This window comes from Miscanthus floridulus, chromosome 10 (assembly GCF_019320115.1).
Source record: "Miscanthus floridulus cultivar M001 chromosome 10, ASM1932011v1, whole genome shotgun sequence".
Classification (NCBI taxonomy): Eukaryota; Viridiplantae; Streptophyta; class Magnoliopsida; order Poales; family Poaceae; genus Miscanthus; species Miscanthus floridulus.
In genome coordinates, this window is record NC_089589.1 from 25,740,146 (window position 1) to 25,812,234 (window position 72,089).

Below are 72,089 nucleotides of genomic sequence, written 5' to 3' on the forward strand. Positions count from 1 at the left end.
AAAAAATTCCGGGACTAGAGCCCATTTTGGCCGAGGATCAAAGGTCTGTTCTCTACTAGTGTACCTTTTTCCACTCCTTGCTCCTCTTTACTGTAGATGATTTGACCTCGTTTCCCGTCGAAGACAGTGATGGTCCTGCCGATTATGCCAAGGTCGGAACGCAAGGACAATAGCTCTACCAGAGGTCGACCATTGCCTTGGGTGTTGTCGTGAATCCGAGTGGTGTTTAGCATTTCTGAAGGTTTGAGGTAAACAAAACAAAGGAACAGGTTGGAAAAGAAAGTGCATTGGCAGCTTCAACCGGGAGTAACGACCAAAAGCAGGACATATATAGACCCAGACTGCAATAACAGCTAGGACAAACATAACAAGCAGTGTTATTTTAGTTCCAAACCGTTACATGCTGACCAAATACCGTTTACATTTGCATTATGAAATTCCCGATACTCGTTACAGTCTGGTTTTACATGATCAAATCAAACACTAGCTTATCAAATGGTCGCAGGCACACACACTGGACCAGAACGACAAAGATTTTTTTTTTCGACCAATAGAACAAGATTTGAAATATTTGGAACAAAGAAAAAAGAGTATCTGATAAGGCAAACATGCACGGGCGCACGGCCCTTATTTGGCACAGTGACTACCGTTCCAGGCCACACACGATGATGATCAACAAACAATACACGCACAACATGATTTGTCACAAGAAAAGGGAAAGGGATAACCTGATTTGGCCCTTATTTTAATTTGTCACCAGAACGACATGCTTGACAGGTCCGTTCGCGACAAAGAACGATTCATCCGTTCAGCTGAACAAAGGTGAACGACGTCTAGTGCATCTTCTGGGCTCTTGATTCCGATCCCCTCTAGATTGTCATCTTTTTCCCATCTACGGTAGCTGCTGTCCCTCCAGTCCTGCAGAGCGGTTGAGATGCGATCCCAGTACCGTATGTACTCCATGAGTTGCTTGGTGAATCCGGTCCCGTTGTTCCAGCAACCAGCAATGGCGTCGAGAACAGGATTCATCCTCGCGGAATCGCAGATCATGACCATTAGGCGCACTAGTGCCAGCCTGGCCTCAGCCTCACCTTTTGCGGAAACTAGGTTGCGTTTGCTGAAGCGCGAGAGCACCCGCACGGCGTTAACCGCGGAGGTTTTGCCCAGCCTCTCGGAGTTCAGTTTATCCACGACTTTCTCCCAGTCCGTGGTGCTGTCCTGCAGTATACGGTCGTAACTGGAGCCCCACCTTGTAGTGCTATTAGGATTGTCGACGTTTCCTCGCCCGCCACTTGAAGCTTGACGTAAAGCACCCTTTTGTCCCGGTAATGATTGGAGAGCAGTGGGTGTTGTCGGGTAGAGCGCAGATTTGAGTCAGGGTGGGCACCCAAGATATCCCCGCAATGTTGGTGGTCGGCGACAATGCGACGGACAGCCATTATAAACCTAATATACGACATTTCATCATCTCCGATGGTATACACCAATTCAGGGTGACACTCAGGAGCCATGTTGACCTGCAGCACGGAAATTTCTTAGTTAAAAAGAAGGGAAGTGATAACAAATGTCTTCAATTAATGTTTGGCAAGCAAGCGACTAGCTAGTGCTGCCCTGGCCAATCTATTTGATGTTTACCTCTGGGTACCAGCTGACTTCACTTCAACTTCGAAACCATCGACTACAAGTCTTTGCCTCCGAATCCCGTCCTCTATGCAGACATCGGCCTTCAAATGTTTCTTGGATGTTTCAATCTGCAGGTCCACATTTATCTCTATGTGAAGCATTTTACCATATGGCATCGCAACCACATTCCTCACCAGCTGAAGAAGAAACCATGAGTCCTTGTGCGTAGAGGAGAAACACTGGCCCGTCCCTTGGTGGGCAGGGCTGAAGAGGACGATCGGGACTTTCATGCCACCGACGAAGGCTCTGATTTCACAGGAGACGTCATCAGGGCTTTGCCCATTGGTGGCCTCCCGGGCGCGGGACATCACCGCATAGGTCACCTTTGCTACCTCGCGGTTGTCATGTGGATTGTGGATAGTGTGGGTCTCGGGTGGTCCATCGACTTGGGCAGCGTACTTGGGGTCATAGCAATCCCATTCCCATTTGATGGGAGAGGTGGTTGGGATGTCAATTTTGATGGCGATGACTGTGTAGGGTCCAGTCAACACCAAATCTACCATTCTTCCCTACAAAATGCACGCACGACGCACCGGTTGATTGATATATGTGAATGCATGGATTGATACTAAACATTAAACATAGCAATAGCCTAATAGTACAATGTATATAATATATATACCTGTTCTCCTTGCTTCTCGTGCCTGTAGATGATTTGGCCTCGTTTCCCGTCCAAGACGATGATTTTCGTGCCGATGACCCCAAGGTCGGCACTTATGGCCAACAGTTCCACTCGGGGTCGGCTATCGCCTTGGGTGTAATCATCACCTAGGTTGGTGTTGAGCACAAGGTGAGTGGCTTGTAGCTCTGAAACACGGTGCGGTTGAGTGTAGTTTCTACTCTTCCACGCCTGCAGGTTGCGTGACATTTCGCCGTATTTCCACACGTTTTCCATCAGTTCCTCGGTGAATGCCTTGCCGTTGCTCCACTCTTTTTCAATGGATTTGTGGACAGAGATCATCCTTGCGGACTCGCAGACTATGAAGATGAGTCCCACCAGTGCCACCTCGATGCTCATACTGATACCGGCCACCTTATTCGGATGGCTCGATAGCACACGCACGGCGTCCTTGGCGAAGCCACTGCCTAGCTGTGCCGCGGTCAGTTTTCTCACGACATCATCTCTATTTTTGGCCTGCAGCAAGGACTTGTAACTGACGCCCAACTTGAGGTCTGTGGTGAGGTGGAATCCTTCAGGGAGGAAGGATTCGCTGTCCTGGTTGTCGACAAGCTTGCAAAGAATTCCAATCCGGTTCATGAAACCACAGACGTACAAGTTGTCATCCCGCATCAGTAGTGTTGTCGACGACATTTCCTCGCCCTCCACTTGCAGCTTGACGTGAAGCCACCTCGTCGGTTGTTCAGCATGCTGCTTCGCGAGCAGTGGGCGGAGTTCAAAGATATCCTCACGGTCTGGGTGTTCGGCTAGAATGCGACGTAGGTCCATTATGAATTTAGTGAATGACGCTTCATCCCCGATGGTGTGGACTACTTCAACCAGATTTCCAAAAATCTTTTTGTCCTGCGGTACGAGAATTTAGTTAAAAAAGACGAAGCAAAGTGATAATAGATGCCTTCAATGTTTGGCGCAAGCAGTTCAAGTAGTGGTGGCCAATAATCTGTCCAATGATGTTTACCTCTGCTGGGAGATTTAATTCTGGCTGGTGGTAAATCTCTTCTCTGGTTTGCTCCGGTCGTGTGATCTGCAGCATAATTGTCAATCTATAGATGAGATGATTATTCGTTAAAGAACAAAAGTGATATAATTAATATAAGTGTGTTCAATGTTCGGCGCCACCTGCTAGCGCATGCTTGCAAATCTCTCGTCAATATATATAAAGTTTACCTCCGGGTACCAGGTGACTTCCACTTCAACTTCATTGCCGTCGTCAGTTTTAGTCGAACAAATTCCATTGTCGAAGCTGAGAGGAACATTCACTTTAACTTCCTTGCAATCATCAGTTTGAATCTGCAGGTGCACTACAATGTGAAGCACCCTCCCACATGGCACAGCAACCACATTCCTCGCCAGCTCAAGAAGGAGCCATGAGTTGTCGTTGGTAGTGGAGATACTGGAGAAACGATGACCCTTTCCCTTTGCTCGCCTGAAGAGGACGCTCTTGTGTTTGCTTTTAAAGCCATCTATGCGCGCAGTGACTTTACCACTGATGATGCCACCAGGACTGTGCCCATCTTTGAGTCGCAGCCTGACCTGTACTGTTGCCTCCCGGGCGTCTGACATCCAGAGTGGTGATGGTACCGCGTGCGGGTCGCATGGTATCCACTTGGGCAGCGTGCCTTGGGTCATCACAATCCCATTCCCATTTAATGCAAGGATGCTTGTCGCTGTCCATTTTGATGGAGAAACGCCCGTACTCCGCCGAGATGCCCCTGTAGGGTCCAGTAAGGACCAAATCCACCATTCCCTACATGCATGCAGTCATTGATTAATAATACGATAGTAAATTGAATGTGAAAAAGATTCCACATAGAGCAATACCAAGAACGCCCTCGTTGACATTTATCCTCTTGTTGACCTATATCCTCCTGGCGGTGTCCTTGCTCGTCCTTCCTGTAGACGATCTGGCCTCGTTTCCCGTCGAACACAACGATTTCCATGCCATCGAACAAAACGTCACGACGCATGGCTATCGCCAACAGCTCCACCCGGGGTCGGCCATGTCCCTGCTGGGTTGGATTTGCCTGGTTCATCATTGGGTTGGCTAGGGTCATTGGGGTTGACACCCTCCTCACTGGGACTGGGAGGGCTATTATTATTGTTGTCCTCTGGCCTAGAGCTGGCGCCACTGTCCTTCTTGGTTTGGTTCACAGAAGGATCACCTCCGCTGCGGCTGGGTTCCATGCCACCAGCCTGCCGATAAGGTAGCCGGCCATTGAGTACGAGGTAAATGTCTTGTGCCTCAGAAATGCGCCCCGGTTCGTTGCGGTAGTTTTTTTTCTTCCACTCCCGGAGACTAGTTGACTTGTCTCCCCATTTCCACACGTAATTCTTCATCAATTGGCTGCTGGTGAGTCTTGTGACGCCGTCCTTCCACTCACGTGCAAAGGAGTCGAGGACAGGATTCATCCTTGCGGACTCGCAGACCATGAAGATCAGGCCCGCCAGAGCCAGCCTGGCGCTCATCATACCATCCGCCTCCTCATCTGGGTCGATTATGCTTGACAGCCTGCGCACGGCATCCATCGCGAAGCGACGGCCCAACAGCCTCTCGTCCGGAAGTTTTTTTCTTTTTGAGTAATCTCTCTCGTCCGACAGTTTCTTTAGGATTTCATCAATTTTTTGGTCTCCCCGCAACTTAGTATCCACTTTTAGTATGGATGGGTAAGTGATGCCCCACTTTAGGTCTATAGTCTGACGATGGTACCCATGGAGCATCTTGGATTCCCTGGCCTCCTCGTCACAAAGCCTAAAAAGAACTCCATTGTGGTTGAAGAAGCCATGGACCCACAAGTTGTCATCCCTCATGACTAGGGTTGTTGACAACATTTCCCCTCCCTCCACTGCTTGAAGCTTGACGTGTTGCCACCTCCCTGGTTCGTCGCTACGTGTCTTGGCAAGCAAACGGTTTTGTTGGGTGAAGGAGAGGTTTAGCAGTCTATGGGCATCCAAGATATCCTCGCGTTCTGGGTGCTCGGAGAGTATGCGACGTAGAGCTATTATCAATTCAATGAATGTCATTGCATCATCTCCGATCGTGTACACTACCGTTGGATGCCAAGACACCATTTCGACCTGGAGTATGCATGGAAATTTAGTTAAAATAAGAAGGATAGTGATACCAAATATATCTTTAGTGTTTAGTGCAGAATCTAAGGTTGCAAGTCCGTTCGATGATTACCTCTACTGGGCGACTTAGTTGTGCAGGAAAATGCTGCATGTCCTCCACCCTTGTGATTGTCTGCATGTCCTCCACCCTTGTGATTGTCCCTTTAATTTCGATGCCGGCGGTGCCTTTGGGAGTTTGACTTTGACTCAAATTTTCTTTGTCGAAGATGAGAGTAGCTTTCAAAGGCTTATCTTGCAAAGGCTTCTTATGGTTGTTTCTATCTGGAATTTTAATACACAGGTCCACCTCTATGCGAAGCACCCAACCAGACGGCACGACAACAACAGACCTCTGCAGCGTAAGTCTCGCCTCCGACCCGTCAACATCTTGGCCCGTTCCCTCTGCATGTGTGAAGAGCATGCTCCCAGCTCGGAATGGGACGCTGTGCCTGTGTTCATCACTGATGAACGCCACAATTTTACCGCAGACACTGTGGATGGTCTTATTCTTTGCCCGCCGCAGGTTGACCTCCACTTTGTACGGGACCATGAATATCTCCTTACACATCTCCGGAAAACTCATCTTCAGCATCTCCGGGTAAGCAGACGACAATATATCTCCCATGATGTATTCATCTACAGCACAGGGGAATTCCCGTCAGTTAATAATCCAACCACAACTCATGACAGGGTGACATGGGGTTGATAATCCATCTAGAATTTAGGGCAGGTTTCCGATAACCATACATCTTGACTATTATTATCGAATGTGCGTCTAATAATTTACTTGCCAAAACCTCAAGTACGATTTGACTAAATAATGACATCATGACATGCGGGGTCTGGAGCTAGAAACTATGGCATGAACAAAACCGCTGCTACAAAACGTGCCACAAACTCTAGGTACAAGAGTATATCCAATAAAATAGTGCAATAAATAAACCTCCAAAATCTCTCTGTGTGTGACAATATTATTACCTGATTATGATTTGGTTAGTTTCTAATAGTAATATATTTTTATGATATGTTGACTATCAGCTCACAAATTGTGTAAATTAAACTTTACTTCTACTCCCTCCATACCATATTATTTGTCCTCTAGATCTGGGCACGTGAATAAAGGAGAAGTGAAGAAGGTATGGTGCACAAGAAATGAGGAAAAAGGTAAAACTAGAGATGTATTGGGAAAAAAGAAAGGTTCATTGGAAAGTCAAAATAAATAATTTAGGACAAACGTAGACGGCTAAAACGACGCTTATTTCTTGTTACTGAAGTAAATTGGACTAACTGAAATATTCAGGATAGTAAATCGAAGCAACTATTAGTTTGGGAGTTATCCGTGTCGATGTTTGACCACCGATAGTCTGCCATGGGGTTACCCGGGACAGTATGTTCGGGCTTCAGCGTATGCGGAACTCAACGGTTAACGCAAGAGACAGTCGATTTATCCTGGTTCGGACCCTCGACTGTAGTCGAGTAATAGCCCTACGTCCAGTCGGCGTTAGCCTTTGCGTTGGATTGATTGTCAAGTGTTGTGTTGTACAATTGTTCTCTTCACCCCCAATCCCAGGGGCCCTGCCCTCCTTTATATAGTCAGGAGGCTAGAGTCCTGGTTGGTTTACAATGAGAGTTCCTAGTAGGATTACAGAGTAACACTGCTACTAAGATTACAGGGGAAGAATCCTAATTAGACTAGGTCTTCTCCCTTCCTTGCGGGGTATCCCGTGGGTCCCGCACCGACAAGCCCTCGAGCACTTCATGGTTGAGTTCTGGAAGCCTCGTCTTGTTCCTTCAAGTCTCGTTGAGTAGGAACAAGCGTCGTCTGAGTGCTTTCTTGATCGAAACCGTGTAGCGCTTCGTGAGATCTTTGCGTGGTGTGTACTTTTTTGAAGAAAAAAGTACTCCCATTTGGATGTAGCCCCCGAGCCTCTTGCTGTTTGGCACAAGGAGCTTGAGGGTCTTTTCTTGAAATCTTCCTGATTCTTCGTTGAAAGGCTCCCCGACTTCCTTGTTGAAAAGAGCTCTGATTTAGCTGTATTCGGGTTCTTTTTGTCGGAAAGAGCTCGGATATAGCTACGCCCGGGTTCTTTTTATCTTGCGGCCCTGAAGCCGTCTGTCTTGAAGAAGCATTCTGAGTGACGTGCGCTTTTTTGGAGAAAAAAGTGCACTCACTGAGTGTAGCCCCCGAGCCTCTTGCTATTTGGAACAAAAAGTTGGAGGGTCTTGAATCTGAGTTGAGTTGTTCAATAGAACTGTATACCTCTCCTTTTGCAGCCCCCGAGCATATATCTGGGTTATTTTGTTCAGGAAGAACTCGGATGCAGAGTTTTAGCGTATTCTTTGGTAGTCTGCTGTTGTCAGATGGGCGTTTGTAGGAACTCGATGGTAAACGCAGGGAGACAACGATTTATACTGGTTCGGCACGCCGGAAAGTCACGGCACCCTACGTCTAGTCTGGTGTGGATAGTATATTGCGCCCTGCGCTATTTGTTGTGTTGCGAGGTATGTTGTGGTTGTGAGTTCTGTCGGTTATGTGTCCTTTGTTAGGCTTATTTCGTTGGTACTCCTAGTCTATGTGCACCGCTCCTTTGATCTATAAATACCCTCCCGGAGTGCTTGTTTTCATCCATTGAACATTCTATTGAAACCTTCGTGGTCATTAACATGGTAGTTTATGAAGTAGAGCAGCCCCCGGGCGTGTTTTGTAGTTCCTGTGTGTCTTGTCATAGCTGAAGGAAGTCTTGTGATAGGGATTAGATGTAGGCTAATCCCGCAGCAGCATTGTACCAGGATGTACGTGGCGGTAGTTGGAGGAAGTCTTTTGATGTGGGCTTCGTTCCTTCATCTGGCAGTTCTAGGTTGATCCTCGTCGCCTGTCTTGAGACTGTCCGGCGCAGATCAACACCATATCCAGCATCACATCGGTCTTGGGTAGACAGATGCCTGCCGGCCTTCTCTGCTCCATGTTGTCCTGCAGTGCTGCTGATTTCCGCCTTGGATGCACTGCGTCCGTCCTTTGAAGAAAACAGTGTAGCCGACGGCAGTTTGTCCTTCCGAGTAGCAATTTGGGACACGTAGTCGTTCCAGAGCCTAGCCGTGTCCATGTTTCTCTTTGCTACTTTGCTTTTCGTGGTACCGAGTACATTGGGTCTTGTAAGATTTGTAATCTTCTATTTTTGAAGTTGCTTGTAATGGAAAGAATCATGTCTTCTAAGTTGTCATTTGTTTTTCTGCTGTAGTTCCAGTTGTTCATGAGATTCCCGAGTTCTTTCCGTAAGAACCGAGTTCTTATGTTCCTTGTGAAGTAGCCCTTCTTTTCTTCATGGTTGACGGGTTGTTTTTGCAGTAATCTGATAACTCCGCAGTAGTGCTGGATGGATAAGTCTGAAATCTGCCCGTTGAATTGTACCGTTGTGTGGATTTGTGCCCTCCGTCATTTTAGCTGTGTCAGTAAATGGACCGTTGCATTCTCACATGGTGTTTTAACGGGCCTGGTGGGCCGTTTTTATCGCTGTAAAATCTATTTAAAGACCCTTCATCTTCTTTTTCTTTACTACCCTTCTCTTGCCTTGAAACCCTAGCTCTCAGACATCCGCCGTCACCATTGCCGCCGCCATCTTAGCGCCGCAGTCCAAGCTTTCTCTTCCCCTAGTTTCTTTTTTGCCTCCATTAGTACATGGGTAAGAGGAAGGCCGCAAGCAAGTCCCAGTCAACCTTCGTGGACGAGGAGTCCTCACTCTCCGTGATTGAGAATCAGGAGTTCGTGGCCATGAGGGCTGCCCAAAAGTCTTGGCCAGCTCCGACAACAACCAAAGAGCAGCTTCGCGAGCTTGTCAGCGATGGCTTGATCTAGAGCAAGGCCTTTGCTGAATGGAGAGTTCCAGGCGAGCATCGGGTCCCTGCCCCAGGTCCTGGTGAGATCGTTCTTTTCGTCTCTTTCATTCGCGCTGGACTTTGTCTTCCTGCCTCTGCCTTTCTTCATCAATTTCTCAACTATTTTGGGATTTGCCCAAATCATCTTGCTCCTAATGCAGTCATTCACCTTTCTGTCTTTGTTCATCTTTGTGAAGCTTTCCTTGGAATTCCCCCTTCTCTTTCTCTGTTTCGTTACTTCTTTCGCCTGAAACCCCAAACCCGCCGTGAAGACACCAGTGTTCTTGGTGGTTGTGGGATTCAGTTTCGCTAGGGTCTTAAGAGCAAGTTCTTTGACTATGACCTGGTTGATTCTGTAAGGGATTGGCATGCCGACTGGTTTTATGCCGCCAATCTGATCCCTTGTCTTGCTATCCACTCTAGATCTGGTCCCTTACTCAATGACTGATGGGATAAGAACCCTGTGACGTCTACTGAGGTTCAGGCAATCCAGCCATTCCTTGATAGGATTAGTATGCTGAAATAGCAGGGCTTGACCGGTTTCGGCATTGTCTCGAGCTTCCTTTGTCGCCGAGTTCAGCCTTTGATGGAGAGAGAGCACCTTGGCTTTGAGTACTCTGGGGCTGAGGATCCTTCACGCATGGTCCCAGCCCTTGAGTTGACCGACGAAGAGGTACTCGAGCGTCTCCAGAAGATGCTGAAAGGAGCAAGCGTTGTCCCGCTTACTAGCTCCGAGTTCTCTGACAACAACCCGCCTCCAGCTCTAAGTCGTTTTCTCTTCGTTCGGGTACTTTCTGTATTTCTGCTGTATCCATTTTTTGCTTAACTTTTCCTTGTCTTGTTGTTTCATTCTTTTTCGTAGGAATTTGGGTGCAACTTTGTTGACCCGATCCCTCTTGATGTTCTCCCTACCGTGGTGAACACTAGGGAGAAACTTGCTGGGGCTTCTGCAACCAGTAAGTTCCCCATCTCCATAGTGTTTCCTAGGGTTTCTTCCGGATTTGTTGATGTATATAAAGAATATGTTCCTCGTCTAGTCCCTCGAGGTCCTCATAGTGTCTCGAAGTGGGGGCGAACGGATGGGTCTTCATCTGGTCTGCCTGCTTCCAAGAAGTCTTGCAAGCCAAGTACTCATCCAGGTACTCCAGTTGTAGCTAGCATGCTCTTAGGTGAGCATATTTAATACTCTCTGTCCCTTTGTTTTCTTGTTTTTATCTTGAACCGAGTACTTTTGTTCTTTTTTCAGCGGGTGCCCTGGTGGCCTTGGTTGAGACCGAGGGGGAAGAGGATGATGAAGTACCCCTTATCATGCGGCGGTGAGTTGTTTTCATATTCCCCTGCCGTTGAATTTCTCCTCTTTGTCTTGACTTTTAGTCTTGATCTTTTTGTAGTAATCGGACGTCGGGTATGGGTTCTTCTGAGGCTCCTGCACCGGCTTCTTCTGAAGCTCCGGTGTTGAGTTCTTTGGTAGCTTTGGTACCAAGTTCTTCCGTAGCTCCGGTGTCGAGTTCTTCCGAGGCTCTGGTACCGGCTTCTTTTGGGGCTCCGGTATCGGCTATACCGCTCCTGCCGCCAAGTGGCGGGGACGTTTTTGCCGCCGTGGTCCCTCCTGCGAGGTCCTCTTTTTGTTTTGCGAAGAAGAAGGTGGCTAGGTGAGTGGATTCTGGTTTCACCTTTTTGCTTCTGTTCTCCTTTTCTCTGGTTATCATTGGCGGTTTCTTTTATCAATTTTTAGTCCTACGTCTTCTCTTGTTTCTTCGTCGACTTCTTCTGAGCCCTCCGTTGTGCCACCGAGTACTGAGCTTCAGGACTCACAGCGTACTGTTGGTGAAGTGGCTGCGGGGGCGACGAAGCTTTCTAGCGATGGTGCCGCTGCAGACTTGGTTGCCCCGAAGGTGACCGTGGCCATTGCGGCGGGTCCTTCTGAGGGATTGGCCCTGGCTTCCCGGGAGATTGCTCTGGTTGTGCCCTCTTTGCCTCGGCCGGCTTCTCCTTCTCCTTCTCTTACCTCTGGTGGTCCTCCTTTTGCTGATGATGTGGTGCAGCAGTTTGATGCCACTCATCGGCTATCGGAGTTAACTACTGCCTGGGGAAGCTTGTCGTCCCTTGTGACTTCTTTTGGAGAAAAGCTCCATGTAAGTTTTTTCACCGTTCCTTCTTTGGATGTTCGCTTTTCTTTTGTCCTCATTCTTTGTTTTTCTTTGTCTCTTTTTGCTCAGTCCTTCTCTCATAATCATACCGGCTTCTTTTTCTCGTCTAGAAATGAGAAAAAGTTGTCTTCAGAAGTGAGCGCCCTGAAAGCTGATCTTGACCTCCTCCAGGCCGAGATGGAGGTTGAGTGTCAAACGCATGAGGAGGAAAAATCTCTTCATGCCTGGGTTGTTGAGACCGAGAAGCAGAGGGATGCTACTTTCCAGGAGGCTCAAAAGAATTCGGAGGCCGTGAAGAACTTGGAGGCCATGAAGAAAGAGTGCAACAGTATTGCAGGTTCTTTTTGTTTCCTTCTGCATTCAAATTCTCCTTTCTGCTTACTTGTTGTTTGTTGTCTTGTCCAGCTCTCCGGGTTGAAAAGCAGAAGCTCTCGGAGGGCGTTGAAGAAATGAAGAGTCTTGTTCGTACGAGTCACAACAAGACTGAGGAGGTAATTACTCATGCTGAGGAGGAACTCGCGCTTGCTAAGTTGATTTGGCGTGGAGCTGATAAAGATCTTGTGCAGGCTCAAAAACTATTGAAGACTTGTCTGGCAAATTGGCGATGGCTACTGAAAACTGGAAAGCCTTGTGGAAATCCTTTCGTTCAGTAGCCGACGTTCTCCGAACTCCAGCGGATGATGGGCAATCTTGGGCTCAGTTGATTCCTCGAATTCTGACTCGTTTCCAAGAGTTTGTGAAGAGGTGCGCTCAACTGTGTACTAAGAATGTCCTGGCCCAAGTCCGGGTTCTTGCTCCAGCGGCTCCTTTGTCCAAGATAGCAGAGGAAGCTGACAGTCAAGAATACATTGATGCCGTTGAGAGGATGGAGCCTGAAGTTGAAGACTTAGCTAGTAGGATAGTAGATAATCTTAATATTGCTCTCCCTTCTCCTGATGATGAGGCTTGATGTATTTGACTTTTATGCCCGTGCCTTGTAATATGACATTATACTTCTTTTTGAATGAAGGTTTTTTGTTGAAGTTTTCTTTGCCTGGATGCCTTGTTTATTCCTTGGATGATTTGTCCAATTGGTCAGAGTTACTTGACTTACCGAGTACTTTGTCTTGCTTTTGTCTTTGCCTTGTAAACAACTCTGCGCGCCATTTTGACAAACTTTCTTGATTTGTCGAGTACCGTGTAAACGACTCGTTATATATTGTGTTGACAACTTTTCTTGATCTGTCGAGTGCTTGTCTGATTTGTCGAGTACTTTTCTGTCCCATGTAAATAACTCGTTATATATATAGATCTTTGTGTTCTTGGGTATCTCCAGTGTAGCCTCCGAGCCTCTTGCTATTTGGAACAAGTAGCTGGAGGGTCTTGTCTTGAAATTGCTCTGGTCTATGCTTAGGCTTAGTTTCAGTTGTTTTGCTTTTTGTTTCGGGTGTTAGCTTGTTAGCTACCCTCATCGGCGGGCTCAAGCATCTTTTCAGCTATTTTGCTCTCGGCCGGGATGCTCAGGCGTCTTCTCAGCCATTTTGCTTTTTATTTCGGGTTTTAGCTTGTTAGCTACCCTCATCGGCGGGCTCAAGTGTCTTTTCAGCTATTTTGCTCTCGGCTGGGATGCTCAGGCATCTTTTCAGCCATTTTGCATTTTATTTCGGGTGTTAGCTTATTAGCTACCCTCATCGGTGGGCTCAAGCGTCTTTTTAGTTATTTTGCTCTCGGCCGGGATGCTCAGGCGTCTTTTCCGCCATTTTGCATTTTATTTTGGGTGTTAGCTTATTAGCTACCCTCATCGGCGGGCTCAAGCGTTTTTTTAGCTATTTTGCTCTCGGCCGGGATGCTCAGGCGTCTCCTCAGCCATTTTGCTTTTTATTTCAGGTTTTAGCTTGTTAGCTACCCTCATCGGCGGGCTCAAGCGTCTTTTCAGCTATTTTGCTCTCGGCCGGGATGCTCAGGCGTCTTTTCAGCCATTTTGCATTTAAGAAACAACTCGGAGAGAGCCATGAGACATATGTTTGTCGAAAGATAATCATCTTTATTGATCATGAATATTGATGTGTTACAATGATACATAGCGCTATCTTTGTTGGTCATGAACGTTGATCTCTTGTGTCTTGTGTACATATTTTCCCTTGAGTTGTTTTATGCGTAGAATCTTCGTAGCTGATTGATGTGCCATGTATTGTTGACTTCTTTTCCGTCTTCAGTTATGAGCTTGCATGTGCCTGGTCCGATGACTTTTGTGACTATTAAAGAACCTTCCCATGGACTGAGTAGTTTGTGGCGTCCGTCGGTTTTTTGTACTCTTCTTAGTACAAGGTCTCCGACTTGTAATGATCGAGACTAGGTATTCTTGTTGTAGTGGCGCCTTAGTCCTTGGAGGTATCTTGCTGATTACATGGTAGCGTTTACTCTGACTTCTTCTGTATTATCGAGTTCTAATCTTCGTGTGTGTTCTGCTTCTCCTTCGTCGTATTGCTCTATCCTTGGTGACGTCCAGATCAAGTCTGCGGGTAGTACGGCTTCTGATCCATACACCAGGAAGAAAGGTGAGTATCCAGTGGCTCTGCTTATTTGAGTCCGTAGCCCCCATACAACCTTGGGTAATTCTTCAATCCATTTTGATCCATAGTCTACTAATTCTTCATACAGTCTTGGTTTTAATCCAGCTAGTATGAGTCCATTAGCCCTTTCTACCTATCCGTTGGCTTTTGGATGTGCGACTGATGCGTAATCAATGCTGAAGCCACAATCCTGTGCCCAACTTTTGAATTCTGTAGCTGTGAAGGGAGAACCCAAATCTATGATGATTCGATTGGGCATGCTGAAGCGGTGCATAATGTCTTGGATGAACTCGACTGCTTTGGCTGCGCTGTATTTTGCGAGTGGTTTGTATTCGATCCACTTGGTGAACTTGTCAATTGCTACAAAGATATACTCGAATCCGCCTTTTGCTTTCTTGAGAGGTCCTACTTGATCCAGCCCCCAGCAGGAGAAGGGCCAAGCAGGTGGTATGCAGATGAGGTTGTGGGCTGGCACATGAGCTTGTCTTGCGAACATCTGACCACTTTTGCATCTTCTGACGAGTTCTTCTGCGTCTTTCAAAGCGGTTGGCCAGTACAAACCAGTGCGAAATGCTTTGCCGACTAGTGTTCTTGAAGCGGCATGATTTCCACAGCAACCTGAGTGTATTTCGTCTAGGATTTGTTTGCCTTCTTCAAATGAGACGCATTTTAGGAGTACTCCTGATGATGCGGCTCTTCTGTATAGCTTGTCTCCTACTAGGACGTAATTCTTGCTTCTATGAACAACTCGGGTAGTTTCCTGTTTTTCTGCTGGTAACTTATTTTCTTTGATGTAATCAATAAAGACCTGGGTCCATGAATTAGAGATTACCAAGATCTGGTTGTCTTTGGCTGAGATTTCAGGGGTTATCTCACCGGGTTGTTTGATAGAGGGAGCTGATAGCTCCTCTATGAATACACCGGATGGGACCTTCACCCTGTCTGATCCAAGCTTGGCGAGGATGTCTGCCGCAATATTAGAATCTAGCAGGACATGTAGAATTTCTAATCCTTGGAAATGTTTTTCGAGTTTTCGGATTTCAGCACAGTAAGCACCCATGTTTTCTTTGGTGCAATCCCAATCTTTGTTGACTTGGTTGATGACTACTGCCGAATCGTCGTATACAAGTAATCGCTTGATTCCGAGGGTAATTGCCACTCGTAGCCCGTGGATGAGAGCTTCGTATTCTACTTCATTGTTGGTAGCTTGCCATAATATCTGAAGGACATACTTGAGTTGTTTTCTGTCCAGAGAAATTAGAAGGACACCTGCACTGGCTCCGCCTAGCTTGAGTGATCCATCAAAGTACATCTTCCAATGATCAAGGATGGCGCTTGACACAGGTTGTTGAATTTCTGTACATTCGGCAACAAAATCAGCAAGGGCTTGAGATTTAATTGCTTTCCATGGGGTGAAATTGATGTTGAGAGCCCCGAGTTCAACCGCCCACTTGGATATGTGTCCTATTGCGTCTTTGTTGTGTAAGATGTCTCCTAGTGGAAAATCTGTCACCACGGTAATCTTGTGGCTTTCAAAATAGTGACGAAGTTTGCGTGAAGTGATCAATAGGGCGTAGAGTAGTTTTTGCACATGCGGGTACCAGATTTTTAATTCTGACAGTACTTCGCTGATGTAGTATACTGGGTGTTGTACTTTATACACGCGCCCTTCTTCTTCCCTTTCCACTACTATCGCCGTGCTGACTACAGTAGAAGTTGCTGCAATGTATAGCATCATGTCTTCGTCTCTCTTTGGAGGTGTGAGGATTGGTGAGGAGGTGAGGTACGCCTTAAGTTTCTTGAAAGCTTCATTGGCTTCTTCTGTCCACTCGAACTTGTCTGTCTTCTTCAGTAGTTTAAAGAAAGGCAACCCTTTTTCGCCGAGTCTTGATATGAAACGGTTGAGTGCCGCCATGCAGCCTGTTAGTTTTTGTACATCTTTGACGCTTCGAGGAGGGCCCATTTTTTTATGGCTTGAATTTGCTTGGCGCTTGCTTCTATTCCGCGATGACTGACCAAGAATCCAAGTAGTTGTCCTGAGGGAACTCCGAATACACACTTGTTTGGGTTCAATTTCCACCTCCACCTTTTTAGATTCTCAAAGGTTTGTTTTAAGTCTTCGACCAGTGTATCCGGGTTCTTTGTTTTTACAACCACGTCATCCACATATGCTTCTATGTTTTCGCTGATCTGATCACCAAGGCATGTTTGGATGGCTCTTTGGTAAGTGGCTCCAGCATTCTTAAGTCCAAACGACATGGTCCTGTAGCAGTAGGCGCCGAATGGAGTGATGAAAGATGTCTTGCTTTGGTCCTGTTCTTTTAATGCAATCTGGTGATATCCGGAATAGCAGTCAAGAAAGGATAGTAGGGCGGATCCTGCTGTTGAATCAACTATTTGATCAATGCGTGGTAGCCCAAACGGATCCTTTGGGCAGTGTTTGTTGAGATCTGTGTAGTCAACACACATGCGCCACTCGTCCGTGTTCTTTTTCTGTACCAGAACTGGATTTGCTAGCCAATCTGGATGGAGGATTTCCCTGATGAATCCAGCTGCCATTAGTTTTGTAATTTCCTTTTTTATTACTGCCTTCTTGTCGGGAGAGAATCATCGTAGTTGTTGCTTCACAGGCTTGGAGCCTTCATTGACATCAATTCCGTGCTCAGCCAACTCTCTTGGGACCCCTGGCATGTCGGCCGGCTTCCAAGGGAAGATATCTTTGTTGTCCCGAAGAAAGTTGGTGAGCGCGAGTTCCTATTTTGCTGATAGGTGCGCACTGATGGTTGCCGTTTTTGAGGGATCACCGGTGCCCAGGTCGATTTGCTTGACGTCGACTTCTTTTGGTGGTGCTAGGATGCTTGGCTTTTTAGCCGGTATCTCTAGTTCTTCTTGACTTATTTCTGCGGTAATAGTGGCTATTTCTTTTCTTCCATCATTTGCTTGTGCTCTTGCTGCAATTTGAATTGCCTGTACGTCACAGTCAAATGCGCGCTTTAAATCACTCCGAAGAGAAAGGACACCGTTAGGCCCTGGCATCTTAAGCAATAGGTACGGATAATGCGGTATTGCCATGAATTTTGCTAGTGCCGGGCGCCCGAGGATTGCGTGATATGATGAATCGAAGTCTGCAACTTCAAACTTGATGAACTCTGTACGGTAGTTTGAGGGAGTTCCAAAGGTAACTGGTAGAGTGATCTGTCCAAGTGGCATTGCTGCCTTGCCGGGTACTATGCCATAAAAAGGTGTGCTTGTTGGTGTGATCATCCCGGCGAGTTGTAGTCCCATCTTCCTTAGAGTTTCTAAAAAAATGATGTTGAGTCCGGCTCCTCCGTTGATTAGTACTTTTGTAACGGTCATACCAGCAATGGTTGGATCTAGAACTAGTGGGTAATGGCCTGTGTTTCCTACGCTGGTCCATTGGTCTTCTCTTGAAAATTGGATTGGATACTCTGACCAGTTGTGATATCTTGGTGTAGCAGGTTCTGCTGCCATGATGGTTCGTAACGTTAGTTTTTCTTGATGTTTGCTTCTGAAATCTGGAACCCCGGCAAAGATTACTATCACTGTTTCTTCTGGATTTTTGGAATCCCTTGTCTTCATTGTTGTCTCCTTCTTTTTTCTGATTGTCTTCTTTATTGTTTCCTTTGCTATCTTTTCTAGTGTATCTTTCGTTGAAGGTGTAGCAATTTCCGATGGTGTGCTTTCCATTGGGGTGCAAGGGGCAACGTATGTTCTCAATGTCGTCATATCTTCTGGGCTTGGTAAATTTCTTTGATTTGTCAGCCATTGCTACTGTGTTGTCTGGACCACGCTTTCTCTCCTGATGTCTGCTGTTTCGAGGAATTTGCCTGTCCGGGTTGTCTCTGTTGTTTCTATCCGGGAATCTTTCTCGTGTCTTCTCCTCTGCAGTAATCATCTTTTCCACTGTTCTTCTGAATTCTTAATTGTTTCTTGGGGTTTCTTTGCAGAAGTCTTGAAATTGCCACCTAGCCATGATTTCGTGAGAGGAGGCTTCGATTACTTCTCGTTGTGTGATGTCATGTACTTGAGCTCGTAGTTCGCCAAATCATCGATAGTAATTTCTAAGACTTTCACCTCCTTTCTGTTTGAGTCCTTTTAACTCTGCGTGGGTGATTGGATGTGTAATAATTCCCATGAAACTTTCACAGAAAGCTCTTTGCAAGTCTTCCCAATTTTTGATTGATCCTGAATTCAATTTGTCAAACCATTGGAGTGGCATGGTTTTTAGGGCCATGGGAAAGAACAAGGTCTTGATGTCATCGTCTCCTCTGGCCAATTCAATCGATTGTGAGTAAATCCTGAGCCATTGCTTTGGTTTGGTCTTGCCATCATACTTGGAGTGGTTGGACGGTTTAAACTTGTGAGGTAGTCGTATTGAAGCATGTCTAGTTGCAAAACAGGGGAATCTATCGTGCGTTCTGGCTTCTGTATATTCTGATTCTGCGCCGCCTTCTTGCCAACTATCGTCTTGGTGAGAGTAGTTCTGTGTGGCTGTCCGAGTAGGTGCTTTGCTTCTGGCCTTTCTCCGTTGTGACTTCCACTTGGTCCAAGTCTTTCAAAAGCGGACTTCCTTTGATTTTGATCTTCCTGTTCATGAGATGTTGCTCTTCTGTCGCGCGTCCTAAGGACTGTTGATCGGAGGAAGTCCCAGAGCTGTTCTTGTTTTTCATTGGGATGTGAGGTTGCTCTGAGTTCTTCTAATGCTTCTCGGATCTTATCGTAGGGTGTATTCGCTGCTCATCCTTCTTCGACTTCTCGCTCTGATTTTCTTCTGTTGTACTCGGCTAGATCTGACTCATATTTGATCCAAGTGTCCTTTCACTACTTAGCACGTCATTGATGTCCTTGTTTTAATTTATTCTTTCTTTCTCTCGCTTGCCTTTGACTTTCAGTCTCACCATCGAGCCCCTGGATAAATGGTGATATGTTGGATTCGGATTCATCTGAAGACCTTACGTCGGGTGCTTCTAGGGGGATCAATGGTGATCGAGGACAGCGAATCATCAATACTTCTCTAGCGTGAGTTGTTCTGTCATCGTCGTTGATTTCCGTACAGCCAGAGCCGTTGATAACTTCAGTATAGGTTTCAAGGTCATAGATCGAATCTCCTTCTTGGTAGGGTAGAATCGTTGTTGTCGTATCGTCGACTAGTTGGGTGCCGTCATCCTTAGGAATGGTACTTGGCCAGTGAATGATGCAGTCTTGAGATGTTAAGGTTAAAACAAGACCATCTTGAGCTCCCTTCAGCGGCATTCTAAGCATGGGATAAGTGGATCCTTCGGGCCATGTCTGATAAGGTGTTGCCATGTTGTGGAATCCGAATGGAAGAGGACCTGACTTCTTTGAAGTACTTTCAGTGAACTCCGAGTAGTATTCTTGATAGGTTGACGTCATGTTCTGGAGCTTTGTCAGAAAAGGACTCGGTTTTCCGAAAGAACTCGGATAAGACTTCATCTCAGAAGCAGAACTTGAGTTCGAATTGGATGCGTGAAGTCGCGGAATCTGAGTTGGATTGGAAATCACGAGCTGCGCGTATTTTCCAACAAGCTGATCTGTCGTTGTCGTCGAACTGAAAGAGTCCTGATGATGATCTGAATCTTCGAGGAGACGGCCTTGGAGCTTGCCATCGTCGCCCGCCTCGTAGATCCATGAACCGAAGATGAAGATTGATCCCTTCGAGAAGATCATGTTGTCGAGGTCCATCGAGCTTTCGGATGCAAAATCGCCGAAACCCCCTACCTGGCGCGCCAGCTGTCGATGTTTGACCACCGATAGCCTGCCACGGGGTTACTCGGGACAGTATGTTCGGGCTTCAGCGTATGCGGAACTCGACGGTTAACGCAAGAGACAGTCGATTTATCCTGGTTCGGACCCTTGATTGTAGTCGAGTAATAGCCCTACGTCAAGTCGGCGTTAGCCTTTGCGTTGGATTGATTGTCAAGTGTTGTGTTGTACAATTGTTCTCTTCACCCCCGATCCTAGGGGCCCGCCCTCCTTTATATAGTCAGAAGGCCAGAGTCCTGGTCGGTTAGACTAGGTCTTCTCCCTTCCTTGCGGGGTATCCCGTGGGTCCCGCACCGACAATCCAGCATATGCCAAATTAGGTGAATAATTTTAAATTTTCCTAGGAAATATGTATGAGGGTTAAAACCAGCCCAATTAATAATGGGGTATTCCTCATTTTCGTCAAAAATTCTAGGATATATATATTTTTCCCTAACGTATCATATATATGAGGGTTAATGTGGAGGCTTTCTTAGAGTCTATAATTAGTAATAATAGGAAGATATTTCTTATCCGAGATATTGATTTTTTATACAAAACTTTATTTCCATCTATTCTATTTTCCAAATAATTACTCATATGCACCACCGTTAAAATAATACAATGTGACCTCTAAATCTATATCTAAATTACCCACTTATGAGACTACAAAAATTGACTTAAAGTAACACAACCTTATCTTCATCTAAATTACTCTTCTTTCCATTATAAAAAAAATAATCTCTTGAGCATGAATGTGTAGTTATTGCCTAATGACAAAGCATATATGTTTGCTTTAGTCAGAATTAATATGTTAGTATTAACAGAAGATGTTGATAATTTAGATGTAGATTTGAAGGAATATTTTAGGTTTTTAATAATGGTAGAAAATTTAGATGCAAAGTTATGGGTTTACTTATATTATCCATTATAATAACTATTACGTAAGTAGATTCTAATTTAGATTTACTCTACATCATCATTCTCAATGGCATAGATGATATATAGATTCATCGGTAACCTTATGCTGATCATTTACATATTTGTAGAGGTGGGCTAGTTAAATAGAAAAAACAGAATATATGTAATGGCTATTATTACCAATGGTGAAATTGATGATCTAACGTTTCTGATTTTTGTGATAAATTCTATGATTGATATATTTTTAGCGGACCTAGTGAGGATTAGCATCAAGGCTCCTTTAGGCACCTCTAGTTAGAATTCCTGGAATTTATATACTTTTCCTGACGTGAGATGCATTTATTTAAAACTTAAGCTTAAGTTATATAACCTCTTGTTTCATCCCTTTCTGTGACATCATCAATCTATATTTTAGCTTTTAACTTTTAATCTAGTTGATTTTTTGAGGAAAATACATGTGCATTCCCTGACATTGACTCAGGGTGTCATCTAGATACCTGATGAGATCATAACATATGGGTATGTTAAGCCACAGGTCCAACAGTTCCCAAACAAGAAAGACCCCCCCGACCGACCCCTCCTGGATCGCCCGAGGGCTCGGGGGCTATACCCATCGGGTACGCTTGCGCGCACCCTCTGAGGAGAAACCCGGCCGAGCCTGACTCCGCCGCGACCTCCGCTTGGGGCTCGGGAGAGGCTCCTGATCTATGCCAACACTCCGGCCCGGCCCATGGCTCCTGCCCAGCAAACGATGCTAGCCAAGGCCCGGGCACAAGAAGACAGGCCCCGAGCTACCGAGGCTCGAGGGCTCCCTGGCTCAGCCACTTGGGCACGACACTGCCGGCCACTTTTCTGACAAGGTCACGCACGAGGCGTGACATAAGAAGACAAACTTCCCAGCGGCCTCCGGAGGCTCAGGGGCTCCCAGGCCCGCACGTCAGCCCCTGGAGTCGACCTCCTTCACCGCCAAGAAGACTCCAGAAGGTCCACCCAGGGGAGGCTGGTCCAAGCCGACACAGCCTGACACGCAAAGTGTCAGAACAGAGCAGGCAGACGATGCCCAAGGCCTCTTCGGCTTCACGACACCGCCATAGTCCACAGTGCATCGCGGCAAGGCCCTCCTAGACTCTGGCGCATATAGACCATAGACTAGTTCCTCCAAACCGCCATATACCCGACCTATCTCGTTATATAAGGGATAAGGTCGGACCTAGGGGGGAGGAAGGAGGGGAGAACTCAGATCATTCCATTCCATTCCTTGCCTCTGCTCAGCATCGAGAGCAAGGCAACCCACGGAGGGGCACCGAGAGCCTCTCCGATGAGGGGAAGGCACCACCGGCGGCGAGGCAACCATAGGATTAGCACTGAGCTAACCCCCCACCAAATCTCTCTACAACCCTATTGTAACCCCTGGATTTTGGGTGCTTTTGAGTATAAGGATCATCAGCTGCTGGATGTAGGGCACTGATTGGCCCGAACTAGGATAAACCATTGTGTCCTCTCTATGATTCTTATGTTCTTGAGTCCACCCGAGCCACCGAAGACCCGTACTCTGACAACGACTCGAACAACATGCTTACCGCGGTTCCGACCCCACAACAATACCCCAACTCTTAAAAAGCATTTTTGGGTCCTCACACTTGTCATTGTGTGTCATCTAGGTCCTGCACTTTTGAAATGCTATTTTTTTGTCCTCGAACTTATCTTAGTATGGGTCGCTCAGGAGGACGTCTCGGACGATCCAACATGAACCGCCACCACGTCGCTGCCAGAGCGTGCTGTTGCAATCCTGCGTAGCCACAAGGAAGGTGGTTGCAGGGCTATTCATCTCCCAAGCAGCAACATCTTCTGTGGAGAACTCGCGTCGACAACAGCTATCTTCCTCCCTACTCTCGTCTTGGCAGCTGCTCATCAGCGGTGTGGCCACCACGGTTTGGGCTCCCATCGGGGAGGGCATCGCGTCTCTCCCATGCTACTATCTGCGGCCAGCCTACACCATTCCAGATCCAATTCTGGTGCGGGTAGATTTGCTGTGCCGGCACTAGGATCTAGCCCTTTAGACCCCATGGTGGTATGCGGGGGTGTCCCTTGCACCGCTGCTGCCCGTGAGTTCGGCGGCTCATGGCGAAACTACCGTGTGATAGGTCTGTGCCGCCCCCGGCTTGCGGCCGCTTGCCTCACCATCGGCTTCGGCGCCTTTGTGCGGCCGGTGGGTAGAGCTGGTTCCCCCAGCCTAAATCTACCATCTATGCCCTGGCCTGCACATCGCCTGCCCCTGCTCCTCTTCCCTGCCGTCACCAGCAACCGTTGGTGCCTAGTGGCCGTAGCTATTCTCGTGCGTCGACCCATCGTCGCTGAGCTCCCCCAACATGGTTGTAGGAAGACCCCTCCTCCTCCTCCCTCGTGCTCGGATGCACTACATGTGTGGGGTTCCTGGCGCCCACTCCCCTCTCTTTCTTGTCATCTCTGGCGTCCTAGGGTGGCCGGAAGGGTGGATCTGCCCCTCGGGCCTGGATCTACCATCTGCAGCTCCATGCCACGGATGCTTGCCTTTGCGCGCCTCCCACCATCTCAAGCGAGTCCGAGCGACAGTCTTCGTAGATTCAGGCTCCCTGGGTTTGGATCTGCCGCCTCCATCAATAGCTCCACGTGGCGCGACGGCGGCCGGTATCCCCTCCGTCTAGGCACGAAAACTTGCCGGTACGGGCCTCCCACCATCTTGGGCGAGTCCAAAAATGGCTCTGCGGTGTGGCGGCGGCCGACATGCCCCTCCAGGTGTGGACGCTTGTCGATGCGCACCTCCCACTGTCACGGGCGAGTCCGAGAACAGCACTGCCCGATGCGGTGACTACCGGCACCCGCTCTGTCCAGGTGTAAACACTTGCCGGTGTGCACCTCCCTCCATCACCGGTGAGTCTGAGAATGGCTCCACGCGGTTTGGCGGTGGCCAGTACCCCCTCCGTCTAGGCATGGACGATTATCAATGCACGCCTCCCACCATCAAGGGAGAGTTTGGGAACGGCTCCGCATGGTGTGGCGGCGGCCAACACCCCTCTCCAGGTGTGGATGCTTGCTGGTGCGCCTCCCACCATCGCAGGCGAGTCTGAGAATGGCTCCGCGTGGTGTGGTGGCGATGACATCCCACCTCCATCAAGGAGTGGACGCTTGCCGGTGCATGCCCCCCTCCGTCGTGGGTTGGTCAAAGGGAGCACTGACAAAGGTTTTGGGCAAAAGCTCAGCTCATATCAGTCTAGGCCAGTGACAAGGATCTCATTCTTGAAGGTGTCACTAAAGAACCTCTTGCTGCTGTTGCTCCTGGATCGGCCCGTTCAACCCCTTGCCAAGCTCCTGCGGTGTCACCTCTTGCTACTTGGGGAGATGATGATTATATTGCGGCGTCATTCACCTCTCTAGAGGCATCGTCGAAGAGTCCCTATGCCTTGGTGTTGTAGTTTTTTCTTTCTTTTTGGTGTATTTGTGGTTGTGCCACCATTCGCCCTTGTGTTGGGTGTGTTGTTGTACTCTTATTAGTGGATATGCCATGATCTAGCCTTGGGGCTGCTATATTGGTTTTATTCCAGTGTTCCAAAGTAAACCGCACCACAGGTTTTTTTTCTCATTCCCTATAAACAAGGCAGCTGATGATAAATCAAATACTATTCAGGTGGAGATTCTCTCCCCCCCCCTGATAGTTCAAAAAAACTTATCTCAGTGTGTCATATAGGTCCCAAACTTGCCAAAGTGTGTCTATTAGGTCCAAATAGGCCCGATCTACTCCGCATCAATGATACCACGTGCAACTATGATTGGATCCACACCTCATTATTGACCAGGGTAGGAACTTAATGGCCAAGCAATTGTTCACCTATCTCTTCCATCTAAGAAGCACTAGCTTTGCCCTTGTCACCGTCATTACTAACATAAATGTGGTGTTTGATGTGAAGGATGATGAAGGTATGGGTTGAGGATGGCGAGTTGGCAACTGTAGTAGATTGGAATTCGAAGACTGGGGGAGAGCATGGAGATGGAGATAGAAGAGAGAGGGAGAGCATGTGAATGCAGCGCTAGAGACCAACATGTGGACTAGATGGAGATTGTTTGGACCTAAATGACACACCGTAACAAGTTCCAGGACCTAAAAATGAAATTTTGGGTGTTTTGGACTTACATGATACCCTAAGACAAGTTTGGGTACATATAAAAAAATGTATCTTAAGAGTTCAGGGACATGAATGACACCACGAGACAAGTGTAAGGAACACTCTCATGCATTTTTCTCATTTTTAAGCTAAAACTAGTGTTAATTATGTCTCTTATTCATTTTTTTAAATTTTATTAAAAAATATTATAGGTCCTAGGTTATCCTCATGTTCCTACAATAACATAAATAGTCGTTTTAGCATGCGCCATGTACTTATCATGTTGAATTTGTTATATTCACTAGTAGAGAACAGACCTTTGATCCTCGGCCAAAATGGGCTCTAGTCCCGGAATTTTTTGCCCCCGGAACTAGAAATACCTTTAGTCCCGGTTGGTGGCTCCAACCGGGACTAAAGGTTCCTGCCCAACGGCTACTGCGCCAGACAGAGGTGGCAGGGACCTTTAGTCCCGGTTGGAGCCACCAACCGGGACTAAAGGTATACTTTTACTCCCGGTTGGTGGCTCCAACCGGGAGTAAAGGTCTACTCCCGGGCCGTGGCTGCGCCCGGGGTTGGAAAGTTACCTTTAGTCCCGATTGGATCTATCAACCGGGACTAAATGTTCTCCCTTTATAAATCGGCCGTCTCCTCCTTCCTCCCCGAGCCCGAGCTCAGCACATTTTGAAGCTCACTGCAGTAGTGTTCTTGCTTCCTCCCTCCCTCCATTGTTCCTCCATCCATTCTTCGATTCCTCCGTCGATTCTTCAGTTGTAAAGGTTACCAATCTCATACTCTCATTTTTTACCATTTTCTTATACCATTTTATTCACTATATATATTTATGGTTCTTTATTGTGGTTTTTTTTCATTTGTAAGCAATTTGAGCTCAAAATCACTTTAAGCTTGCATATTTACATGAAAGAAGGTTAAAGTATATATAAATATAAAGTTAGAAAATAATTAGAAAATTATAGCAAATCCTTACTAGTTGAACTTGCGGACCGTGTTCAGGTCGGCGAGGATGTTCTCTGCCGAGCGGTAACGGACGTCAAGGAGGAGCTTTGATTCTACGAGGGAGAGCGATAACGGTCGTGGAAGACCGTGTTCCCTTCCTCGTAGAATCGGAGCTCTTCCTTGACCAAGTACGGTGCCGTCCGGTGGAGAAATCCTCGCCGAGCTGATCACGTAAGCAAGGTCAACTAGTACGGATGGTTATTTATTCACATGTCCCGATATCGTCGTAGTAGTCTGTCAATCACCGTACCTAAACGTAGTATATATAAATAAAAACTTAGAAAATAGTTAGAAAATTATAGAAAATCCGTACTAGTTGAACTTGCGGACCGTGTTCAGCTCGGCAAGCATGTTCTCTGTCGAGCGGTAACGGACATCAAGTAGTAGTTGTACATTCCCATTCTTCTGTTAATTTGCGGAAATATCATATGAATTACTTACCTGCCGCAGTAAAAGACGAGAACACAATGACCATTAAAAATATCATTGTTTAGAGATCTAGATAATTTTATAGTTTGTTAATTTTATTTGTTTATAAAAGAAGAAATTTATAGTGTATTAAAAAATGAGTATAGAGAGTAGATGGCAACTGCTTCCGGGTCCTCGGCCTCTCATGGGTTTCCAAAGCGACTTAGGCCGGGCCTTCCTCTCATTCCATGCGGCAAGTGTCATGATGAGATGAAGATTGTGATGGAGTACCGAGTGAAGAAGGAGGGTCCCAACAAGGATCGTATCTTCTACAAGTGTCCGGATCGCAATGTGAGTTATTTTATCGTATTTAATGATTATGGTTAGTTTATACCTATTTTCATGATGGTTGTGATTAAAGTTCTAGTTTTTTGTTTTAATTTCAGTGGGATGGCAGTGGACGATGTTCAGGCTTCTACTGGGAGGAAGAGTATGTTGAACTCGTGCAAAAATATCTTGCACAACAGGCAGATACGGCGGCTAATGAGGCAGTGATCCAGTCGAAGAAGCCCAAAGATGTTGCACAATCGGGGGATCTGTCTGTTTTAGTTGAGATTGGTCGCGAAATCCTTGTGCTCCTGAAATGTATTTTAGCTTTAGTTCTTTTAGTGGTAGTTGGGATTGTCTACATTGTAGCGATGCTTTCATAAATTTGTATCTTTTGTGGTGGCACGCATGTTGTATAAATAATTAATTATGATCTAGGTTTTAATATGATATTTATGTCATGTAATGCAGATGAGCCGTCATTGGATGTATAATGCTGATCGCCGCTCACAAGAGTTCATTGACGGCGTGCATTCTTTATTACGTGCGGCCGAGACAAACAAACGCGACGGTTTCATGTGCTGCCCATGTGCCATATGTAAGAATACGGTGGAATATCCTTGCTCAAGGACTCTTCATTCACACTTGTTCAAGTCGGGTTTCATGCCAAACTATATTTGTTGGACAAAGCACGGAGAAACCGGTGTTGTAATGGAAGAAGATGAAGAAGAACAATGGGACGACAATGATATTATTCCTGATGGTGCGTGCTTCAATGATACTGCAATGGGAGAAGCTGAAGAAGAGGTAGCCGCAGAAGATGAGCCGGCTGATGATCTTTGTCAGGTCATTCGTGATGCACAAAGAGAATGTGAAAGTGAAAAGGAGAAGATCAAGTTCGAGCGGATGCTAGAAGATCACAAGAAATTGTTGTACCCAACTTGTGATGCAGGGCAGAAAAAGTTGGGAACCACACTAGAATTGCTGCAATGGAAGGCAAAGAATGGTGTATCTGACAAGGGATTTGGAGAGTTACTAAAAATCCAAAAGAAGATGCTTCCGAAGTACAATGAATTGCCCGCCACTACCTACGAAGCAAAACAAGTTGTCTGTCCTATGGGGCTAGAAATAGAGAAGATACATGCATGTCCTAATGACTGCATCCTATACCGTGGCAAAGAGTACGAGAAATTGGATGCATGCCCGGTATGCCATGCGTCGCGGTATAAGATCAGGCGAGATGACCCTGGTGATGTTGAGGGCGAACGTCCACGTAAGAAAATCCCTGCCAAGGTTATGTGGTATGCTCCTATAATACCACGCTTGAAACGTCTGTTCAGAAACAAAGAACATGCAAAATTGTTACGATGGCACAAAGAAGACCGTAAGGTAGACAATATGTTGAGACACCCTGCTGATGGGTCCCAGTGGAGAGCAATCGATAGAGAATTCCCGGAGTTTGCAAATGACGCAAGAAACTTAAGGTTTGCTTTAAGTACAGATGGTATCAATCCTTTTGGAGAGCAGAACAGTAGTCATAGCACTTGGCCTGTTACTCTAAGTATCTACAACATTCCTCCTTGGTTATGCATGAAGCGGAAGTTCATTATGATGTCTGTGCTCATCCAAGGCCCGAAGCAACCTGGCAATGACATCGATGTGTACCTGAGACCACTTATTGATGAACTTCTCATTTTGTGGAATAAAGAAGGTGTACGTGTGTGGGATGAGTACAAACAGGAACACTTTGATCTGCGAGCATTGTTGTTCGTAACAATCAATGATTGGCCTGCTCTAAGTAATCTTTCAGGACAGTCAAACAAGGGATATAATGCATGCACACACTGCTTCGGTGATATTAGAGGTGTATTCTTGAAAAAATGTCGAAAGGTCGTGTACCTTGGCCATCGTCGATTTCTTCCTGCAAATCACCCCGTAAGAAAGAAAGGTAAGCATTTTAAAGGGAAAGCAGACCACCTGACCAAGCCTCGCAACCGAACCGGTGAGGATGTACTCGATATGGTCAATGATGTGAAAGTCGTCTTTGGAAAAGGACATGGAAGCCAACCTATTCCGAAAGACGCTAACGGTCACGCACCCATGTGGAAGAAAAAGTCCATATTTTGGGACCTACCCTATTGGCAAGTCCTGGAGGTCCGTAGCTCGATCGACGTGATGCACCTGACGAAGAATCTTTGTGTGAACCTGCTAGGCTTTATGGGTGTGTATGGAAAGCCTAAGGACACATTTGAAGCACGACAGGACCTGCGTTGTTTGAGAGAAAGAGACAACCTGCATCCAGAGAAGACAGATGATGGACGCCATTACTTACGTCCTGCTAGCTACACTCTAAGCAAAGAGGAGAAGGAAATCATGTTTGAATGCTTAAACAACATCAAGGTACCATCTGGATTCTCCTCGAATATAAAGGGTATTATAAATGTGACAGAGAAGAAATTCTGTAACTTAAAGTCCCATGACTGTCACGTTCTCATGACGCAATTACTTCCAGTTGCATTAAGAGGAATTCTACCTCCAAATGTACGTCTAGCCACCGTAAAGCTATGTGCATTCCTCAATGCAATTTCTCAGAAGGCAATTGATCCAACTGATCTAGCTAAACTACAGAATGATGTGGTTCAATGTCTCGTCAGCTTTGAGTTAGTGTTCCCTCCTTCCTTCTTTGATATTATGACACACCTCCTAGTTCACCTAGTCAAGGAGATTTTCACTCTCGGTCCTGTGTTCCTACACAACATGTTCCCCTTAGAGAGATTCATGGGAGTCCTAAAGAAATATGTTCACAACCGTGCTCGCCCAGAAGGAAGCATCGCCAAGGGCTATGGAACAGAAGAGGTCATTGAGTTCTGTGTTGACTTTATTCCCGACCTTGACTCGATTGGTGTTCCTGAATCGAGACATGAGGGGAGACTAAGCGGAAAGGGGACACTAGGGAGGAAAACATATATTGGTACACAGTTCTACAGAACTCCTCTTTGGTAGATCCGTATATTGAGACACACAAGGATCTCTTACGATCCGAGTTTCCAGGCAAGACTGAAGCTTGGATTACGCATAAGCACATGGAAACTTTCGGCGGTTGGTTGCGAAAAAAATGTCAAGGTGATGAGAGCATCCATGAGCAACTGTATTTATTGGCTATGCAACCATCATGGCATATCGTCACATACAAAGGGTACGAGATAAATGGGAACATATTCTACACAGTAGCCCAAGATAAAAGGAGTACCAACCAAAATAGTGGTGTCCGCATAGATGCCACAGACCCGAATGGGAATAAGCAGACATATTATGGACGCATAGATGAAATATGGGAACTAGAATATGCACCTACTTTGAAGATCCCATTGTTCAAGTGCCAATGGGTCAAGGTGACCGGAGGCGGAGTAACAGTAGACAACGAGTATGGAATGACAACAGTAGACCTTAGTAATATTGGGTACAAAGACGAACCATTCGTCCTTGCCAAGGATGTGAATCAGGTGTTCTATGTCAATGATATGTCTACCAAACCAAAAAGAGGGAAAAACGATAATGACTCAACCAAAGAGCCAAAGCGCCACATAGTTCTTTCAGGGAAAAGAGTCATCGTGGGAATTGAGGACAAGTCGGACATGTCAGAAGAATATGAAAAGGATGACCGAATTCCGCCCTTCAAAGTGAACAAAGACCCTAGCATCTTGGTAAATGATGAGGACACTCCATGGTTACGAAGCGATCATAACCAAGGGACATACGTAAAGAAGAAGTTCACTGCTGTGCCCACTTGATGATATAGTGATTTAATATAGTGTGTGTTTGAGATATTATGTAATAATTGTGAATTCAGATGTTTATTATGTCATATTTCAAATTAAATCAATGTTTGATTTGGTGGGATTTCTCTCTCAAAAAGGTAAATTAGGATACTGAGTGATGAAAAATTAAAATATTAACGTTAAAATGATGTGAAAACAAATTTCCTGTCCAAAACCAATAATTTTAATAATTTTAATTAAACACTACATTTTTGCATTAACGAAATAATAAATATTAGTTACATTATGTTTTATAATTCTAACAAAAAATAAAAAAAGTTAGGTTATCGATTTTTCCTATGTGCAATAAACAAAAATAAAATTCATATTTTTAACAAAATAATTTTATGCCTTTTATTTAATTTACTATGTATTTAATAAAAACTATTGCATTTCTATTGTATTTAACAAGACTATTGCTTAAAACAGGCGGGAAACGAAACTGCAGGCCACCTTTACTCCCGGGTGGGAAGCCCACCCGGGAGTAAAGGTGGGCTGCAGTTTCGTGGCCCGCCAAAAAAAGCCTTTACTCCCGGTGCGTGTTACCAACCGGGAGTAAAGGTATACCTTTACTCCCGGTTGGTAACACGCACCGGGAGTAAAGGAACCTTTACTCCCGGTTGGTAATACGCACCGGGAGTAAAGGGTTTTTACTCCCGGTTGGTGGCTGGCACCGGGAGTAATTCTCCTCTGCTATATAACCTCCAGCGCCTGGCAGATCGATCTGCTCGTCTTCTTCCTCGTCGAACACCGCCGCCCGGCCTCTTCTTCGACCTCGCGCCGCGTCCGTTCGCCTTCCGTGACACCGGCGCCGCCGTCTTCTTCCTCGTGCGGCCTCCACCGCGCGCGCCCGTGCCCCTCCTCCGCGCTTGCCCATGGCCCTCCACCGCGCCCTCCTCCGCGCCCGAGGCCCTCCACCGCGCGTTGCCCCACCGCGCCGGCCCGAGGCCCTCCAGTACGTACACTGCCGAGCTTCGAGGTGATATATTCGTCGATCTCTTTGTACATTCGTCCGAGCCCTCCACTGCCGAGTTATAGATCACGTCGAAAACTACAACTTTGGTGTAAGCCATGTCAACGGTCGAGGTCGATTGAAAATTCCAAATTTTGAATCACAAAATCTATAGAAACTAAAAATGAATATTTGGAACTCTAAATGATTTTAAATAAAAATATATCTTAAGGCAAGTTTTGAATATTTGGAACTCTAAATGACAAGTATAATTGATCACCAATGAAATTACTTTAGAAATTAATTAGATCGATGTAAATCCATGGCTTGTATAATAAACACGCTATATATTATTTGGAAACAACGCTACGAACCATCCGCTAATGATCCAGCCCATCAACCGCCATATATTCATCACTATGATATGCCATTATTTCAAGATGCAGTTTCAATAGAAGAATTTTTTCTATCTTCATAGATCAATGTTTGTTAACGAAATTTTATCCAAATATATTCATGTAGGGTCTTTTTTTTTGAAGGATTTGTTGTAGGATATATAATGGTCAAATAGGAACTCAATTTTGATACCCAGTTTATAAACTAAGCGTTTTTTAGTTTATCAAAAATATCACATGTTTCTTCATTTGTGAACTTTGAATATACAGATATAATATATTAATGTTGCTAAAGTAATATGAGCATTACATATTTTTTCCGGGAAGACTATCTTCAAACTTTATATCATAGCATCAGAGATCGCCTGTAGAAGAAGAAAATAAATTCTTATCATTTCGGAAATAGTAATGGTTATATGAGCAATAAGACACGTATACTTACATTTCATAATGGCTTATACTTATATTATTAACATAGAATTTTCTCATATGATGAATGACTACATGGTTGATCACATGGTACATAGGATCACAACATCACGCACCGACACCGCCCCGGCCCGCCTCACGTCGTCGTCGTCGTCAGCACGCCGGCCCGCCTCACGTCATCGTCGTCAGCACACCGGCCACCGCGCCGACACGTATATATACGTCATTTGTATTCATATGCATTTCGTCCATGCGTTTCTATGTATACGGCGGAGCACCGCCGCCCTCGTTCACCCATGTGTACAGACATATATACGGCGGAGTGGAGCACCGCCACTCTTGTCACACCGCCCTTTCTCGTGCCCTAATTCGCCCTAGTACCGACGTAGTTCGTCCTAGTGTGGCGAATTGCGTCCGTGATCGAGGGGCAAGATTTAATAATGCATATTGTTTGTAGATTTTACGCATGTAATAAGCAAAGATTTGACGTACTATATATTGGTTTTGTTTTTTGAAGCTAGATGGCCGACCCGAGAAATATGGATGAGGAGGAGTTGATGATGAATTTGATCAACACTGGCACTCAAGTTGCCGGCGATGATGGTGCTAAAAGTAACGTGCAAGAGGATGTAGATGACGGGAGTCAGTACTTAGCTCTTGAACAAAATGAGCAACAACATATTGGCCAAGTATATATTTTTTATTATTAGCTATATATATATATTATCATATGTCTTATGTGTGCTCATGACATTAAAAATAATGTTTATGTTTTGTAGCCCTCTGGATCGACATCAACAACTACAACGAAGAGTAAAAATGTTCGAGGTCCCAAAAAGCCATTGGAGGGTCGCTTCATCATCTCGGAGTTCAATGTGGATACAGGAGAACCCGGGGGCCGAATAAAATGAAATTTGTGCACCACTGTGGTTACCTTGTACGGGACCGGCTCCCGATTAGTACCCGTGAATGGAAGAAGAAGACCAATGCTCCTCATATCAGTTTTGTCTCCGATCGTGACAAGGCGTTAATTTGGAATGATGTCTTGGTACATTTCACGCTCCAAACAGATGATTATGATGATATAATAGATGGTGATGAATTGAAGGAGCGAGTTAGGGATTGGGCAATGAAGAAGATGGCCACCCAGTTTCAGACTTGGAAGAAACACCTATACACGACGTATGTCAAGAAGAACATAGCACCAGATTTTACTGTCCCAGGCCCGATCTCAAAGCAGAGGCCCTATTGGGATGAGTTTGTACAGTACAAGACTTCAGAAGAGGGTGTGAGTCGGGTGATAAAGAACCAACGTAATGCCCAACAGAAGACATACCACCATACCTTGGGATCAGGTGGCTACCCGACTGCCATTAAGAAGTGGAACAAAATGGAAGCAGACCTTCTTGCCAAGGGTATCAGACCAGAATCACTCGAGTGGGGAGAACGTGCAAAGAATTGGTTTTTCGCTCATGGGGGAACACTAGACCAGGAGACAGGGAAGTGCGTTTATGGCGCAAGACTGCAAGAAGCAGCAGAAAGATTGTTTTATGCTCAGAGAGCTGCTGCTAGTGGTGAGTTCAGGCCCAACAGAGAGAAGGATGAGCTGACATACGCCATCGGGACTATTGAACATGGTGGCCGAACTAGAGGCAAAGGAAGTGTCTCGTGGGAGCATGGATTCCCTCAGGACAGACCTTCCTACAGAGGTCGCCAGAGAAAGAAGGAAGAAGAGGCACACCGGCTCCAGAGGTTGGAGGAAGCGGTGCGTGAAGCACAGGAGCGGGAAAAAAACCTTGAAGCGAGAATGCAGGAGGAAATCAAAAGGCAAGTGCAAATAGCAGTGAGTGCAAGCAAGCAGGCATCAGAGCCAGGAATCAACATTAGCCAATCTGTTCAGTTGAAAAGCAGCTGCGCTTCCACGGAGATACCAAATCAAGGGGACACAGGACTGCGCTTCCCTGTGGATGACGTCACTGAACCTTGTACAACGTGTGAGCTACACATTCCGAAGGAGAATTCCACAATCAAGGTGGCTATCGGTCTTGTTAATCCTATCGACCGAACCAAGACACCAAGGATTCATGGGAATATAATCCAAGAAGGATATGCCACCATCTCGGTAGATAAAGCTGAAAAAGGTTTTAGTGATTTGCCTCTTGACATTCCTGGAGGTGATGGCGAGAAGACTCTAGGAGAAGCGGAGAAGACATTCATTCTATGGCGCAAGCGCTACATCATCATTCCAGGGATGTCGGCTCCACCTCCTTCTGAACTACCTCACCATAGGTACGTGCGGATGAAAACACTACATCATTAATTTGTATTGGCTTAAATAATTAACAATCTGCTCATAATAATATGTCATTCCTTTTTTTGTAGCAGATCCTCCCCCAACCTAAATCCAATTGTTCAATCGCCAGATCATCATAGTGCTCTGTACGATGACATTGTGTTGGAAGACGAGGCTGCATCCACACCCTCTCCAAGGAGGTCTCCAACGCCACAGCCGCCACCTCCAAGGAGGTCTCCAACGCCGCTGCCAACACCTCCAAGGAGGTCTCCAACGCCGCTGCCAACACCTCCAAGGAGGTCTCCAACGCCTCCCCCGCCCCCGCCTACCAAGAAGCCTAGCAAGAGGCCAGCCCCTCGAACGAAGAATCAGTCCCCGCCTGCAAAGAAAGCCACCGTGAAACCAAGGGCTATTCCCAAAATAATATCTGAAGAGAAGGAAGAAGGAACTGATGCATATAAAAAAGACATGTCTAGATTCTATGACAAACTTAAAATGAATCAAGAAGCAAGGAGAAACCTAGAGAAACCGTACTTCTTCGTAGCTCCGGATATTTTAAGAAAAAAGGTGACTTCTTACCAGCATCAACAGTGGGAATCTCGTAAGCCGTCCAAATCAACGTTATCAGACTATGACCGCACTCTCACCAAGTCAATTGAGGCGGCACAGAAAAAGAAGCGGGCAGGGAAAGGAGTTGCCCAACTCGGACAACAAGCGCACCAATCAATCCCCCCGCTAGTTGTTGGTAATGAATATGGTTCGAATTTAGGATTAATGCATCAGGCAAACATACCTCCGGATGTCGATTTGGATCACCTTGGTGAATTTCTTGATAAGACTGGTCTCGACCTTTACCAGATGTTTGGTGATGGAAAAATTGAGAGTGCGGTGGAGGTTGATATTTGGAAGAAAAAATTTGTACTAGGCCAGAGTCTATACAACCCTCAAGCCTTATCTGATCTGGGGACGCAAATGTACCTGCTAAACAAGTGGTACATGCAGGCGTCTACCAGTGGAGACTTCTGCGTTGGTGTCAGAATTAGAGACGAACATTGGTTCCGTGGCGATGATGTTATGTATGTTGACTTTGCAGAATTTCATCAACTATGCCACCTTACCTCTCTGGACAAAGTTATCATTAGCTGCTATTGCCTGTAAGTAATAATTCTTTCGATCTATTATTAAACTCATCATATGTGTGCATATGCATATAAATTATCCTAACAAGTACTATATATATGCAGATTTACAATGACAGAGCTCAGAAAGGAAGGCTGCAATGAAATTGGTTTTGTTGATCCCCATATAGTATTCAAAGACCCAATTACTCCAATGACTAATTGGAAGTCTGAGTCAGAGAGTAACATCATGAACTTCTTAGTGAACCAACGCCACAAGAAGGATATACTCTTTCCCTATAACTTCAAGTGAGTGTTAATCATGTCGATCATAGCCTTAATGGCTCATATGTTGATTCTAGTTAATTAATGAGTGTTATGCGTTATATCCTATAAACACATGCAGCAATCACTGGATATTGATGGACATCGATCTGGTGAAAAGTCACTTGATAATCTATGACTCGATGAGAAAACCACAACAAGACTACCAAGATATGATAGATATTATCCAGAGGTAATTTCGGGATCTCTAGCAACTATATATACACACAAACATGATGATTAACTATATCTGATGACGTGGCAAATTTTTTATTGGGCAGTGTTTGGAAAACCTTTATTGAGAAGCAACACATGGAAAAATGCAAAGCGCCACTGAATGTAATCCCATTGAAAGTAAGTCCCCTGAATCGCATCATCTTTATTAATTAAACATATAGCTTTCACCGGATCACCAGATTGGATGACAAATCTTTTTCTCGTAAAGTGGTGTCTGAGGCAGGAACAGGGGAACAACTACTGTGGTTACTATGTTTGCAAGTTTATCAAGGTGCTCTCCCAAAGAACTCCTACAGAGAGACTCAAAGTACGTTAAAAATACACTATATATTCATTTAATTATTATTATTGATTGTGTTACTATGTCTTTATATATATATATATATGTACATATATTAATTTATTTTCCTTTAATTCAAACCTGTAGACTCGATGGTTGGAGGAAAAGGTCATACGGCAAGACCAAATCAAAGCAATTCAAGAGTCTATAGCCGGATTTTTTAATGAGCAGGTCATCGATTCCAAGGGCGAGTTCTACTTCGACCCAACACTGCCATTGAAGCCAAGCTAGAGGATGAGAAGAAACTTGTTATGTCACAACAACTATAATGCAATCTTTTGTAATATATGCACATGAAATAATATAATGTAAAATACACATATGCATGCATGCATGTAAATATATATATGATGCATGCATATATATATATATATATATATATATATATATATATATATATATTTCTATGCTTGAATTGTGTGATTTAATACGTTCATTGTGCTTGAACCGAAACATACTATATGCGCATATAAATGTATAATTAGCAGCGTACAATACGACTTCGAAAACCTATTTTGAAAAGAAAACAAAAAAATGAAAAGAAAAGAAAAAAGAAAAAAACCTTTAGTCCCGGTTCGTATTACCAACCGGGACTAAAGGTGCCGGCCATCGTGGCATGTCAGGAGGCACCTTTAGTCCCGGTTGGTGTTACCCACCGGGACTAAAGGTCCTCCTTTAGTCCCGGTTCCTGACCCGGGACTAAAGGACCCCCCCTTTAGTCCCGGATGCTTGCTCCCGGGTGGGGAACCGGGACTAGAGGGGGTTCCCCACCGGGAGTAAAGCTCGGTTCTCTACCAGTGATTACATATCGGTAGTAGAATGGTTTTGTAAAGCATGGAGTTAAAAAAATTTAATCACCAATATTGATGCCACATAAATGTTTCAGTCAAAATGTATAAACTTATTTAGAATAACAATATATGAAATTTAACGTCATGAATTGTCAGGGTCATCGCTATGTATATACTTCTTTAGAATTAACATTTTTCCATGCTAGATAAGATACTAAAATAAATATTAATTGACCCTAATGTATACCTGTTCTATGTGGGAGGGGGGGGGGGGGGGGGTCATAGCATCATATTTACTTTTAACATAACAATTGTAGAAGTGTGCAATTTATAAATATATATTATTATTATAAATTTGAGAAGTTTTATGTTTACTTGTAGGACGACAAACGTGGATAACTAGACACAAATTAAAAAGTGTAACTTATATTTTTCTTTCATAGTTGCATATATGGTAATAATTTAAAAGCCAATGTAGAGTTTACATTGTATTATCTTTTATAATGATATATGTGGATAATTTATAAAATATTAGGGATTATTTTAAATTATCTTTTATTGGGGCAAATTTGGATATAAAATAGATATAAAGTTAGAGGGTTATTTTAAATTATCTTTTATAGCAGCAAAGGTGGGTAATTAATATGCAAATTTAGGGACTATTTTGAATTATCAATCGTAATGGTAGAGTTGGGTAATTTAGATGCAAAATTACTGGTTACTTTATGTATTTTTCATAAGGTAAAGGCAAAGGTGGATAATTTTTTAGAAAATAGAATAGATCTAATGGTCATTACCGATGATGATGGTTAGAGTCTACCAAAGCAAAGGCTAGATGTTTGTGATTATTGTAAGAATTTTTAGGACTTATCTTTTTTTTTTCTATCTCGTGTGCTAATTAAGAATTAACATGGAGGCTCCATTGGGACCTTAGGAATAGTAAGAAGCTCTCGTAATATAAAAGGATTGAATGTACTTGTTCAAAGAAAAGGGATCACCGTACCGTTGAGGACGAGGTAGATGGCATCTAGTAGCTCCGAATTGGGTTGTGGATCCGCATAGTTTCTTCGCTTCCACTCTCGCAGACGCCTTGACATCTCCACATATTTCCACACGTAATTGATCATCAATTCTTTGGTCAATTCTTTGGTGAATCCTTTCCCGGTGTCCCAGCCACGTGTAATGGCGTTGTGCACAGGATTCATCTTTGCGGACTCGGAGATCATGAACATCAGGCCCACCAGTGCCAGCCTGAGGTTGTAAACATCCGCCACTACATTTGGGTCGAAGCGCGACAGCACGCGCACGGCGCGCGTCGCGAAGTTCTTGCCCAGGTTCGCTGACGTCAGTATATCTATTACTTCTGCCGCGTTTCTGACGCCTAGTATACTTTTGTAGCTGTTGCCCCAGCCTAGAAGTTTTGATCTGTATCCTTGTGGGAGCATTCGCTGGTAGCCAAGCTCGTACCAAGCTCCGTTCTGGTTCATGAAGCCCATGATGTCCATGTTGTCATCCCGGATGACTAGGGTTGTCGATATCGTTTCCCCGCTGTCCTTCACCACCTGTAGCTCGACTTCAATCCACCTCGCCGGTTGTTCACCATCAGCACGCTGCTTGGCGAGCATTGGATGACTTTTGGTAGATTCGAGCTTTGGGTCTCTGTGCAGGTCCATGATATCCTCGCGATCAGGATGCTCCGCGAGTTTGACACGTAGAGCCTCCATGAATGAAATGAAGGATGATTTTTCACCTCTGATGGTATACACTACCTCACAATTTCCTGCCACAATTAATAATAACTTAACTCATGAGAAAACTGCTTTAAATTATAAGTCACTAGTGCATTAACTCGTGCTCTCGCACGGGCTAGAATTTTTGAGAAATTATTGTTTAATACATATGACTAATAAAAAATGTTTTTATTAAATTGAATGTTTTTATCTTTGTTTGTTTCTACAAAATAGACATAATAGATATTTCATATACTCTATATCCAATTATTATAAACATATTAATTTCTTTTTTTTTTTTGTCAGGGACAGATTTATATGATTTTTATCACTATTCGTATTTTTGCCATTACATGGCATCTTTTTATATTTTAAATATGTAATTAGTTTGAAATCGTGCCTTTAACTATGACGTGAGATGCATTTATTTAAAATTTAAGCTTAAGTTATATAACCTCTTGTTTCATCCCTTTCTGTGACATCATAAATCTATATTTTAGCTTTTAACTTTTAATCTAGTTGATTTTTTTGAGGAAAATACATGTGCATTCCCTGACATTGTCTCAGGGTGTCATCTAGATACCTGACAAGATCCTAACATATGAGTATATTAAGCCACGAGTCCAACGGTTCCCAACCAAGAAAGACACCCCGACCGATCCCTCTAGGATCGCCCGGGGGCTCGGGGGCTATACCCATCGGGTACACTCGCGCGCACCCTCTGAGGAGAAACCCGGCCGAGCCTGACTCCGCTGCGACCTCCGCTTGGGGCTCGGGGGCTTGCCCGAGCCCCCAGGCTCCCGATCTACGCCAACACTCCGGTCCGGACATTGGCTCCTACTCGACAAACACTACTAGAGAACAGACTTTAGAACGATGTCCCAAATTAGCATTAGCCTCGGCATTTTTTGCCCCCGGGACTAAAGGACCCTTTAGTCCCTGTTGGTAATACCAACCGGGACTAAAGGTCCCTGCCCAACGGTCGTCCGCGGGGCAGGGATCTTTAGTCCCGGCTGGTATTACCAACCGGGACTAAAGGTTTACCTTTAGTCCCGGTTCGTAATACCAACCGGGACTAAAGCTTTTAGTCTCGGTTTGGGTAATTCCCCGGGAATAAAGATTAATCTTTAGTCCCGGTTTGGACCCCTAACCGGGACTAATTATCCCGGCCTATAATCCAGCTCATTTCTTCCTTCCCGAGCCCGAGCCATTCCATTCAAACTCACTGCCTCTGTTCTTCAGCTTGCTGTTGTTCTTGCTCTCTCCCCCTCCATTGGTGTTGCTCTTCGATTTTGGAGGTAACAAACTTAATCCTCTTATGTTTTATCAGTAGCTTATCTCATTTTGCGATGTAGATGCATGTGTAACTTTATATGTTGGACTTTATTATGATTTTATATGTCATTTTTAGCTCAAAATCACATGATGATTTGCATATATGTTTGGATAAACAAAAGTTAAATTAGTTCATCAAAATCACGCCTCGCTCGTCCTCGCTGGAGCACGCGCCATCCTCGTCCCCGGTGGCTTACGTGATCTTAGAATTAATTTTTCCATGAAATGAAAAACTTAGAAAATAGTTAGAAAATTGTAGAAAATCCGTACTAGTTGAACTTGCGGACCGTGTTCAGCTCGGCAAGCATGTTCTCTGCCGAGCGGTAACGGACGTCAAGGAGGAGCTTTGATTCTACGAGGAAGAGCGGCAACGGTCGTAGAAGACCGTGTTCCCTTTCTCGTAGAATCGGAGCTCTTCCTTAGCAAGTACGGTGCCGTCCGGTGGAGAAATGCTCGCCGAGATGATCACGTAAGCAAGGTCAACTAGTACGGATGGTTATTTATTGAAACATGTTTTTGAGCTATAATTTGATGGATATTTGATAACTTCGGACCTACAAATGTCATCTACAAATGTTACTATCCTCGGCAACCTAAACGCCCACGAGCTCGCCGATGTCGAGCAGGTCACTTAGAATTATTTTTTTCATGAAATGAAATACTTAGAAATCATGCCTTTTATTTTTTATGCATGTACGTGTGTGTATAAACCAATGCAGTTTTCACTGGATACTCATTGTCATTGAGTTAAACTCAAGTCGATTACTAATCTTTGACTCGTTGAGAAAAGAACGGGCACTATACCAAGATATGATAGACATTATCCAGGGGTAATTTCGATTTCTCGCGCACAACTATTATTGAATAGACTTTGCCATGATTTATTAACGATCGTACATTATTGGTCGCACAGGGTTTGGAAAGAGTTTATTCGGCAACATCGCAAGGATTGCAAGGCACCACTTAATGTAGTTGAAATACCAGTAAGTTGTACTATATACACTTCCCCACGTGTTTAATTACTATATCGTACTTCAATTTACGTGTGAGATGATGAGAATAATCTTCTTCTCGTACAGTGGTGTTTACGGCAGGAACCAGGTAATAACTTGTGTGCATACTACGTTTGTGAATTTATCACTGCGCACATAAGAAGAACTCCTGAAGATGTCCTCGGAGTACGTATATATCAATTTTTATTTATTTTTAAATGAATATATATACATATATGTGTATTAATACTTTTCCTTTTATTTCAAATGCAAGACTGAATGGTGGAAACGAAGGGTCATGCAAAAAGACCATCTAAAAGCAGTTCAAGAGTCAATAGCAGGATATCTTCTAGAAAAAGTGCTAAATCCCAACGGCGAGTTCTACTTTGATCCTAAGGAATAAATGATGTAAATTAAATGTTTATTGATATCGTTATTTTCGAGAACAAGATTATGAAAGTGTTGTATATATACATATATATATATATATATCTATAATATATATAGTTTCATACTTTATTCGAATATAATAATGCTCAAGATGAGAATTAGATGTAATTATACGCATGCGTGTATTTATATTAGCAGCGTAGAATACGTACATAAAAACATATTATATATTAAACAAACACGTGTAACTAAACTGAAAACAAATTAAACAAAAAAAAGAAAAAGAAAAGGAACCTTTAGTCCCGGTTGGGGTTACCAACCGGGACTAAAGGGTGAAGCGTTAGTCCCGGTTGGTGTTACCAACCGGGACTAAAGGGTGCGCCAGGTTTGCTTGGCTGGAGGGCCTTTAGTCCCGGTTGGTGTTACCAACCGGGACTAAAGGTCCCTTTTTAGTCTCGGCTCGATGACCCAGGACTGAAGGTTCCACCTTTAGTCCCGGGATCGTTGTCCCGGCGCGGTAACCGGGACTAAAGGCTGTTACCGCCCGGGACAACAAGTCCATTCTGTAGTAGTGAAACGACGCCAGCCAAGGCCTGGGCCTAAGAAGACAAGCCCCTTGGGCACGACATTGCCGGCAACTTTTCCGACAAGGTCACGCACGGGGCGTGACACAAGAAAACAAAGCTTCCCAGCGGCCTCTAGAGGCTCGAGGGCTCCCGGGCCCACGCGTCAGCCCCTGGAGTCGACCTCCTTCATCGCCAAGAAGACTCTAGAAGGTCCACACGGGGGAGGCCGGTTCAAGCCGACATAGCCTGACACACAGAGTGTCAGAACAGGGCATCCGGATGACGCCTGAGGGTTCTTCGGCTCCACGACACCGCTACGGTCCACAGCGCGTCGCGGCAAGGCCCTCCTAGACTCTAGCGCATGTAGACCATAGACTAGTTCCCCCAAACCGCCATGTACACGACCTATCTCGTTATATAAGGGATAAAATCGGACCTAGGGGGAGGAAGGAGGGGAGAACTCAGATCATTCCTTTCCATTCCTTGGCCTCTGCTCAGCATCGAGAGCAAGGCAACCCATGGAGGGACACCGAGAGCCTCTCCACCCGCAACCCATCATCTTCCTCCTCTCCAATGAGGGGAAGGCACCACCGGTGGTGAGGCAACCTTAGGATTAGCACCGAGCTAACCCCCTACCAAATCTCTCTACAACACTGTTATAACCTCTGATTTTGGGTGCTTTTGAGTATAAGGATCATCAGTTGCTAGACGTAGGGCACTGATTGGCCCGGACCAGGATAAACCGTTGCGTCCTCTATGTGATCTTGTGTTATTGAGTCCACCCGAGCCTCCAGAGACCCATACTCTCACACCGACTTGAACAACATGCTTGTCGTGGTTCCGACCCCACGACAGCTTGCGCGCCAGGTAGGGGGGCAGTGTCAAGTGCGATTCTGGCTCTACTATGGTCGGAGCCGCCCACCTCGTCGGCGTAGCAAGCGGCACCGCCCCATACAGCGGTGTCTGCTTCCTCGGCGAGTTATTCATCATGGTCGGCGCCTTTGCTCTGGGCCAGGTCCTTAACATTGAGAGCCTGGCCTACGTCGCTGACTGCTATGGCGAGCTTCGTCCACCGCACAGGGCTGCGCCAGCGGGCACCGAACCCCCGGCCTCGCCCACTTTGCTAGGACTTCATGGAGTAGATCTCTAGGTCCCGGCCTGACAGACACGGTGGGGTTTGGGCCCAAACCCCACTGTGTTGGACCGTCACTAGATGTTCTACATGCTGGCCAACATCCACCACCAGATCACCATAGGTGAGGTGCTCCCACCGCCTAACTGCTTCTAGTACTACCTCCTAGACCTACCTTTTTGGGATCTAGAACGCGGTGGTGTCCTTCTAGACGGAGCTAGAGCACCTCATCAGTCATGAGGCACCACGAAGCGCCATCCTCTCTGGTGCGGTAGGGACCAACGTCCCATCGCTGCGTGCCTTCCTTGAGATCCTTTTGGGGAACGACTCAGAGTACGACTCTGATGACATCGACTACCGTGCCCCTCCATGCATGTACTACCACATCGATGGTGAGGTTCTACCCGACGAGGTGCCCGAGCTCACGCCGTCGGACCAGAGTACCCGCAGCCGTGCAGCCTACCTTCAGGAGAAGGCGGACTACTTGCGAGCTCGGCAGGTGGACTTGGAGGCCGCTGAGGCAGAGCTCGAGCACCAAAGGTAGGACTTTGCATGGTAGCAACCCGTGCACCCTCTTGGCGACAATAATGACGCCTGCACGGGGGCTCCCAGCGGCTTCTGCTTCCCCTGCGCGGCGTACAACATGGCGGTCGCTGCCTGTCGCCTGGAAGACATCTTCGACATGCCAGACCTAAAGACCAACGAGCTACTGAATGAGGCAAAGCAGCACCTCCGTGTCACCCTAGAGCAGCATGCTGAGAGCTTGGCATCCCAGCGTCGCGCCACGCTCTCTCATCCATCCCAGACGACGGCTACTCCCAATGGGGACCGCTCTGACGCTCACGCCCCGTAGGCAGGAGGGAGCAGCTGTGACACCTCTGGCAATAGCTCCGATTGGCCATGGACCCAGGACGCCAAGCCTCGGTAGAAGCGAAGGCGCGACCTTTCTCCGCATCGTCCCCCTGTGCGCCAATGGATCGGTGATGACTGCGATGTCCACGACACCATTGAGACCAGGCGCCATGCAAAGGCACAGTCCCGTACCCTTGAGCAGCGGGGTGGGGGCGCCGCCCCGGATCACTTCGGCCCTGGGCGTTTGGGGCAGTGATCCGGGTGGCTTCCTACCCTAGGCGTTTTCGGCCACCAATGCACATCTCTAAGTACGGCAACGAGACCAATCCGGATCACTGGCTAGAGGATTACCACCTCGCCATGATGGCCGGGGGGGGTCAAACGACGACTTTGACATTCAATACCTTCCTCTGCTTCTGTCAAGTTCGACCAGAGCTTGGCTCGAGCAGCTCGAGCCTGGCAGCATCCGCCGTGGGGCGATCTCCATTCGGTCTTCATCGGCCACTTCCAAGGTACACACACTCAGCCCAGGAACTCATGGGATCTCCACAACTATAGGCAGAGGTCTGACGAGACCCTCTGAGAGTACATCCAGTGCTTCTCCAAGAAGCGCAATGAGCTCCCCAACAACACCGACACCGACGTCATCAACGCCTTCATCTGCGGCACAACCTGCGAGGCACTCATCCATGTGTTCGGCTACGAGACCCCGTGCATGACGTGGGAGCTCCTAGACATTGCCACCCAGTAAGCCACCGGTGAGGAGGCGGTCCAGGCCAACTTTAGTGGTAGGGCTAGGGCTGCCGGTCACCTTAGCGGAGACGATAGCGGTGATGACCCCACCTCGTCCCAGCAACGCCGTGACAGGAGGAACAAGGATCGGAAGCGCCATGGGGAAGAGATGGTGGTCGCGGCCGACTGCGCCACCAGACCTCGACCCCGCACGTGAGGCGCACGTCCGGAACGCTTCAAGAAGGTGCTCGAGGCCCCCTGCCCATTCCATGGGGGCATGCAAAGCACCTCCTCAAGGACTATGCCACCATGAAAGGCTACATCCGTGGCACCCTCGGCTAATAGGGCAAGGCCCAAAAGCCTGCCCTGAAGGCTGGCGACCCAACAGGAGACGCCAAGGAGGAAGACAACGAGTTCCCAGAGGCCAAGTGATGAGATCCTAACATATAGGTATGTTAAGCCTCGGGTCCAATGTTTCCTAAATGAAGAAGCCCCCCCCTGACCGAACCCTTCAGGATCACCTGGGGGCTCAAGGGCCTTGCCCATCAGGCACGCTCATGTGCACCCTCTAGAAAAGAGACCCAGTCGAGCCAGACCCGACCGCAGCTTCCGCCTAGGGCTCGGGGGCTTCGCCGAGCCTTGGGCTCCTGATCTACTGCATGACCTAGCCCGGTCCTTGGCCCCTACTTGACTGACAATGCTAGCCATGGCCCAGGCACAAGAAGACAAGCCCCAGGCTACCGATGCCCGTGGGCTCCCTAACATCACTCCCTAGGCGTGCCCCTACCAACTGCTCCTCCAACGGGGTCACGTCCGAGGCGTGACACAAGAAGACAAAGCTTCCCATGGCCTCCGAGGGCTCGGGGGCTTTCGGGCCCGCACGTCAGCCCCCGGAGCTGGCCTCCTTTGCCACTAAGAAGACTCAAGATGGTCTCACCTGGGGGAGGCCGGTCCAAGCTGACACCCCCTTACACGCAGAGTGTCAGAATAGAGCAGTTGGACGACGCCCAGGCTTCTTCGTCGCCAAGACTCCTCGACAGTCCACACCCCTGAACAACCAGGGTCCACCCTCCATCACCTAATTCTAGTCTCCCAAACATTGAAATTGCACCAAAAATAGGTTTGATTCTAGCACCTTATTGGTCACATCTTTTGCTGCAACCCAAGCAAAGTGCATAGAACTTAACAAGGCTACATGGCTATAGGGTTTGGTGGTATGAAACATAAATAGGCCCAACCAACGAACCTCCTTGATTAACTCATCCAATTCTTCCGAGAAGTCAAGATCTTCCTCCTCCTCATCCTCCTCTCCCACCAAATTCAGGCTTTCAAGGTGTTCTTCAATGTAAGGGATTGAAACATGTGCCGGGTCATCTTTCCCCTACTCCGTCCTAGGAGAAGACACCATGAGGGTGATACCTACCCACACCAGCTTGCTAGGGATCACCTCCCACTTCTAGGCTTGATGCCTTCAATCTTGTCGACCAAAGGAAAAAAGTGGACATCGTTGGTCGCGCCATTGGAGGACATAGAGACCCTAACTTGCATTAGGGGAATATTCCCTCTACACTGCTGCTGATTTGGTCTAAGATTAGGCTTTGAGTTTAATGAGGTTTGCATATACCTCTTGCTGCCACTCGGTGCTTGTGTGCACCATTGTTGTAATCTTGCGAGATCATACCAACCGAGTTTGTGGAGTGGCCGTCTATGACGTACCAGATAGAACGTTGGCCAACGATGTTTGAGCCAGAAGCTTGATAGTGAGACGGCGGGGAGCAGTCTAGAAGAAGGCCCTACAAACACACTCTGAGCTTGTGTGTGGGGAAGATCGTGGGCTCCACGGAGTTACCTGACTGGGAGCTTGGCCCTTACGAGGGGTTCCAACAAGGACTAAGGATGACATGAGCTTTTCGATACCATAGGAAACATCGTTGTCAATAGGAGTTTGCATTCCTTATCTCATTTACACTCCATACTTAGTTGCATTACTTGGTTGTGTGCTTTATATTCATAGTCTAACTTGTTAGGTTAGTGGTAGGAATGGAACATAAGGTGTACAACTCTTTTGTGTTAGAGATAGCAACACACAACAAAATGGTAGTGCATATCTAGATAGATATCTTGCATAGGTTTTGATAACTATAAAATAGAGGCTAAATAGTTTTTAAGTTGCCTAATTCATCAAATCCCCTAGCGTCACGGTCCCTTCATCCTCGATGGGTCTTTCTAGAAGGCGTTCATGGGTGCTTAAGGTAAAGAACGAGCATCAAATCGGTCTCGCTCTCATCAACTCCTAACAGGCCTCACTATTTTAGACCTACTTAGGGCTTATTTGGTTTGCTCCCCGCCAAAGCTGCCTGGGCCAGGCAGCGTTGCTAGGCTTCCGATTTTGGACACCCGAGGCCAGGATCGGATGCCTAGCAGCAACCTGCCTGACAGGGTGCAAACTAAACAGGTCCATCCTCTGTGTACCTCGTCATGTTCGGCCCGGGCAATCTAGCCCTTGCCAGTGTGTTGACTATATTTAGTGTCAACATCTTTAAACTGTATTAGTACATGATGACAACAAAAATTATAATTATTTATTTTAAATCAGTTTTGGCTTTTAGTTGAAACATTTTTCCATATAAAAACTACTAATTTAATTTTAACTACTCTATTTTTTATAAAACAATACTACTGCACATATAATTCTTTGATACTGTATAATCAGTTCAACATCTTAGGTATCACGGTGCAGACTCATATAACTATTTACGCTACTGTAGTAACTAAGAGTATAGCATAGGTCTAGGACCCTTTTTAATACAATATAAAAATGAAAATTTAGAATAATAGATACAATAAGCACTTCCAACGTAACACGTAGATAAAAAATTGCAACAACTAATAAGATTAAAAGTTGAAAGCTATAGTTCATGATGTCACGAGAACGGATGCAACAAGAGCTTATATATATTTTCGAGATCTACAACTTCATAGGTCAAGACCTATTCATTTAAAATCATTTAGATCCCACAAATTCTGTTAGAAGCTGTCACGTTTTGAAATTCATCTTTTTTTATATTTTTCAAACAACCTCGGATTGAGAAATGACCAAAACTAAAGTTGATAACTTTTTTATTTGAAATAATCCATGGTCCCAAAACTTAGTTCGAATTCCTCAGAATATGAAATTCTAAATTTTCAAACGGTATCGAATGTAGAAACGACCAAAACCAAAAGTTGTAGATCTCAAAGAGATATACAACTTTGTAGTTGATAACTTTTTCATTTGAAATCATTTATCTAGGAAAGTTCTGTTTGGAATTCCCACATTTTGAAATTCAAAAATTTCAAATGATCTTCGATGGAGAAACGAATAAAACCAAATTTGCGATGATATCTACAACTTATCAGTTGAAACCTTTTTTATTTGAATTCGTTTAGGTTCTCAAATATTCACTTCAAAGTCTACTAAAGTGAATACAAAAGGAATTTGTCTACCCTCTAGTTACAAGTGACTTGGGATGAAGTGGTTAATGGAGCTACATGTAAGACTTAAGATTGCGGGTTTGAATCACATTGGCCACACGTGCGCTTGTTTCACGTGAAAAATTAAATCTCATGATTTACGACTTGGCGTGACGATTGGACTTACCTAGTGAGGGCTTCTCTGGATTTAGAAATAATTCTTTTTTTTTTGGTCTGATTTATGATTTTAGAAAAACGATTACTAGAGACGGATAGATTGCAATGCACCTCTAGAAATTGTATTTTAGACTTCATTGTTGAGGTCACAGATAGAGGTGGCTGGGTCAGCCACCTCTACAAATCCTTTAGGTAGTAGGGTATTGTGTTACAAAATAAATAGAGCATCATAAAAAAATATAGAGAATGGGCCCTGAGATAAGTAATTTTTAATTATTAGGTTAATTTAGGTAATTAATTTATCTATAAACTTGGTTTATGTTTTATATAAGATTGGGCTCGTGCGCATAAGAACTGGGTTGGACTAATTCATATGGAATACGAGGAAGGAAAGGGATCACCGTTGTAGCAATGATATATCTTTTTCGTTATTCAAAATGCAATAGTTTCAAGATTTAAAATGATTGAATGTACTTGTTCAAAGAAAAGGGATCACCGTACCGTTGAGCACGAGGTAAATGTCACGTAGCTCCGAGTCGGGGCGCTGTTCAGCGTAGCCTCCTCTCTTCCAATGCCTCAGACGCCTCGACGTCTCTACGTATTTGCACACGTGGTCAGTCATCAATTGCTTGGTGAATCCCGTTCCGGTGTCCCAGCCACCTGTAATGGCTTGTTGGACAGGATTCAACCTCGCGGACTCGGAGACCATGAAAATCAGGCCCACCACTTCCAGCCTGGGGTTGTCACCATTTGTAAAGCGCGACAGCAAGCGAACGGCATGCGTCGCGAAGGTCTTGCCCAGGTTTGCGGACGTCAGTCTATCCATGACTTCCTCCTCCATTCTGACGCCTAGTATACTTTTGTAGCTGTTGCCCCAGCCTAGTACAAGTACTGATGAGTTGGGTTCTGCTGGGAGCATCGTCCGCCGATACCCAAGCTCGTACCGATCTCCATTCTGGTTGATGAAGCCCACAACCTCCACGTTGTCGTCCCGCATGACTAGGGTTATGGACGTCGTTTCCTTGCCCTTGACCTCGTGGAGCAGCTTGATGCGAATCCACCTCGCCGGTTGTTGATCAGCTCGCGGCTTCGCAAGCAGTGGGCGCTTTTGGTCTGGCCGGCGGGGATCACAGATATCCTCGATGTTTTCGTGATCAGCGAGGATATGACGTAGACGCTTTATGAAGTCAGTGAATGACGGTTCATCTCCGATGGTGTACGACAGTTCATCAAGTTGATCCCCAGCCATTCCGGTCTGCAGTATGAGAAGTTAGTTAGGAAAGTGATAGTGAATGTCTTTAATATTTGGCGCACAACTTGTGGTTGCCAATAATGCTTTCAATGTTTACCTCCACTTGCTGACTTGGTTCTAGAGCAGCAGCAACAATTCCATGCTCGCCATTGTCTGGGCTACTTGCTGGGAGCTCGGAAATGACCGGCCCATTATTGGACGACATCGATCGGCTCCACCAGCATCCGGTATGTGGGTCTGAAACTAGAAGCTCCCGTATGAACCAAACTTGGGGAATGTAGCAAAGTCTAGTTATGCGAGTATATATAAGAAAACAGAGCACGGAGCACTAAATAAAAAAAAACACCTCCAAAAATCATTGCATATGTACTGCTAATCCACTATATGAACCTCAAATCTTCTCTGTGATTCATACACATGAGGAGAGAGACGAAATTCTTTGCCATATTCCTGGTTTAATCTCAGAGAAGTTTACAGGTCGATATTCATAAGAGCATACTCCAATAGCGGAAGGTGCAAATTCTAGGCCCCACAGAAGGTGCGACCATGTCTTTTTTCTTTTCTTTTCTTTTTTTTTGCGAAAAGGTGTGACCATGTCTATTAATAGCATCTCCAAGAGTTTTGTATCCATACTCCCTAAAAAATAAAAAAAAATCAGCCCTCTAGCAGTTTTGTATCAAAACTCACTAAAGATACGCACTTGGCACATCTTCCCTCTTGCTCCCCTCATATATGTGCGTGATTTCTTCACTCTCTACTCACACATGGTGCATGTTTTTCTCTTCCTGGTTTCTGTTTTTTCACATGGCACTCGGTTTTTTATTTTTAGGAAGCAACTATTAGAAACTATTGAACGAAGGAAAAAATAGAGCGCCCTACTCGTTTTGTCCACTTGGAATAATCAATGATAAGTGATTTTAAGAGCTCTTGAAGATGATCTAAATTGTACTTAATACCCAACCAAACATGCATGCCTTATATATAGATCCAGAGTTCTAAACCATAAGTTTATATAACATAAACATTACTACAAAAACAATTTTTGGATATGCATGTTTTATTTCAAAGGTGATCCTTAAAAGCATCCACCTCTACTATACCTCCAGCGGCTTCTTGGCCATGGCCAGACTCTCAATATATATATATATATCACACTGTTCACCTAAACGGACGTTTAGCCCGCTTACACATCGTTTAAACGGTTGTACACCGTTTCCGTTTAATCAGTTGTTTTGACTGTTTAAATGGGCGTTTTTCCTGTTTAAACACCCGTTTTTCCCGAATAATGGGCTAAACGGCAGGTGACCGACTGTTTACCGATTAGCGTTTAGTATAACACTGGTCAGTATCATGAAATACTGAATAATACTGACACGCGACTACTGAATAGTATTGAATTTTGTTCAGTACAACAATTTGGTGTAGCTACACCATATATATATATATATATATATATATATATATATATATATATCGGAGGTGGTCCCCATAATCAATCACCTATGAAAACAGGATTTTTTTTTGATGTGGTACCATATGTTGCCTGCCTTTAGAAACTAGACAATTTTTAGAGGTAGGCAACTTAAGCAACCACCTCTAAATTTCCATTTTCAGAGGGTTTGCATAGATGGTTTGTCTCTATTTAAGAAAACCGTAAATAACATCATAAATCTCCCTTTTTCACTCCCTCCCTCTTCGCCTCTCCAGCAATCGCCCCTTTCCCTACTTATCGTCAGTCTCTCTCTCCTCTCCTCACCTCTCTAGTCGCCGCCCCTCTTCCCCGTTGGCTCTAATCTCTCTCCTGTCCTAATAATCCCTCAAATGTTCATCTTGGGCGGATGACATATATGCTGTGGCGTGATCATGCCGCCGCCTGCACCAGTTAAATGTGTGGTTGATGATTATGTATAGCTCGCCTTGTGACTCAGCCATGCAAGCCAATGGCGTTTGGCCTTTTGTATGTTTTGGGGCACATGTAGGTAGATTGTAGTATGGAGGAGGTTCGAAAGGTTGTGAGCTATGCAGCCTTTTGCAAGGTGCTAGCCGACAAGGTGACCGGTTTTCAAGATGGTGATGGGGGTTCGCAAGGCCATGGACAATGCTCTCCGAAGGAATTTTGTAATATGTATATTCTGATTAGTTTAGTAAAACAAGCTTTGTATGGACTTTCAAATTTTAAGTAAAGTCTTAGGTTTCAAAGATGATGCATGTGTTGTTGTATATCATATGCACATCTTGCTTCATACGTACTTTCTTCCTTTGCATAGGCACGTATGATATCCCCCATGTCATTACAAATATTGGGCCAATCACATGTCCACAAGATTGAAGAGTAACTTAAGTACGTAGAATGTTGAGTCCCTGATGAAGTGATGAGTCACAATCTAATCGTATAGCATCCAGACATATCAGGATCTACCTTGTCTCTCTTCCTCATGTCTCTGTTTCTTAGTGTAGAGCAACGTTTCTTCATCAAGAAAATTAGACATACACCAGGAAGAGAGGACACGAGAGAAGGGACAACCAAGAAAGTCTGGATGTCGCTGGAAAAAAAATTGGGTGAGCGATGGGTCCATCTGACCCCGGTGCGCCCCTATGCTAATCACCAACGCATGGCAGGGGAAAAAATCAAACGCTCGCAAGAGCGTGGCACCTCCTGACGCATCTCTCGGCTCCTCACGTACTTCAGCTTAGGGGCGACACTCCCGCTGTCCCATGGTCCCGTGAGCGTTTGATTTTCTTTCTCTGCCACGCGTCAGCGATCCAGCTTAGGGGCGCACCGTGGGTCGGATGGACCCATCGCCCACACCATTTTTTTCCCTGTCTCTAGGTATCCTCTCATGCATTATTTCACGCCTTATGGCCTCAAGGCTTTACCTAACTGCAATGACCTCCTAAGCAGCGACAGTTCTGCTACTTCTTCATTCCCTAAAGGGACACCCGGAATGGTATTGTCTTCAAGAATGAGAGGCACACAACGCGCAATGTTGTTTCTCAGGTTTGCGATGATTTGACAATTTGGGAGAGCCAATTCGTTAAGGCGTCCATGACCCCCGGGCTGCGCCAATGGCGCTCCTTTTTTCATTCATGTATTTCGGTCTAGCCTCAGGATGAATCCTGAATCTGCCTTGTATCAAACTCCTTCACTGACTATCGATATATTTCCAGGAAGGGATCCTCTCCCCTCCATAGTTTGCTCTAAAAAAAATGCCGCATATATATTTACCCTAAACTTGCTTTATAATCTAACTCTGGGACCAGCTATTAAGGATACCTAGGTAATCATACAAAATTTGTTGAAACGAGGCATGTACAGGAACACAAAAAGTAATAATTCCCCCTTTGACTTGTGCTATAAAATATGCCATTAGAGAGTAAGGTATAATCTTGAGGAGCTGAGGGACTCAAGCCGTGAACTACCACGAGCACTCCTTGCATTGGTCCCGTCCAAATCATCTTTGTAGTATCTTCATCCTTGCCTTTCTTTCGCTCTTAGGATTTATTTCCTTTCAAATCCATTCCATTTATGATTAGTTTTTAAAATAAGAACAAAATCCATGGATATAGGGTCATCATTTGATTTGCTCACTAGGTGCATTCTTTTAAAATCCAAGCCCATGGATATCACTAGGTGGACTTGTGTTGTAATTAGTAGTTGAGGGTTAGGTGAAGTTAGGTGTTAAACTCTTGTAACTCGCCTCTCCATAAAAGGGAGATGGTTGTTGTTGTTGTATCTCATGGGGAGAGGCAATACAACCACAAAGTGATAGGCTCGTGGGCGGTGCTGGTGGTTTTGCCTGGTGTCCCAGGCGGCCGGTGTTGAGGTTTCGGGGAGGAGCACCTGTAAGCATTGCCCCAAGGATGTAGGTTTCGAACGAACCTCATTATCAAATCCTGAGTTTCTGGTGTGTTGTATGATCTCCTATGAGCATTGCTTAGGTAGATTCAAACAATCGCTTTCATGTTAGGCAATGGTATCACAACTATTGGTATCAGAGTTGTATGGTTGTTTCGAGGATGTTACGAGACGAGGAAAGAGGTGGAGGCTCGAGGGTGATGCTCGACAAGTGTCGTGGCGCTGCTCATCATGGCGGCGCAAGGTGGAGCATGACGGCAATCAGCGATCCTGTCGGTGGTGTCAGACACTCCAGCCAAGAGGCCTGGACCGTCCGATGGGCTGCAGTCGGTGAGGATCCACCAGACGTGGTGGTTGGATCGACACAATGGCTAGAGAAGACAACGGTGCATGTGAGAACTTCCAATCTCAACTCTATGGTGACCAGGGAGTGATACTAGCCAAGAAAAAATTGGAGCGATACTAGCCAAGAAAAAATTAGAGTGAGAGCTAGGTGGTTTTGTTCGGGTGACGGTGCATGTGAGAACTACCAACCTCAACTCTATGGTGACCAGGCATGCTCAAGGTGATCGTCAGCAAGCAGTCCGTTGGCTGGCGAAGATGAGCCAATTGGAGCAGACACTATGAAGGAGATCCCGGAGAAGGACTATCTGTGTCTACCCCGATTGACAATGCGAGCGAATTGAGCTGTGCGATCATGAAGAGCTTGATCAAACCACGGGTCGGCAGGATGGCTCTGACAGGTATTAGATTTGAGGTGGTGCAGTTTGATGGCAGTGACAACTTCAGTCAGTGGTAGACAAGGGTCAGGATTTGCTGGCTCAGCATGGAATTCTGAAGGGTCTGCAGGAGAAGAAGCTAGGCAAGATGGAGGATGAGGACTAGGAGGAGATGCAGTTGCAAGAATTCACAACCATATGGTTGTCTCTCATATCATGTCATGTTCCATGTCATGCAATTAACCTTATCAAAACAAATCTGGGATAAGCTGGTAGCTCCGTAAAATTGATGATGAAGACAAGGCAATAATTCTTTTGATGATATTACTGCAGTATTGCTTGCTCGGGATTAGGGAAGGAAGCACAATGCAGTGGAAGTACCTCAAGCTAAAGGTTTGCTGGTCAGTGGTGAGCCTAGCAGGGGGCAAGTGGAGACCAAGTGCAAGAGGAAGAAGAAGATGCACTGCTTAAAGTGTGGAGATTGGGGACATGTGAAAAAGGACTATCTAGGGAAGGAGGCAAGTGCTAATGTTGCAACATCATGTGTGACTGGGATGATAACAACATCTAAGTGGAAGAGAGGATGGCCACATCTTTGCAAACTGCAAGGGTGCACTATTGTAGGTGGACTCCCTAGAGATGAAGTTGAAAGGATAGCGGGCCTTCCTGACGCGGTGGGTCTGAGGCCAAGTCAGACTTGTCAGGCTATTATTCGTGAAACGACAAAGTACCACTCAAGTATTGAGTATATGGTGGTTCGCGCATGACAAGCTTCAAGGTGGAAAATATTAGCCAAGGTGGAGATTGTTGTAAATGTGTCGAATGCTTATTTGTGCTAATTGGGTTACAATGGACTTGTGTTGTAACTAGCAGTAGAGTGTAAGGTGGAGCTTAGTGTCGGACTCTTGTAATCCGGCTGCTCTATATAAAAGGGAGAGGGTTGTTGTTGTAACCGAGGGGGAGAGAGGCAACACAACCACATAGCAACAGGCTCATGGGGGTGCTGGTGGCTTTAGCTCATGCCCCGGGCAACCATTGTTGAAGCTTCGGGAAGGAGTGTCTATAAGGGCATGTACAACACGTCCCGTGCTTTGATGCGGAGAAGACAATCCGAGCAACATTGTACGGGCCGTCTCCCGATCTCGATGATGCGCAGATCCCGAGCGCTCACGCGCACACATGGTTGATATTTGGGCACGCACGGGAGGGAGCGGTAGCGCCAGATTCATTTCCATATATTCTTGGTGAAGCAGCCCGTCTTGCTCTATTCTTCTTCCTCACCGGCACCCCAACCTTTGGCGGCCACGATGTTGAGCGCCTCGGCTAGGAAGAGCAAGCTAGTTGCTGCAAACAAGAAGAGCAAGGGCGCCTTGGCTGCTGCATCGTCGGTGGCGGCGGCGGCGGCTGCTGCGGTGGTGTCATCGTCCCTGGCGCACACCTTCCGACGCGGAACCGTCTCGACAGCGGCGACCTGCAACCTTGGTCATGGTGGAGGCTCGGCGCTGGGCACGGATGCTGCGGTCTGAACCCTAGGTCGCGGAAGCGGATCGGCGGCGGCGGCGGCCGGCCTGCCCCTTTTTCGGTGCTCTCGGCAACAACGGGACGATGACTCCATCATCCATTGAGGGGTCTGGTGGAGGTTCGTTTCCCAGCACGGCGACGGCTCCATCGTCGAACAATGGGTTTCCATTGCCCCTTCACCACCTACTGTTTGGTGGGATTCGACCGGCGTTGATCTGATTTCTCCTTCGTTTATGCGGTCAGCAGCTTGGGATCCATCTTGGTAATCACTTGTGCTTATTTAGTATGCTAATATTCATCATTAGTAAGCAATCTAGGAGTTTTTTTTTTGTTCCTTCTATAAATTGAAGCTCGTTATGCTTTTTGGATTATTAGAATTGTGCCTTGATCGCAGAACTTGAAAAATGAAATGTGCATGATCCAATTGCAAACTTGAACATATATAGAGCTTTCATTTGTGATGTAGTGTAGCATGAAGAGAATTTGCTCTCTGTGAAATCATGTTGATAGCTTCTGGGAAAGGCTGTTGCTGGAAGATCCAATGTAACTGGGGCTTTTCAGGTGCTAGTTGATGAACGTAATGATTTGCTAGTATGGGATATTCAATAAACAATCTAAGTGCTACAGCCTATGAACCTTACTGTTGTCTGTCAATTTTCTGAATTTTCAGGGCTATCTCATTGTCATCCTGTTAGCTTTCTGAAAACTATGGATCAATGTCCACCTGATTACTTAAACTAGCTGCAAAAGGAAAGTCCAAACTGTCAACCTCAGATGATGATGGACACTCAAAGGAATCTGCAATTGATCTGGACAAGTTGGACAGATTTAGCAAATTCCAGCAGGAAACAAATGCAAACCACATCGAGGTACTGGAACTGCAACAAAAGTTATCATCTGAGAAGCTTGAGACCACAAAACTTGCCCACCTTACAGCACAAGAAACAAAGAGGGAAAGAAGATTGATTTAGAGGGGAAGAAGGTTGCGAAAGAATCAAAGATGATGGAAGCTTATAACAACCTCATCTCACAAGGCTGAGCGAGTTGTTGCGATGAAGTGTCTTAGGAAGGCCCCTTTTCCCGAAACTATCTAAATAGTTATGTTCTGAAGACAGCATGTTTTTTTCCTGAAACTTACATTTTTTCCCTGAGGATAGCATTTTTGTTCAGTTCAGAAAATAGGTATGTATGTTCTGGTATGTTGAACCTTGATTAACTTAATAACAATTGTCTGCTATCTGCAATTTTTAGAAATCTTAGAAGCCATTGCAGAGGAATTGAAGTCTTAGAAGAGCTTGGAGATGAACTGTAGTCATTGAGTCTGTTTCCTTTTTCTGATGAATATCTGCTGTCATTCTTGGCTTATCTATCATGCTATGATCTACCTTGCTAGGTACAGTAATGCTTCCTGAAACTATCTAAATAGTGTGAACTTTCGGTATGTCCTGAAACTTTCAGTTAAGTTTTAAGTTTCTGCATGTGCTGATTTCTGAAAACTGCAGATGGCATGCAGTTTCTTACTGTTAAGTTTCCAGAAAACTGAATGTGCTATTTTTCCAGAAAATTGGATGGCATGCAGTTTCTGAATGTGATGATTTTTTCCTGAAAACTGGGTGGCATGCAGTTCCTGAGTTTGCTGACGATTTCAATGCCATTTCATAGTGTGCTGATTTCACACTTAGAACACGAATAGCCTGTTTCTGCATGTTTGTTTATTCGAGCACATATGGCAGCAAGCTAAGTTGATATTCATGCTTGAATCGTTTTTCATCAAATGGCAACACAATGGTATACAAATTGATATTCATTATTGATCCTTGGCTACATGCGAAGCATTAAAGTGCTTGTAGACGACCTATTGTTTGTGGGTTGCACGACCCTCTTTTTAGTTGTCTGTATGACTGTATGTCAGAATCCAGTCTCTTGGAGACGACCTCCCGTCTGTGGGTTGCACATACCCTAAGCATGCTTCGGGTGAGGGGTGCTAGTGGCTTTAGTCAACGCCCCGAGTGACCATTGTCGCAGCTTCAGGGAGGAGTGTCTGTAAGCATGCTTCGGGGACATAGGCTTCGATTGAACCTCGCTATCAAATCTTGAGTCTGTGGTGTGTTGTGTGATCTCCTACGAGCATCGCCTAGGTAGATCCAAGCAATCACTTCTGCTTTAGGCGTCGGTATCACAACAATGACCAATGCTCATATGAGTTAGAACAACTCGCGTCCATCAATGGTATAGAGTCTGATTCCAAGAAGTATTAGGTTTTTTGCAATGCACGAGTAACATTTGCTAGTTATCATGTAAAATGGAATATAAAAAAATAAGGTGACACGTGGGCGGTGGATTTTGCAATTTAGCAAATATAAAGATGAGAGTGACACATGTGGATCATGGATGCATATATGCAAGGCTACTTGCTGTTAGGTTTAGTCCAACATCCAAAATTTATGGTAGAGGAGCACGTTATATAAGGCGGGGCAATCCTCATCTATCAAGGTAGTCTTTTAGGTTGAGTTAGGCTTAAGGTCTTGGTTTGTTGTGGGCTCTTGTGGATCTGGATTTGAGGGAGCACTAGTTCGTGTGTATAGGCCCTGTTTGGCAGAGCTTCAAGTCTGAAAACCAGGATCCAGGAGCAGCTCCAACTTGGATCTGGATCCCACTGTTGCTAAGAAAAGTCTTTAGGAGAGCTCCACGGTGGATCTGTTAGGCTGGCCTAACAACTAGCCAAATTGTAGCCCATGAACAAGAGCTCTTCCTCTCCTCTCTCTCATGACAACCCTGGGCCCGTGCATCAGGCTCCTTCCTAAAAATCATCCTTGTACGTGCGTGTGACGAAATCCGCCCGGAGAGATGCGCGTGGCGAGGTCTGTGCGTCAGGGCGGCCGGCGGCGTGACAAGGTCGTGATGCGCGACTGGGATGCGCACAGCGGGCGCTAGAGCTGGGCGGAGTTGGCAGCGGAGCGAGGTCACATGAGTAGTAGCAGACTCCACGCGTGCGACGTCTTGTAGGCAGCAGTGGGCTCCGCGCGGTGAGGTCATGCGGGCAGCTAGCGGCGGCGAGGTCACACAAGCAGCGGGCTCCAGCAGCGGAACGTGCGATGATGGGGCTGGAACCTAGGAGGGGCACGGGAGCGGTCTCATGTGCGGACGGCGGTCTCGATGGAGCTCGGGCTGGGGCTTGTCGTGACAAATAAAAAAAGAAGCAAAATGAACCGTTAATTTTGTGCAATGAGTGACATGGTGGATAATTTGGCCAACTCCAGAGATCCATGAGTTTTCAGAGCATCTCTTGAGGTGCTCGATGAAATCCAAGGATCTGGCCCTCTTATCTGGATTTTTGGTGGATCTGGATTCCACGGAGCTGAGGTGTTTGTGGTAAAAAGAACTAGATTTGAAGCGGTTTTGTGTGGATCTAGAGCACTTGGAGCTCTCCCAAACAAGCCCATAGTAAGGTGCATAGATTTGCCTTGCACTCTACACTACTTCACAACTCTTAGTTAACTCCTAAAAGCAAGATTGACCTATATCAACTTCATGCTTCAGAGAACAACTTGACTTAGAGAATTAATGTAGCCACAAATATACTTAATTTTTATGTGTTATGAGGGTAACCTCAACCTACAAAACTAAGTCTATTTGTGGATTCTCGGACAAACTGGCTTTCACCCCTAAATTAATGGTAGAACGCTCATGGTACGGTTGCTGTTCCACAGCGGTCACTCTTTGGTACTTGTTTTTTTTTTTCAAATACTACTATATGAATTAAGCTTTCACCTCAAAAGAGAGGGCAATGGAATTTCCCAGCTCCTCCAACAGAATATGTAGTATAACCAAGGGCAGAGCATAAAGCAAAGGAATGTCAATATACAATTGTAACTTTTGAAATTTGTTAGGCCTTCTTTATTTCAGCTTATGGTTGCTTTTGCAACACAGAAGCGGGAAGTTGAAACAAATTAATCAAATCTTCAAAAACCGTGTGTGTGGTGTAAATTCAACCAGCATCATATGGTGCGTTTACGTTCCATAAGGTCCTATTTGGCCGGATTGTATCCCAAGTCATCTACTCCAAATTTATTTGTACAGACACTAACACATAGACCATCATCTATAACATGCTTAATCACGGATCACTGGATCAGGAAGCAGAGGTTACTAGCACAAGGCAAGTGCTTTTGCCATGGATGGGGAAAAATCAGTGGCAGAACTGATCACTAACCTGTTGGAGGACTGAGGCTTGACCGGAGCGAGGATCCAATTCCAAAGCTTCTGCCTTCACAGTAAACCTGTCATATATATAGCTGCAACGTATACGATAGGGTGTATATAGAGCCATCTGAGTTCGACATCACAGTGGTTGCACTGGCGGGCGGGCGAGAGCAAGCAGTGATGTATTTGCGTGAGACGACTGGCAAGACTTGGTGATGCATAGGGTCTAGTCGTCCACAAGCAGGCAACCCACGAGTCTGTGGTTTACGCCTTCGGATTGGTGATGCACACAGTAGTATGCATCCATGCATTTGGGTTCCATTGAAATTTCTCGACCCTATAAGAAAACAAATGTATCAGTTGCTAGACAGCTAGCATTCACGCATACTACTTGTGTACGTGCAGTTGCTTTCCGAACCAAACGTTACTGCTACGAGTCCGAGAAGGTTTTTTTAAGGGTTAAGTCCAATTTACACCCTCCAACTTGCAGCAAAGTTCGGATTTCTACCTCGAACTTCAAAACCGAACAACTTTGGCCCTCCAACTCTCGAAAAAGTTCAACTTTCGACCTTCTGGGCGGTTTCGTGGGTGAACAGTAACTTTTGATATTTTCGGGAGCGCCGAAATTTTATATTATTTTTTTGAGCATCTTAACATCCTCAAATGAAAAAACTCAAAACTACAAAGTTGTAGATCTCATCGAGGTCTACAATTTACATATAAAAATTATCTTCATCCGACATCGTATTGAAGGGTTTTCTATTTTTTGAAATTTGAGTCTCATCACGCGATAAAATATGGTGCTGAAATTTTATATTATTTTTTCGAGCATTTTACTGTCCTCAAATGAAAAAACTCAAAACTACAAAGTTGTAGATCTCATCGAGGTCTACAATTTACATATAAAAATTATCTTCATCCGACAACGTATTGAAGGGTTTTCTATTTTTTGAAATTTGAGTCTCATCACGCGGGAAACAATTTTGTCGCGTGATGAGACTCAAATTTCAAAAAATAGATAACCCTTCAATATGATGTCCGATGAAGATAATTTTTATATATAAATTGTAGACCTCGATGAGATCTACAACTTTGTAGTTTTGAGTTTTTTCATTTGAGGAAAGTAAGATGCTCTAAAAAATAATATAAAATTTCAGCACCATATTTTATCGCGTGATGAGACTCAAATTTCAAAAAATAGAAAACCCTTCAATACGATGTCGGATGAAGATAATTTTTATATGTAAATTGTAGACCTCGATGAGATCTACAACTTTGTAGTTTTGAGTTTTTTCATTTGAGGACGTTAAGATGCTCAAAAAAATAATATAAAATTTCAGCACTCCAAAAAATATTAAAAGTTACTGTTCACATACGAAACCGCTCAAAAGGTTGCAAGTTGAACTTTTTCGAGAGTTGGAGGGCCAAAGTTGTCCGGTTTTGAAATTCGGGGTTGAAATCCGAACTTTGCTGCAAGTTGGAGGGTGTAAATTGGACTTAACCCTTTTTTTAATATATAATGAAACGCTTATTGACCTCATATAACTCTGCCAGGACACTCTCAATGGATGGTTTCTATGGCATTATAAGACGCTATGCAGTGCAAAAAAAAGTTGGAATTGCAGTTAAGAGTAGAGATAAGGAAATAGTTTGTTACACAAGAAAAAATGTCTACTTAAAAACCAAGATAGGAAGAGCTGCGACAGGTACATGATACATGATTGGATTAAATTTTGTTTTGTACAAACTTATTTTCTTCCACCAATGATCTTGCCACCAGGCTTCGTCCTGCTCAGGTCAAGGCGTCGCTAGCTAGATTCCAGATATGATCCGTCAACATAACCAAACACAAGTCGTCGCTAGCTAGATTACAGCTCAATTGCACTCTAAACTCATCTCTCATCTTCGTTCTATTTCCGCACGTCCCATTTCCTCGTGCGCAGGCAATATATCGGTGGCGGTGCTCCACAGACGTCCACGCCACGGAAGGAGCTGCGTCAGAGCAAAGCAAAATCCAATCCAATCTCCACCTCCCTTTATCCTCTTTGTTCGGATCGGATCATAGTTTCTCCCCGCGCTGGAAGCCGGCAAGGAGCGGACGTCCTAATCTGGATACCGTGACCACGTCACAGGGAGGCCAGTCACTCCGCCAAGCAGCACTCGCGTGACTCCGTCTGCACCCGCGCCTCTTCCTCAAGCCGTCAAGCGCGTGCCGTAAGACATGAGAGGAACCGCCGCAGCAGGCGGGCAGTGTTGTTCTTTCCTTACATGTTCATAGGAGGAAGCCACAAAAAGAAGTTGAGAATTCCTACACATTCAGAGATGGTCGTGCACGTTCAGAGAGATTAATTATGAGGTTCTACAGTAGTCTATGATCAGTGCATTTGTTGAACGTTTTGGTTCCTACTATCCCTGCTCTCCATACGTCATATGTCATAGTAAGTGGTTAGAGACTAGAGTTTGGACTGGATTTTGGCTGGAATGCCGCTGCTCCTGTGCCCATGCGATGAGGATGATGTCCATGTATGTGAGAATGGTTGAAACGTGATGCCCTCTCAGGCACACGGCTCCGTGTTAAAAACTAGAGAGCACCTACTATGCTTCTATATCTAGTAGAGTCCTCTGTTCCCAATTTTGTTCCACTAACGACTCATAGATTCTCAGTAAAATGTCTGGCTGGAGAGCACCTACTATGCTTCTATACAATGGTGTATTAACAGGCTTACAGAGCTGCATATTAACTCTCTATAAAATGTCAGAAGCATACCGTTCTTGTGTCATCAACAACTCACCCTTCTTTCTCTGAACTTGAATTCCCAGGAAGTAATGAAGATCTCCAAGATCCTTAATGGCAAATTCTTTCTCTAGATCCCGGAGAAGAGCATCAATTGCTTCCTGTGAAGAGCTAGCCACGATGATATCACCAACATACACAAGTATAAAAATAACGTGGCCTCCTTTGCGGTAGAAAAAGAGAGATGTGTCTGCCTTGGATGGAACAAAGCCAAGGCTCTGTAGCTTATGACAAAGCTGGGAATACCATGCACGAGGCGCCTGCTTTAGGCCATACAACGCCTTGTCAAGCTTGCACAAATATTGTGGCTTGCTTTTGTCTTCATAGCCAGGAGGCTGTCGCATATACACTTCTTCAAGGAAGCCATGTAGAAAAGCATTCTGTACATAAAGTTGTCTCAAGCACCAGTTCCTGGACACAGCAAGAGACAATACAAGTCGAATAGTAGATGCCTTGACGACAGGACCAAAAGTGTCCTCATAGTCAATTCCATACCGTTGTTTGAACCCTTATGCTACTAGGCATGCCTTATACCTGTCAATCTTACCATCAGATCGCCTCTTGATTTTATACAACCATTTGCAATCAATTATATTCTTCCCTTTCTGAGGAGGTACAAGGTGCCAAGTCCTATTTTTCTGCAGTGCCAAGAACTCATCATCCATAGCTTGTCTCCAAGTTTTATCAGCTAACGCATATTGCAAAGTAGGAGGATCCTCAGAAGTAGTAGCTAGATGAAAATACCGTATTGTGCCATCAGTGTAAATTTTGGTTTTTCGAATACCTCGCTGAAGGCGTGTCACTGGTTGTTGCAACGGTGCAGGCGAAGATGTAGGAGCAGATGTGGCCACAGGCGACGCCGGCGCAGAAGATCTAGAAGATCCAGCGCCGGGTGGCGGCACAGAAGATCCGTCGACGGGCGGCGCAAAAGGTTCCGGCACAGAGAATCCGGGTGGCGCGTGCGGCGCTGAACGCGAGGGCGAGCCGGATCCCCCTTGTCCCCCCGGTGTCGGAACCGGTTGCCGCGCAGTCGAGACAGGTGGCGCTGGCGGAGCGGAGGATCCCGGCGCGCTGGCTCCCGAGGTTGATGCGCCAATCGTATCGGCGGCGGCAGCAGGCAGATCAGCTCCAGGATTGGCGCCTGCCAAAAATGGAAAGGATCCCGGGAGCACTAAATCGCGTCCGTGTGACATCAGATTTGAGCCAAAATCCACCGAATCTTCACCTGAATCTGCATGCTCATCAAGAGGATTAGTGCGCAGGGAACCATTACCAAAAGGATCAGAAGAATTGCCGTCCCCAAAACTGGAAGAAGGATTTAGGAGGGTAGATGGAAGGAGCAAAATCTCTGATCTAAGCCGAGCGCCAGCATTAGGATGAAGTTGGGAAAAAGGATAGATATTTTCATAAAAAACAACGTCACGAGAAATATAAACGTGACCTTGAGAAACATCTAAATACTTGAATCCTTTGTGTATGTTACTGTAACCAAGAAAAACACATTTCTTGGAATGAAACTGAAGCTTGTGGGTATTGTAGGGGCGCAAATTTGGCCAACATGCACATCCAAAGGTTCTCAGTGTAAGATAATCAGGTATTTGGTGAAGAAGGCACTCATGAGGGGTTTGGCCCTGAATAACCTTTCTAGGAAGCCTATTAATCAAATAAGTGACAGTAATAAATGCCTGATCCCAAAATTTGAGAGGCATAGATGCATGAGCAAGCAAGGATAGACCAACTTCTACTAGGTGGCGATGTTTTCATTTGGCAGAGCTGTTTTGCTGATGCGCATAAGGGCAAGACACATGATGAGATATGCCTATGCGTTGGAAAAAGGCATTCAACTTTTGATACTCGCCGCCCGAATCCGTTTGGATAGCTAGGATTTTTTTGTTGAATTGCCTTTCGACCATGGATTGAAAATCATGGAACATTTGAAAAACTTTAGATTTGTGACACAACAAATAAATCCATGTAAATCTGCTAAAGTCATCAATGAAGCTAACATAGTAATTATTTCTGCCAATAGAGGTGGGTGCAGGACCCCATACATCCGAAAACACAAGTTCAAGAGGACTCGATGAAACACTTGTTGACATGGGATAAGGCAATTGATGACTTTTGCCTTTTTGACAGGGTGTCACACACCTGATCTTTATTGGACTCAGACACAAACGGAATACGATGTTTGCTAAGGACTTGCTGGACTACTGATGATAATGGGTGACCCAGACGGCTGTGCCACCTAGACGTGGAGGGCTTGACGGTGCCATACATCACTTTATTGGAAGAAGATCTAGATGACTTCAGCGGATAAAACCCCCTTCACACTCCCCTATAAGCATAGTTCTCTTCGTTGCCTGGTTCTTAATCAAAAAATAATTGGGATGATATTCAGTAAAGGCATGGTTATCGGATGTAAGACGATGAACGGAAGCAAGGTTTTTGTTAGCTTCAGGAACATAAAGGACATTATTAAGGGCAATATTTTGTTTTGGGGTACGAACAAAACTTTGACCGATTTGGTTGATTCTCATACCTGCGCCGTTGGCGGTATGCACCTGTTCGGTGCTGTGATATTTGTCCCTCACGGTGAGCTTCTCCAGCTCACCCATGATGTGATCCGTAGCGCCGTTGTTAGTGTACCAGTTCGTATCCACGCCGTAGGAAGTAGTGGCCGATGAAGCCGAGCGCTGCTCTGGAGGTCCGGCAAAAGAAGCGTCATAACGCTTGTAGCAACAGAGGATGGTGTGGCCCTCTTTGCCACAAAGCTGGCTGGTTGGGCAATCAGCATTGCTTTGTTGAGAGTGACCACCGCTGTTGCCGCTGCCGTGGCCACATCCACGACCACAGCCACGACCACCGCCACCACGATTGAAGCCTCCGCGACCTCCGCGTGTGGCAGCGTTGGCCGAGGACCCAGAGCCTCCATGTAGGAGATTAATGCGCTGTTCCCAATTCACAAGTTGGGTGTAGAGTTCACCAAGGGTCAGCGGCTCCAAGCACACTGCCATGGCAGAGACAACTGGATTATAATCCATGTTATGGCCGGCAAGGATGTAAGATGCAATCTCTTCATCCTCCAGCTTCTTTCCCGCGGACGCCATGTCGCCAGCGAGAGTCTTCATCTTACTGAAGAATTCAGCAATGGTGGAGGAACCCTTCTGTGCAGTGGCCAAAGCCATGCACGTATTGATGACCAGGATGTGAGATTGCAACGTGGTTATCTCATGGATTGCCTTCCATAACTCGGCGGCGGTGGTACAGGTGGAGACCTACACCATGATCTCCCTAGAGATGGAGGACAACAAGTAATTGAAGATTTGCTGGTCCTTGCAACCCAAGTCTCATACTCGGGATTGGAGATCAACTCAGTCGGCTTCTCGACTGACTTTGGGATCTATTGGGGCCACACGCCAGAAATAGGCAGGGAGGCAGGTGCATGCGCATGCAGCTGGTTGCCTTTTCTTTTCTGTGCTTGCACTCGTCTGCTCCGGTTGACCGATACAGAGAGAGATGGGGTCCACGTGGGGCCCGCGCTGAAAGAGAAAACAAGGGGCACCGCTCACTACGTCAAAAAGCATTTCTAGGGGCGGTTGTAGACCATTTGTAGGGGCAGTTTGTCCAGCCGCCCCTACACAAGGGTCTCTACAAATCATGCATTTGTAGGGGCGGTTCTCAGGCCACCCCTACAAATCTATTTGTAGGGGCGGCTGGTGTTTCCAGCCGCCCCTACAAATCTATTTGTAGGGACGGCTCTTATTACCAGCCGCCCCTACAAATCGATTTGTAGGGGCGGCTGTAGTACCAGCCGCCCCTACAAATAGGTATTTGTAGGGGCGGTTCAATGTAGAACCGCCCCTACAGTACGTTTTCCCGCCAAAAAAAATCAAATTTTCAATTCAAAATCGCTTTGCCGAACGTCCCACGACCAACGTTCTGAACTACGTTCGCGTTGCCGAATGTCCCACAACCAACGTTCCGAACCGTGTTTGCATTGCCGAACGCCCCGCGACCAACGTTTCGAACCACGTTCGCGTTGCCGAATGCCCCGTGACCAGCGTTCGCGTTGCCGAACACCCCGCGACCGCGACTACAAGCATAAGAGTATTCTATAAACTACAATTACAAGTCCAATTCACATGAATATATACAATCCATCATTAAATATACAAATTCCATATACATTGGTATCAACGTCCTAGAGCTAGCCTTTCAGTCTCACGAAGGTGTTGGTACTGAGGATTTGTACCTAACTCAGACTCTCGATCATGGTAGGCGCCTCTGACGTGTACAATCTGGTCCAATATGAAGTTGCAAAGGTCACCGACAAGCTCTAAGAGTTGGTCATCCTTGTATGGGTCTCTTTTCATTTCTTTCTCTTCTCTCCACTACAAGAAAACAAGTTTCGGTTTAGTATTTCATACTATTTACAAAGTTTTTATACTACGGGTGAAGAGATTCAAACTTACCCTTAAGGGGTGTCTCCTGTAGGCACCGGTGTTACCCATCATAGAACATATATAGTATCCACAATGTACACTCTCAGGTACACTCCCAGGCTTCTGCTTGGGGCACTGTGTGTTTTGCATATAAAAATGTTAAGTAATGCTTTTGACAGCCATGTAACAGAGTACTGAAGAAGTAAGTTACACTTATCGCACATAGTGTTTTTATAGCCAGCTTTTCCTTCCTTGATGGATCATGCCTTCCATGATGATTAGTGACATAGAACCTAAATGCCCTGTTTGAATTATTTTAGCAAATACAACTTGTTAGTATCCAAAAGTGAACATTACAAGTATGTATACAAACATATAAGCTAATGAGGATTGTCGATATGTATATGTCTTGAGAATCGATATGAAGTCTTTGTATATCACCGTGTCCTTATCTAATGAATCAAAGACCCATGCCATGCTCCTCCCGACATCGACGGCTATATAAATCCAGTGGTTGCTGCATGGATTTAATCATAGAACTAGATAAGCCCTTTTGCATCGAATGAAATATATCGAACAAAGCTTTAAGTATAGAGTTGAGCTTACTCGAAGTTGTATGGTAGCCATATTGTAGAGTGGTGTTGGAGATTTTTGAAAGCCAAGGCAATATATGCCGCAACCTTAAGGGACTCTTCCCTTAGCTTCGCACTACGGATGCGCTCTTTCTCCCAAAGAGTCTTTGCAGCTGCTAGCTCTTTGGCATCCAGTGTCCACCATTTAGGGTAATTAAAATTTGTTTGGGCTATAGCTTGAGGGTCTACATACCTGGCTTTCACACTTGGCATTTGTTTGACAATGTGCACTTGCATTCTACAAATCACGGCATGGGTTAGTTACAACAAAATTCAAAGATTACATTCATATCATATCGGGAGGACAAGGACTTACAGGCACCATGTGCGAATTAGATTCATCTCCATTTCTCCCAGGTGAAAGCATGTGTGCATGTTATTGAAGTCAAAGACAATTTTCTTGGCTGGGCTTCCAAATGTGCCGGTGGGAAAGCATGCTTGTATGATATATATGCTCGTTGGGAGAACAAGCAAGTACCAATCATGGAACCTTCTCATTCCAAGTGGTAGACACTGGATGTGCCGATTTGGTAGGAAGGGCTTGCCTCTTTCATATCTTTTCGGGCAATCCTTTGACCATTCGATGGCATCAACATTTGGATACTGCTTTGCAATTTGGTGGAGTTTGCTACTGACGGCCTCCTCAGAACCCCGTGATGGGACTTTTTTAACTTGGTTTTCAGGCTTGAACTGATCATGGGAATACCACTTGGACACCGACGAGACATCTTTGATCGGAACATAAACTGGCCTTATGTTGATTGGAATCTTCTTTCGGAGTTCCCATTCAGGCACGTCCTCATCTTCTTGTGCATCACCTTCTTCAGGAGGCACTCGTTGTTCATGTATCGGTTGTGCTTGTTGAGAAGACTGTGGCATCTCATGATGCACTTGCCCGGTACAAGCTAGAGAAGGTTGTGGCATCTCATCAGGCACATGCTCGATAGGAGGCGGGGAAGAATGTGGCATCTCAGGAATGTGGGGGTCACGAGACGGTGAAAATATCTCCCTGGCCTCAACAACTCTCTCCAAATTTGAGAGAGGGGGAGGCAGCAAAGAAGCAATCAATATAATGTCCCGTTTGTATCAGAGGATGAACTACCCCATAACATCTCCGAGTAACACCAGCCCCTCGGGAGTTGCGTAGTCTATCCTCCACTGCATGAACTCAGGCTTCACTGTATGCACCTCGACCCTAGTGTAGTCCGGCGGTATCTTATTATTGTGGTGTAAGCCACCAGGAGGATGTGCCACACCCATTTCCACCTCCATCATAGTGTTTTGCTGGCCGCTGAGAAACACCAAGGTGCAACTAGTAGGTTCCCGTATGAGACCGACTGGGGTTGTGGCTACAGTGGAACCTTGGCTGCTAGAAACTTTCGGAGGGCTGCCAACTAATGCCAGTTCTCCCAGCGGCGTCACTAATATACGTGGCTCCGTAGACATTCCTTGCTCCTCCAGCGCCTTCGCAACTAGAGCCTTCACTTGGAGCTCAAGACTAGTCTCCCGGTCTCGGCCATGTTTCTTGTACATGTGCCTGTCCTCTTCGAATCCTTGCTTCTAGGTCATCCTTTTCCCTAGCCCCCTGGTGCGGCCAGTGTGCTCCTTGTTTCCCAAGCCAAGGCTAAGCTCATCCCTCTCTCTAGAAGGATTGAATGAGCCCATCTCTTTGTCTTCAGCATATTTTCAGTATCCTTGATACCACCTTTTGGGTCTCCGGCTTATCAAACTTAAGATTACTGTCGGATGGTTCTGTACTCCTCGCATATATCCAGTTCCTTGAGCGTACCTTCAAGTTCGTCACATCGATATTCCCAGCAGCTGCGGCCTCTTCATCCATCTTCCTAAACTGCTCTTCTTTGGCATAGTAGCCACCAGGGCCTAGATGATGGTGGTGTTTGTTCCTCTTCGCCAGCTCGGTGTTACGGGCACTGAGCTCCAATGCCTCCGCTGAAGTCTTCTGAGCCATGAGCTCCGCCCATTGACTAGGAGTTATTTTGCCAAACTTGTTGAAGAGAGTTAACCCCTTTTGGATATACTTCATGTTGAGCTCTGACCTCCAACGTCAAAATGACTCTCCCAGCATCCTGATAGCATTTTTTTTACCAATTCGTGCTTACCCTCCAAAAATCTAAAATTGACCTTCAGCTGCCTATCCCATAGTGCATTCTTTATGTTCTCTGGTACCTCTTTCCAGTTAGGGATTGCTGGGTTCAATTTATCTCTTACTAGGGCCCCGATCGCATTATGGAATCGTCCTCTTAATTTCTTTGGCTCAAGGATCTCCCCTGCTGGCCCAACCTTCGTTATCACATAGCAAGCCTTATCTGGATATAGATTTCCTTTTCTATCCTCTCGTTTCCTCTTAGGCTTGGTAGTCGTGGTTGTGTCTTGAGTTTGTGGAGCAGAGGCATCATGATCTATCTCTGTGGTTGTTGCCTCTGCTCTCCTTTCCTCTACTCTATCTTGTCCAGCGAGATGTCGTGAACGTCGACGTCGTCTTTTCTGAGTTTTAGGAGGGACCTGTATATAGGATAGGTCAAAGTGTTAGCAGAGGTAACACAGCCAAAGCTTTAGCAAAATTTACAAGCTAAGGCTTCTTCCCTACCTCCTCGTTTGGGTCAAAATCCTTGTCCAGATCTTCCTCTATTGGCCTCCTTCTTGCTTCAGGTGGGAAAGGATCCTCGGGACTTTCATATCCCTCTTCTGACTCATCATCCTCTTCTTCTTCACCTTCAGTAGCCTCTCCTTCGGGGCCTTCCTCCTCGTCACACTCCTCCTGAGTAAGCATCACTTCTAGATCCTTTTCTACCTCGTTATCGAACTATTCCTGAGTAAGCTGGTCCTCTAGTGCTTGCTCCTCAAGGGTTGGCTACTCATCATGCTCAGGGCATCGAGCTGCACTGTCTGTTGTCCGCGACATTATTTCACGCTTTGTTCTAAAAGATGCAAGAAAGTATGCTTTAGGTACGCGAGAAGGTATAAGAAATCAAAAAGGTCTATAAACCAAAGTAGTCTTATAAAACAACAATATAAAAAAAACAAGAAGTAGCAGTGGTAGAGGCCTCAGAAACATGTCAATCATCATCTAATCTTGAACTTGGAGCATCAAGGCATCATAACAGAGAAGAGAGGAGAAGGTAATGTAGGGGCGACTGCTAATGATGCCAAGTTCCTATCATCAGCTCATATTCCATATAATGTATGGACTTGGACAATTTCATCATTGGCAAAACAAAGGAGAGGAGAGGAGAGGGGAGATTTGGCAAAAAAAAAAGCAACAGCTTCTTAGCAAACATAGAGCTGTAGCTGATGGCAAAAATAGCCAAAAAACAGCAGTGGCCCACTGGTCCTATGCCCCCAAGCACGCAACTAGTAGATCAGCAGCAAGCTAAAAATTAAACAAGAAGATTAATTTCACCAAATTGATGTAGATGTAGCCGGCTGGCTGATTAAAATCCCAAGTTCATTAAGCAAGGACGAGCAAGCTGCTAGGCAAGCATATCATCACACAGGAAGTTCACAACTACAGCTGGAGGCATTAGCAGTACTCTAGTAGCAGTACATAGCAATACTAGCAGCTTTAGCTAGCTAGAGAGACCGACCGACCAAGAAGATGATCGACCAAGAAAATGCAGCATGAACTAAGGAACTCTCTGGCACTAGCATGAAGGTCAGCAAGAAGAGGGTGCTGAGGTAACTGTTATGGAGGCTCAGATGTGTCAAGAATTAAAGTTACCAGATCATGCTGATAAGAATGGAAAAGTTGTTGTGATGGTATGACAACATGGTAGATAGAGTAAGACAGCTAAAGAGCTGGATCTTCCAAATTCACAGAAGGAGAGGAAGACAGTAGAAAAAGACACCTCAGAAACATGTCAATCATCATTTGATCATGAACTTAGAGCATAGTGGCATCATAACAGAGAAGAGAAGAGAGAAAAAAGGCTAGTAATGATGCCAAGTTCCTCACAAA

At 45.5% G+C, this 72,089-nt stretch overlaps 1 protein-coding gene and 1 non-coding gene across 2 annotated transcripts; both read right to left on the reverse strand.

Moving 5' to 3' along the window:
* Nucleotides 1-4,318: 4,318 nt before the first annotated feature.
* On the reverse strand, nucleotides 4,319-50,400 carry LOC136488262 (uncharacterized). The gene is made up of 6 exons (XM_066485257.1): nucleotides 50,293-50,400; nucleotides 50,044-50,183; nucleotides 49,196-49,949; nucleotides 38,339-39,115; nucleotides 5,544-6,106; nucleotides 4,319-5,437 (listed from the first exon to the last, which is right to left on the reverse strand). Exons 1-6 carry the CDS (start codon nucleotides 50,303-50,305, stop codon nucleotides 4,319-4,321), a joined length of 3,366 nt encoding a protein of 1,121 aa, XP_066341354.1. The 5' UTR covers nucleotides 50,306-50,400.
* A 15,591-nt stretch (nucleotides 50,401-65,991) lies between these two features.
* Nucleotides 65,992-66,128, reverse strand: LOC136490470 (small nucleolar RNA Z247). Its single transcript, XR_010767749.1, has one exon. It is a non-coding gene; the product is annotated as a small nucleolar RNA Z247 (small nucleolar RNA).
* Nucleotides 66,129-72,089: the final 5,961 nt, after the last annotated feature.

Excerpts from the sequence above, each read along its gene's own strand:
- LOC136488262 (XM_066485257.1), bottom strand. Across the intron at positions 49,950-50,043 it reads AACCAAGTCAGCAAGTGGAG|ACCGGAATGGCTGGGGATCA; the intron begins GTAAACATTGAA and ends CTCATACTGCAG. Across the intron at positions 5,438-5,543 it reads AACTAAGTCGCCCAGTAGAG|GTCGAAATGGTGTCTTGGCA; the intron begins GTAATCATCGAA and ends TGCATACTCCAG.